At 46.4% G+C, this 71,250-nt stretch overlaps 3 protein-coding genes and 1 long non-coding RNA gene across 4 annotated transcripts; 1 reads left to right on the top strand and 3 right to left on the bottom strand.

Annotated features, from left to right (window-relative positions):
- Positions 1-10,073: 10,073 nt before the first annotated feature.
- Positions 10,074-16,563, top strand: LOC127313518 (beta-glucuronosyltransferase GlcAT14A). Its single transcript, XM_051344010.2, has 4 exons — positions 10,074-10,945; positions 11,786-11,861; positions 11,938-12,053; positions 15,565-16,563. Exons 1-4 carry the CDS (start codon positions 10,339-10,341, stop codon positions 16,077-16,079), a joined length of 1,314 nt encoding a protein of 437 aa, XP_051199970.1. The 5' UTR covers positions 10,074-10,338; the 3' UTR covers positions 16,080-16,563.
- Positions 16,564-16,936: 373 nt separating this feature from the next.
- Positions 16,937-18,492, bottom strand: LOC127313519 (NADP-dependent alkenal double bond reductase P2). Its single transcript, XM_051344011.2, has 4 exons — positions 18,144-18,492; positions 17,702-18,055; positions 17,499-17,581; positions 16,937-17,416 (listed from the first exon to the last, which is right to left on the bottom strand). Exons 1-4 carry the CDS (start codon positions 18,360-18,362, stop codon positions 17,044-17,046), a joined length of 1,029 nt encoding a protein of 342 aa, XP_051199971.1. The 5' UTR covers positions 18,363-18,492; the 3' UTR covers positions 16,937-17,043.
- Positions 18,493-21,659: 3,167 nt separating this feature from the next.
- On the bottom strand, positions 21,660-26,410 carry LOC127313520 (heme oxygenase 1, chloroplastic). Its single transcript, XM_051344012.1, has 4 exons — positions 25,948-26,410; positions 22,966-23,189; positions 22,010-22,117; positions 21,660-21,921 (listed from the first exon to the last, which is right to left on the bottom strand). Exons 1-4 carry the CDS (start codon positions 26,345-26,347, stop codon positions 21,829-21,831), a joined length of 825 nt encoding a protein of 274 aa, XP_051199972.1. The 5' UTR covers positions 26,348-26,410; the 3' UTR covers positions 21,660-21,828.
- A 25,416-nt stretch (positions 26,411-51,826) lies between these two features.
- On the bottom strand, positions 51,827-56,620 carry LOC127313521 (uncharacterized). The gene is made up of 3 exons (XR_007859050.2): positions 56,369-56,620; positions 55,753-55,869; positions 51,827-53,166 (listed from the first exon to the last, which is right to left on the bottom strand). It is a non-coding gene; the product is annotated as an uncharacterized lncRNA (long non-coding RNA).
- Between the last annotated feature and the right edge of the window lie 14,630 nt (positions 56,621-71,250).

Below are 71,250 nucleotides of genomic sequence, written 5' to 3' on the forward strand. Positions count from 1 at the left end.
AAGTGTAGGAGGCATAGTATAATCACAACAAAATTTACTCTCCATAGTAGGTGGCACCAAAAGACCACTATCATTATAATCATCATATATAGGAGGCAAAGTATCATCAAAGAAAATTTTCTCCTCAATTCTTGGGGGACTAAAAAGATCATGCTCATCAAAACCAGCTTCCCCAAGCTTAGAATTTTCCATATCATTAGCAACAATGGTGTTCAAAGTATTCATGCTAACATGTTCCATGGGTTTTTTAATTTTCGCATTAAACCATTCATGTCTTGACTCAGGAAATAGTACAAAGAGCTCACAGATGTTTTCCATTATGCCTAACTAGTGTAAACAAGAAACAAAAAGTTGCAATTGCAGGATCTAAAGGAAATAGCTTCGAGCACAAACACAATGGCGCCGTAAAAGTACTTTACCCGGAACCGAAGTATGAGTGCCTTTACCTTTCCTCCCCGGCAACGGCGCCGTTAAAAGTGCTTGATGTCTACTTTCCCTCCTTTCCTCGTAGAGATGTTGTTGGGCCTCCAAGAGCAGAGGTTTGTAGAACAGCAGCAAGTTTTCCCTTAAGTGGATCACCCAAGGTTTATCGAACTCAGGGAGGAAGAGGTCAAAGATATCCCTCTCATGCAACCCTGCAACCACAAAGCAAGAAGTCTCTTGTGTCCCCAACACACCTAATAGGTGCACTAGTTCGGCGAAGAGATAGTGAAATACAGTGGTATGAATATATATGAGCAGAGCAACGGTGCCGAGAAAATAGCTTGTGGCGTGTAGTTGATGGTGGTAGTATTGCAGCGAGTAACGCAGTAAAACAAGAAACAAGCAAAGTAGTAACTCAGCAGTATTTAGGAACAAGGCCTAGGGATTATACTTTCACTAGTGGACACTCTCAACATTGATCACATAACAGAATAAATAAATGCATACTCTACACTCTTGTTGGATGATGAACGCATTGCGTAGGATTACACGAACCCTCGATGCCGGAGTTAACAAGCTCCACAATTTGTTCATATTTAAGTAACCTTATAGTGTAAGATAGATCAACATAACCAGATAGATCACATCAATACCATCATAATGATAATTAACTCCACAATCTACAAGAGATCATGATCATAGCCTACGACAAGAACCACACGGTGCACACACTAGTCACCTTTACACACGTGCAGGAGGAATAGAACTACTTTAATAACATCACTAGAGTAGCACATAGATGAATTGTGATACAAAACTCATATGAATCTCAATCATGTAAAGCAGCTCATGAGATCATTGTATTGAAGTACATGGAGAGAGATTAACCACATAGCTACCGGTACAGCCCCGAGCCTCGATGGAGAACTACTCCCTCCTCATGGGAGTAGCAGCGGTGATGAAGATGGCGGTGGAGATGGCAGCGGTGTCGATGGAGAAGCCTTCCGGGGGCACTTCCCCGTCCCGGCAGGGTGCCGGAACAGAGTTCTGTCCCCCGAATTGGAGTTTCGCGACGGTGGCGGCGCCCCTGGAGTCTTTCTGGAGTTTCGTCAATTGGTACTGCGTTTTTAGGTCGAAAGAGGTTTTATAGGCGAAGAGGCGGCGCAGGGGGGCACCTGGGGGCGCCACACCCTAGGCCGGCGCGGCCTAGGCCTGGCCCGCGCCGCCATGTGGTGTGGTGGCCCCCTGGCCCCTCTCCGACTCTTCTTCGGTGTTCTGGAGCCTTCCGGAGAAAATAGGAGGTTTGGCGTTGATTTCGTCCAATTCCGAGAATATTGCCCGAACAGCCTTTCTGGAACCAAAAACAGGAAACAGAACCGGCCTCTCGGCATCTCGTCAATAGGTTAGTTCCGGAAAACGCATAAAAATGACATAAAGTATGAACAAAACATGTTGGTATTGTCATAAAACAAGCATGGAACATCGGAAATTATAGATACGTTGGAGACGTATCAGTAAGCTCGACCACAACAACTCGATGCGGCGGCCGGCCTTCCTGCGGTTCCTCCGGGCCGACCCTGACCTTCGGTTGCTCCTGCTGAGGTGGGGCTAGCGGTGGCGCGAGGGAGCAGGGCTGGAGGTGGCGCGAGGCGACGACCGGCGACGAGAACGGGGAAGGGCGGGGGCGCGAGGCGGGGGCGGAGCAGGCGGGGCGGGCGCGAGGCGGGGGTAGGGGCGGGGCTCGATGAAGACGAGCCGGAGGCGCAGCGTTGAGGCGGAAGCGGGCGGACGCGTCGTTGAGGAGGGCGAGGCCGAGGCAGCAGGACGGGGCGGGGCGGCGCGCGCGGAGCCGCCGGGCGCGGGAGAGGTACTCCCGTGCGCCGCCGCGCCGTGCTCCGGCCGCTCCTCCGCCCGCAGCGATCGCGCCTCCGCCACCGTCGCCGTCGCGGCCGCCATGGGGACGAGGGGGTCGGTTGGCTGGCGCGGCGTCACCGGTCACTCCCAGGCGCCGCCGCCGCCGTGCTCCGGCTGCTCCTCCAGGCGTGAGGTCGCCCGGCGGCGGGGATGGAGACGCGAGGGGAAGGGAGGAGAAGGCCAGAGGCGGCTGGGCTGGGAGAGACGCGATAGGGTTTGGCTGGTCGGTGCTACCTTTTTCCCCTGCTACTGATATTTCTTTCCTCTCCCTCTGCAGCCAATCACGCAACGCCACGTTGCCAACCGCTGGAGGAAAAATGAGGCCGATGCCCAGCCCTTGCGTGCCTGGTGGCATGTCGTGGATGTCCTGTGAGGCCCCCTATGGGGGCATGTTTATACCTTTAGATGCTGTTGCTGTCACCGTTTTCTACACCAGGATTACTGTTCGTCTGAGTTTACACTTTTCCATCGCAGCTGTACCGAACTTGTGATAGCAAAAGACGCTTCATGAATCGCCGTGCACGTGGAGCTGAGCGCGGCTGGGAGGTCCGTACTGAACAGTACGTACAGTACAGCAACGCCACGACGCACGCGAGCCCCTCCTCCTATCTCGTCAACCGTTGCCCGTTGGTTGGGTGATTCAGCTCGCGTCTTCGCTGTTCACCTCACATGTGTCATGTGTGATACGCTGCCTCGCCCAAGCCACAACGGTATCTCAAGTACACAAGAGGCCCATATGTCACGCCAAGTACGTATCACAAATGCGATGAATGGAAACGTGTACCACACGTCCACACGGAGCAGAGTTGGTGATATCTGAATTATGAAACATCGACAGCATACAAAAGACAATAGATAAAAAAATTCCTTTTTAAAAAACTTCAGCGTAAACCCTTTTCTTTATCACAAAATAGCCTATTTCTATGACTCCTGGGGCTAAGGCACCGTATTATTTAGCACGAGCCTTAGCCTTGGGCATCATGGTAGATACCACAACGTCCTTGCTAGAGCTAGTTGTCGCACCATACATCACGACAAGTTGGCAAAGAGGTTATTTTGTGAATATAATTTAATCTATTCTATGTTGTGCCGAAGCTTTAGTTTTTGCCCATTTCACTATGGTTTTTCTCGAAATAGGCTTTTGTCCCGCTTTATAAATAAAGCAACCACATCCATACAGAATTCAGAAACAACACAGCGAGCTCACACCACACACTAATAGTCTGCTAGGGCAACAACACAACATGTCCACAAAACGAGTAAAACGATACAACACCCCACAGAAGAGGGCAACTCAGAGCCTAGACGACGTAGAAATGCGACATGATGTCGCAGAAGATCCTCCAACATGCTATCCAGACGCTCCCTATCCTGCTGCCTACATAGTGGGTACCACTGCTGCAACTAATTTCTCCTTTCAAAAACAAGTTTACACTTTGGGGTAAATTTGGTCTAGGCACGACATACATGTGTACATGCTCGCTCATTTTCTAAAAAGAAACAATGACACTTTTAATTTGAAAAGAAGAGTGGTAGAGATGCCGACGTTTCAGCTCCTTCTATAATCGTTTTTTTGAGATGGTTGATATATCGCACTTGCCGCCCGATAGTGGAGGAGGATTTGTATCCTTTGTATCCTGTCATCTGTTCAAGTAGACACAGTGATATCATGCAGTGACATCTTTTAGGGATTTAATTCCTTTTTGTACGAAATGTGCTAGTAGTTGGCAAACGACCGGATAAAGATACGCTGCCGGCCCACCCTTCAATTCAGAGGACAGGTGTATCTCACTCGTATAGGCCATAGAGACTTTTTCAAGTGCAGCTCATGAGTGGAGTAAGCGGAATGATTGGTTCGCTACCTGATCAATACGGTGATGACGTGCGGGAATCGTCGGTATACGGTTCGGTGATCATGCCGGTGAACTGGCTGGACTCGTGCGTACGTCCGCCGCCACGTGGAACGGACAAGTGGAAATGGGGAGCTGGCCATGTTCCACTTCTTGTTGCTGGCTCGCATTGTCTATACACTGGGAGGGAATAATAGTTTGCATGGGTGTACTAATAACATGGAATTATAAAAAGAAAATTTGATGATGATTTACCAATCACCAGGGCGCACCTGCTGTGAAACCTATATTTTTGTAGGGGCCAAAATGCAACGACATTGCACTTCTTAAACTACCTCTAGCAAAATAGAGAGAAGATGTGTTGCCATGGCCACACATGAACGAATAAGGTCCGTCATCACCACAACTCAGAGATCACATGTCCTCCGCCATGTCAAGACCAACCGCCGCGGTGTCGTTGAAGCCATAGTGTCAGAGTCATCACTGAGAAGATCGGGAGCCGCTACCCGAACCACCCTCGTCAGTATCAATCCACCGAAGACCTACTCTCTAGGGATGCAAAGCGGCATTCGATCCACTCCGCTTCGCACTTAAAATCGGTCAAATTAATTATCACCTGTCAGCAAATTAATCTAATTTAAACTAGATAATATTTTTGTGGACTTACCCGGGATCCGCTTGCAACCTACTACCCTCTTACACTCCGGCGAGAGGCTGGGCATGAAGGGCATGTTTGAACACACATGGATAGAAAAATCGCATGATTCAAATATCATGTCTAGTTCAAGTAGCATTTGATTCACATGAAAATCAAAGGAATTGTATCATGAGGTTTGACTGGATGAAAATTTTCCTCTAGAAATAATACGGTCCAATTCTACAGAATTGTTTTTTCCATGCGTTACTAATGATTAAATCCTAAGAATAAAATGATGCTCAGAGAAAAAAATCGTAAGAATAAAAATCCTACAATAAAATTTCTTTGAACCAAGCGAAATGCACGAGAAAGAAAATCCGCCGAGATGCAATGGCGACAGGACGCGTGCTAGTGCCATATTTTATTACATCACTAGTTTTTCTATGTAAACTAAATTCAGTTACTTCACGAGCCCGCTAGGTCCACGATGATCGATCTCGGTGCGAGTTTGCCACAGATGGAAGATGCCATCTCCAGCACGATTTGTGCTTTGTTTTCGTGAGATGCTGGAAGCTTCACCACGTGGATGGCATCGGTTCTAGCCACGCCAATGAAGCAAGCGAAAGAGGACTTCTACTCGCATTTCAAGATTTTAAAAAGGCTGGCTCACTGTAGACAGACAAGTCCACGGATCGAACCCATGATCGCAACACGTGCACACCCGCGAGGTTTCTTCTTATCAGGTGAAAAAAAGTGCCAACTACTTGACGTCGGCGCTTCTGATCCGTGCGCTGGTTGCCTAGGCGGATTATCACGAGAAACTATCTCGAAAATGTGATTATGTGAAACTGTATCTTGTCTTCTACAACAAGTCAAAGTACCTCCGTTTCTATAAATAAGGCATGCGCTTTTATTTTAAGATAAATATTAATTAAATTAATTGAGCAATAAATATTAATTATATTGTACTAAGTAATTAGTATTGCTGATTTCCTATTGAAAAATAATTTCTAACTATGCTAATTTTATAGCAACAATCTTTATATATTTGAAGAAATTTTTGGACAAAGAAAAAACGTGAAAAATGAGTGCGCCTTATTTATTAGAATGGAATAGGAAACATATACTGCACCGGATTTTCCTACTATGTCCGTACCAGAATATGTTTTAGATTTATCTAAATTTAGATGCAACTGAGTATTTTTTATGTAACAACATAAATTAGTAATTATTTATTATTTCTTAGTCCATTGAAAACGCAACTATTTCTGGGTTGACTACATGGATATTTCAAATACAAAGTGACGTGGAATTCTACATCCAAATGCACTCGACGGAGTAATAAGTATCCTAAATAAATTGAGGAATAAGTCACTCCTTTCAAAAGACAAAAATTGAGAAGATATATGATTAAAAAATCATGACATCTTGAATCCTATAGTGATTGAAAACATGCCCCCTGTTCACAATGACAATTACCTCACGTTCTAGGTTTAATTGAAGTCAAATTTTGTAAAGTTTGATCAAATATGTAGGAGAAACAACAACATCTACAATATTAAATCTATCGTATTAGAATCATCATGAAGTATATTTTGAACTATATGCATTTGATATTATGAATGTTGATGTTTTCTCTTCTATTCTTGGTCAAACTTTACAAATTTTAACCTTGACTAAACCCAGAACGCAGGTAATTGTGAATGGATGGGGTAAGAGATAGTAACACAAGTTGATTCAACCAAGAAAAATGAACATCACACTTTTTTTATGAGATCAATAAACACCAATTTTCTATGCAGATTGGTTGCATGCCTAGTTGTCATGGAGAGGAAGCAAAAAAAATCTCCAAATGAGAATCTTATGAATTTGTCATTAAAATACATCACCTGTGTAGTAAATCTTTTGAATTCCGTAGGCTCCTTTGATTCATAAGGTAGTAAACACAAAATGAGCAGAAAATACAAAGGATTAGAATGCCCTGCCCAAGTCGACGAGAAATCGTCGTACAACAAGCAATCACCACCGCGAAAGATAAGAACCGTAGATCGAAATTGTCTAACCTTCAACAACATCGAAGACGAAAAACGATGATATCCCACAAGATCCTCTGGATACACAACTTCACGCATCCTCCATCGACGCAGGATGCACCACCGGAGCAGGATATGGCGGGAAGAAAGTTATTCTAACATGAGGAGCATAATTATTAAGGTAGAGGTAGATTTCAATTCGTCTTGTCATCATGCATATCCTTATCCTTGTGTTCTCGCTGGCATAAAATAAGGGAAAAGCTGTGGATCCCCCGGGGGAACGCCTCTTTCATCGTCCGCCTCCGCGCGATGACGCGTGGCCCTGGGACCACCTTATCTTCTCTCCTTCTCCTATCCTTTCTTCCATCCGAGTTCCTCTGTCTTCATTTTTCACCTCGCATTCTCTGCTCCGACTCGCCCAACTCCACCTCCGTCTCGCCCACCTCCACCTGCCGGAGATCCTCCGCCTCGTCCACCTCCCGGACCTCCTCCGCCTCGCCGCCGGAGAAATTTTGCCTCGCCGCAGGAGAAAGTCTGTGACGCCGCCCGCAGCTCGCCCCCGTTCGCCTGGGCCCTTTGCCGCCTATGAGGCGCGGCGCAGTCGGTTCGGGGCCGGCGATGGGTACTGTCGCCGCCGAGGTCGGCTGTCGGGGGAATCGACGCTGCTCTCCATCTCCGCGCCCGCGTGCTACATACTCCGGGACTCACCCGCGCATAGATCGCCGAGGCGGTCGCTTCCATGATTTATCTTTGCGAGAGGTGGGCGGTGGGATGTGGGTGTTGCTCCCAGCGGCGGGCGCGGTTGCTCCCAGGGGCTTCAAGCCTTGCTACAAAGGGCAGCCGGCTTTGCTACCATGGGGCGACGGCTTTGCTACAAGGGCGGCTTTGCTACAATGGTGGCGTTGCTACGAAAGGCGGCTGACCTTGCGACAAAGAGTAACTGGCCTTGCTACAATAAGCGACCAGTCTTGCTACCATGGCGCTTTGTTGCCCGGCGTTGCTACTTTGGCACAGCGGCATTGCTACATTGAGCTTGTGGCGTTGCTACCCATGGCGAGGCAGTGTTGCTGCAAGCGGGGGCGAGGGGATGCTACCGGAGGTGTGGTGGTGCTACAATGTTGCTGCAAAGGAGGACGGCGATGCTGCTGCACCGGCGGCGGCGCGGCGTTGTTCTCCGACGACCGCCGTGGCTGGCGGAGGACCGACGCCGGCGTGCACCGAGGTGATGCGCTCGACGCGGGGAAAAGGATGCTGCATCTGTTCTCTGGCGGCGGCAGCGACTAGTTCTCCGGTGGCGGCCGCGACGAGTTCTCCGACGACGCCTTTCGGTTTCTTCGGGGACACCTTTCGGTTTCTCCGGCGACGCCTGCAACCAGGAGGAGTGGGGTTGGGGCAAAAGATTACATACACGACAGCGACATGTGCGGGAAGCAGTTTCTCGTTTTTTCTGGGAATTATTTTTGGAAGGAAACTGACACGTGTCGCGCTCTCCACCCGGGGGATCGGGGGATTTGATCCCCCGGGGGACGCTCAAAAGCTGTGGATCCCCCGGGGGAACGCCTCTTTCATCGTCCGCCTCCGCGCGATGACGCGTGGCCCTGGGACCACCTTATCTTCTCTCCTTCTCCTATCCTTTCTTCCATCCGAGTTCCTCTGTCTTCATTTTTCACCTCGCATTCTCTGCTCCGACTCGCCCAACTCCACCTCCGTCTCGCCCACCTCCACCTGCCGGAGATCCTCCGCCTCGTCCACCTCCCGGACCTCCTCCGCCTCGCCGCCGGAGAAATTTTGCCTCGCCGCAGGAGAAAGTCTGTGACGCCGCCCGCAGCTCGCCCCCGTTCGCCTGGGCCCTTTGCCGCCTATGAGGCGCGGCGCAGTCGGTTCGGGGCCGGCGATGGGTACCAGGTCGCTGCTGCCGAGGTCGGCTGTCGGGGGAATCGACGCTGCTCTCCATCTCCGCGCCCGCGTGCTACATACCCGGGACTCACCCGCGCATAGATCGCCGAGGCAGTCGCTTCCATGATTTATCTTTGCCGAGAGGTGGGCGGTGGGATGTGGGTGTTGCTCCCAGCGGCGGGCGCGGTTGCTCCCAGGGGCTTCAAGCCTTGCTACAAAGGGCAGCCGGCTTTGCTACCATGGGGCGACGGCTTTGCTACAAGGGCGGCTTTGCTACAATGGTGGCGTTGCTACGAAAGGCGGCTGACCTTGCGACAAAGAGTAACTGGCCTTGCTACAATAAGCGACCAGTCTTGCTACCATGGCGCTTTGTTGCCCGGCGTTGCTACTTTGGCACAGCGGCATTGCTACATTGAGCTTGTGGCGTTGCTACCCATGGCGAGGCAGTGTTGCTGCAAGCGGGGGCGAGGGATGCTACGAGGTGTGGTGGTGCTACAATGTTGTCGCAAAGGAGGACGGCGATGTCTTTGCACCGGCGGCGCGCGGCGTTGTTCTCCGACGACCGCCGTGGTCGGGCGGAGGACCGACGCCGGCGTGCACCGAGGTGATGCGCTCGACGCGGGGAAAAGGATGCTGCATCTGTTCTCTGGCGGCGGCAGCGACTAGTTCTCCGGTGGCGGCCGCGACGAGTTCTCCGACGACGCCTTTCGGTTTCTTCGGGGACACCTTTCGGTTTCTCCGGCGACGCCTGCAACCAGGAGGAGTGGGGTTGGGGCAAAAGATTACATACACGACAGCGACATGTGCGGGAAGCAGTTTCTCGTTTTTTCTGGGAATTATTTTTGGAAGGAAACTGACACGTGTCGCGCTCTCCACCCGGGGGATCGGGGGATTTGATCCCCCGGGGGACGCTCAGCGCTTTCCATAAAATAAGCATCAATTGTCATCCAAACACGATATGGCCTTTTCCTGCTATATTTTTGTCAAAAGAAATTAATTGTCATCCAAGAGTAACATTAAACCTCATCTGGCATCATCTCAGTTATACATGTCCTCTTCTAAAACTAAGTCGTAACTGCCGGTCCCCATCCGACCAGTTCGTATTAATTCAACTCAACATCGCTCTACCGTACACATCGTTATCTCCATATTTGTCTTCTTTAGCGCAAATTAATTGCCCCCAGGAAAAAAAGAAGTAGTACTCCTGTATACTTAAGCTGGTCTACGGACCAGGTATAGTAGACCCAGCCAGCGATCCTGGAACTAGAAAAACAATACCCATCGACTTGACTTGTCCAGGATCGATTCCAGAAGAAAAGAAAGTTCGTGGCAGATCGGCATCGATCACCACCACCCAGACGGAATTCGAAACCCAACACCTCACTCCACACTGCGTCCGTCCGTCCCGCGGTGCGCATTGGCCAAACCCATCGGCTTGGGCAACCAACTGGTTGTTTTCTTGAAAGATTTGCGCTTTCTCACCACCACCACACCCCTCCACCACACGCCAACACCAACCGTCGTCGCCCACATTTAATCCCCACCGCCGGCGACCGATCGCGATCCCCGCCGCCCGGCAACGGCGATGATGGAGTCGAAGCCGCCGTCGCCGGGCCCGGCATCGGCGACCCACCACAGCCACCGTCGCTGGGCAGTGCCCCTCCTCGCCTCCGTCCTGCTCTCATCCCTCCTCATCTCGGCCTCCCTCTTCTTCTCCTCCTCGCGCGCGCTGCTCCTCTCCTTCTCGCCGCTCCCCTCCGCGGCCGCCGCGGAGCCGCTCTTCGTCGAGGCCAAGCTACGGCAGCACCACCAGGCCGCCGCCGCCGCCCGCCCGCCCCGCGCCGTGCCGCGGATCGCCTACCTCGTGTCGGGCTCCGCCGGCGACGGCGTCGCGCTGCGCCGGACGCTGCGCGCCCTCTACCACCCGGCCAACCGCTACGTCGTGCACCTCGACCTCGAGGCGCCGGCGCGCGAGCGCGCCGAGCTCGCCGCCGCGCTCCGCGCCGACCCCGTCTACGCCCGCTTCCGCAACGTCAGGGTCGTCACCCGCGCCAACCTCGTCACCTACCGCGGCCCCACCATGGTCGCCAACACCCTCCACGCCGCCGCCATCCTCCTCCGCGACGGCGCCGCCGACTGGGACTGGTTCATCAACCTCTCCGCCTCCGACTACCCGCTCGTCTCCCAGGACGGTAAGCGCTGCCGCAGATGCGATCTGCCCCTCCCGCCCGCCCCCCCAATTCCGCGCGCGATTCGATCGTGCCCCGATCCGAATTCCGCGGGCCGATCTCTGCCGCCGATTCGGGCGAAATCGAATCCAGGTCGCCCCTCGCTCGAGGCCACAAGCACCAACAGGGCTCCGATTTTCAAATTGGAAGCGGTGCTTCGGCGGCGAAAGATGCGATTTTTATACGTTTCCGATGCCTAGTTGCTTTAATTTACTCCTTGTTATTAATACGCAAGTTTCTTTCTTTCCCCAACTGGATTTGGGATTCGGTTGGATTCATTACTTGCTCCTTCTAGGTCGTATGTGGGGGAGCCACATCTTAGGGGCGTCTTCTTTCTCTTTATGTATGTATGGATGGATGCTTCTACTACTGCTCTGCTCCCCTGGCCCCAAATCTTGCTCTACCTTTCCTCTTTCCATCCACTCCCATATGTGATTCTTCTGAGAAATCTTGTTCATAGCCGTGTTCTTTCTCTTTATGGACGGATGCTTCTACTCCTACGGACTGCTCTGCTCCCCTGCCCCAAATCTTGCTCTACCTTTCCTCTTTCCGTCTACTCCCATATGTGATTGTTCTGGTACTTGTTCATGGCGATAAAGCGGGTCGTTCCAAATCCGGTATCTGCCGTGGGCTCATGTTTCTTTTCTTCTGCGATGCTGACCTATGCCTACTGTCTGACTGTGATTATTTATTATTAGGATTCGGATTTGGATTTGAGGAAGCAGACGCTTTAGGAAGTTACTCCTATATAGAATCAACATGGCTCTCTGTCTGTCTGACTGACTTCTTTTGCATTTGTTGCAGATCTGTTGTACACGCTCTCTTCCTTGCCAAGGGAGCTCAACTTCATCGAACACACCAGTGACATCGGATGGAAGGAGTAAGCGTGGAATATTGGCTCAAAGTGCTGTTTTTTGTTCATGCAAGTTGGGCACTGGCTAAATGTGTCTCTGCAGGTATCAGAGGGCAAAGCCCGTGATCGTCGACCCAGGGCTATACAGCCTGCAGAAGTCTGATGTTTTCTGGATTACGGAGAAAAGGAGTGTGCCAACTGCATTCAAGCTCTTCACTGGTAAATGCTCCGTCCTCCCTCCCTACTGCAATGCTATGATGAGCTATATAATGTTCACGTTCTTAGTTTTTCTTCCCTTGCCCCACTCATGTAAACCCCAATTTTGGTTGAATGCATGCATTCACATTCTTGTTTTATTTAGTTATCGTTACTAGTTCTTCTTGGATACATGTTCGACTATAATTCATTGCTTTCTCTGTTTGGTCTTTGTTGAATATGCTTGAAAGACATGCAAAAGGAACACCTTTATTTTATGTCTCTGTCTCAACGCTTACTCTTTTTGTTGAGTGTGAGACATGATACTAATATGATAGATGGTGTTCTCTGCTTGACTAGTTAAGCTGTCAAGTGCCAAGTTGAAAAATCAGTTCTACTAGTGTAATGTTCCATCAGTCTGTGCCGGACCTAGGATTCTACCAATGGGTATGCCACGTCAAAAAAAAATTGTCGGCCATTTTGGTAAAGTTCATTGACCAATTCAGTAAATAATGGTAAAACTATCATTGTAATATGATACTGAAGCAATTATATGTGGAACGTAATAGAAAGGTTAAGATGGAAAATTGCATAAATTACCATATAAATAGTTCAAACACCATACTAATAGTTGGAAATATGCATATAAGAAGCTTGCAATTTTGCTCTCTTGCTCTTGAGTGTGATCTTCCCCACAATTTCAACTGGAGAAGGATTTGAAGCAGCGTCAGCCTTCTTTGATGCATGTTTCTGAAAAAGGGATCATGCAATATCTCCATTTAATTTCATAACTGAATAACTAAAAAAAAGTTCAACTATTGGCGGTATATACACGTCGTGTGTAATGAATCTCACATGTGATGTTAGAATCTTAGTTCATAGTCATAGATGATACAATCTCTTCACAGAAATAAAGAATATGGTCAATCATAAAATATATGTTCACAATTGATTTGTATTTAACTATTTATCCCATGTGATATATTTGATCCTAGAATAAAAGTAGAAAACCGTCTATTTGGATAATTACCGTGCTGAGCAGATGCGGCACACCGGCATCAATTACCTTGGTCTCGTGGTCTTCGCCTGCCGGTGGCCGCTGTGGTCTTGTGGCGGTCGACAAGGGGCGAACTGGCCTTTAACCATGCGGCGTTCGGTGGCGTCCAGTTCTGCAGACTGTTGTCCCGATCGGGGGTGATGGCGTGGTAGCGGCATAGTCGCTGGGCACGCTAGCGTTTGGGTTTTGGATCAGTAGATATGACATAGAGGATCAAGCTGACCGGTTTGCACTATGCAATCCCCAATCGATCAGGTTTTGCCCATTTTTTTCTACTAGCCAAACACAGGTGCGCCCAGGCTGCAAATCGGATGAAGCCAAGCACTTTTGCTATCCATCAGGCCTCTTCTTTTTTCCTACTATGTGGTAGCATGGCTCGCCTGCAGGATATGCCGTGGCACATGTGGCATACCCTGTAGGTCCGCCACTGCCATTAGTTTATGCTACTAAACACTAGTACCTATCTTCTGGGGACGTGTCAACAAATGATTAGTAATTAGTACGGAAACAGATGCCACACCAGTATATTCACCAGAAAACTAAAATATACTTAGAATTTTAGAAAACTAGCAGTTGAGATGACCCTGAATAGCTTTGTTGTAGAGTGTAATTCTCCAAGCCTACCATCCAATGCTATTTTGTAGTTCTCTAGGCTTACATAACATAATCTGCGGTATGAAAACCAACAAACACATTTAGAGTATCAAAACAATGCTTTCCCTTATGGAGATAGACCAACTTGATTTAAAGAGGACAATAGTGATAGTTTATTTATTTCCTATTCAGTAAGCAGCATCATGAAGAGACTGATCATTTCAGATCATTTAGTTCTTTTAGTAATCAAATCCAATGAAAGTTGTCTACATTTAAACGTCCTTTCTCTGCGAATAAATCCCTTCCATTTAGTACCATTTAGACACATGCATCAAAACTGTGCACTGCACTTTGGCTTGCTTCCTCTTGCTGGAAGATGATAAATTCCATTGATTTCTTGGATTGCTGAAAAAAATTACCATTTTGCTCGTGGCTCGTAAAGAATGTGTGGAGAATGGATGATGAGAGATTCGGATAAAAAGAAGAGAGAGAAAGGAATCTTTCCATCTACCATGGTGGGCACAAATCTCAAGGAATAAATGGACGGTGACGGAAACACCCACACCCATGCGTGGGTGTACAAAAGTATTTCCGATGGATAATATGTACTTTTAGCTGCTTTTGAACCACTAGCGGAGGGTCTTTGTAAGAATAAGCATCAGTAATAACACACCTTTGGATTGGTTGATAGCACTCGAATCATCACTTGTGAACCTCGATTCACAACGGTATAGCCACTGTGCTGAAGAAAGCCAGGAAGCAACGATGATCTTCAACCAAACCGAGGAGGAGTAAAAAAGTGTGAAGCTAGAATTTGGTGAGAACAAAGGCAAGACACCCAAAACTGAAGGGAAGTGGGTCAAACTGATGTGTTTTTGTATAATCAACAAAATGATTATCTAAGTAATTATGTGGTGTATAAATCTCATGGAAAAAAATAGCGCGCTATTCTAACGCTAATAGCACGCTATAGCATATCTGCAGAGCCGACGCTACGCTATTTCGGCGCTATAGCGCGCTATTCGCGTTAATAGCACACTATAGCATGCTAATAGCGTATTTTTAGACCCACGCTATTTTGTTATAGCGCGCTATTTTTTTCCTTGATAAATCTACATACACTTACACATATATATGGTTATTCAAAGAAAAATCTTGGGGTGTAGTCGGGCTGATGAGGGGATTAGGTTCGTAAAAGATCAGAGAATAGTTTGGCTCTTTTTTTTTTATTAATTGTGAAATACGTGACATCCTTATAGAATGAATGTGTAGCTGTAGTTTAGCCATTAGGCCTTCGCCATCACAATGACTTCCAAATAGATTAGGTTCCTTTTATCCTAGACTTCCTAAATATTACTATTTCATAGAAGACTAATCTTCCTCTATTTAGATTTTATCCACTGTGTCTCCAGTTCACACCATCATCTTTGGCAGTTATCATCTTGGTTTGGTGAAATTGATGTTCTGGCTTTTCTTTATCTTGAATCTTTGTTGCTAGTGTGGCATGGTGATCTCCCATTTTGCAAGCTGTAGCTTATAGAAATACTTAAGATTGTGTTTGCCCATACCCTAGTATCTGCTACGCCGTAAGTCTATCTATTATTATTACGTTGTGTTGTACATGACAACTCAGGCAACTGGTATGGTGGTGCTCTTTATTCCTGAAATAGTGAAATTGTCTCGATAATTTTGCTTTGGTGTTGAAAAATCAAAATCTACTTCCTTATGACCCCCAGGCTAAGCTAGTTGTAACAATCCCAGCATCGCACAACTACTAATAATTTATTGTGCAATTTCATTTTCTTACGTTGGAATTCATCTTTATATGTACTTTCCAGCCTGTGTAATTTGAACACGTCTTTTTCTTCATGCATATTGTTTCAGGCTCAGCGTGGATGATGCTTACTCATCATTTTATTGAATACTGCATCTGGGGATGGGACAATCTACCAAGGACGGTCCTGATGTATTATGCCAATTTTCTCTCTTCGCCAGAGGGTTACTTCCACACAGTCATCTGCAATGTCCCAGAGTTCCGCAACACCACAGTCAACCATGATCTACATTTCATTTCTTGGGATAACCCACCAAAGCAACATCCTCATTACCTCACCCTCAATGACTTTGACGGTATGCTTAACAGCAATGCTCCCTTCGCAAGGAAATTTGGAAGAGAAGATCCTGTCCTAGACAAGATTGATCAGGAAATATTGGGCCGTCAACCTGATGGATTTGTGCCTGGCGGATGGTTGGATCTGTTGAATACAACAGTGAAAGGGAAACACTTTGCTGTCGAGCGTGTAGAAGATCTCCGCCCAGGGCCTGGTGCGCAGAGGCTAAAGAAACTCGTCACAGGCTTGCTCACTCAGGAAGGCTTTGATGACAAGCATTGCGTATGAAGCTTGATGATTCTGGGGTAGGTTACTTGTTCAAAATTTGGCGCTGGAGCCATTAGCTAGTCATTCTACTAGCTGAGGAAGCAGAACATAGCGTCAAATTCGCATCGATGGAATGGTCTGATAGAAGATGTTCTTATAGACAACCGCTTGAGTTGAGTTACCGTACAGCAGGAGACCCACGGCCGTAGCAGTCAGAGATTATACATCACTAATAGCTCATTAGGTTATGTTAGAAGATTATATCAGCCCAACCATTAATAATATTGGAATCTTCGGTTTCTCAGTGCTGCAGGTAGTCCCAAGGTTGGTCCATTCTTTGATTAGAAACCACAGGACCCGATCTGTTTAGGAGCTATCTGCACATGAGATTTCGTTGTATTAATTGTGGATTCCTCCGGGCAAACTGGTACATTTTGGCTGCGTATATGTATTCTTTGATTTGTTTTTCTTCTCCCACTGCTGATTATACCAAATCATTTGCAAAGCTTTCCTTCCTTTGGTAAATATGCATACAAATGTTGGTGTATTTGTCAAAACTTACATTAGTACGTAGTTGGGACTCGTGATATCTGAGTTTGCATTGCTGTATGGATTTGTGTTAAAAGTGCGTGTCAAGTGTCAGACATGCTTGTTAAACTGGATGTCAGATATCAGAAACTTGCCTGGTATCAAACAGGTGCAGTGCTAATATAGGTTTGCTGAATTTGTATTTGTGTATCTGTCTGGTTTGTTATGGTGTATTTCTAAACCTGGAAGTTGAACTATATCCTGTACGTGAGTGGGCATATAGCAGCAACGTCATTTCAAGTAGGACTGCCACTTCAGGTAGGACTTTCAGCTCAACGAAACACAAATAGTTTCAGCAACGTCCTTTATGCATACTTTCAGCTCAACGAAACAACTTACATCTCACTCCCCAGAGTGCAGAATTGCCATAGACAACTGGAAGTACCCTAACTTGTTTCTATGCCAGCTTAACGAGCGTCTTGCCAACATTTTGGCCGCGGTACAGCGCGACGAACGCCGAGGGGACGCTCTCCAGCCCCTCAGATATGTCCTCGACGGCCTGGACCTTGTCCTCGCGGATCCAGTCGCCGATGATCCCCATGAACTCGTGGAACTTGGCCATGAAATCGTAGGCGAAGAAGCCTCTCAGGGTGATGCGCTTGTAGATGATCTCCAGGAAGTCAGGTGACGCGCGCTTCCCTGGGTCGGTGTACTCGGCGATGACCCCGCAGACGGCCACCCGGCCGTACGTGTTCATGTTGGCCAGTGCGGCGTTCAGCATCTCGCCGCCGACGTTCTCGAAGTAGATGTCGATCCCGTCGGGGAAGTACCTGTCGGATTTCAAAGGCACATTTTAGTTAGCAGGAACGACACCGTGTGGTTTTTTGTCAAGTTATGGGGGACAGGGCTCACTTCTTCAGTGCGGATTTGAGGTCAGGCTCGTCTTTGTAGTTGAAGGCGTCGTCGAACCCCAGCTTGTCTTTCAGCATGTCCACCTAAAATCGAATTCTTTCGTCAGAAATCTAGAACGTTGCAGGTTTCAGAGTTTTTCAGCTAGACGGCCTGAGTTGTCTCGAGCGGAGGCAATTGTGTGTGAGAAGCTCATGTGGGCACACCTTGGCTTGGGTGCCGGCGCAGCCGACGACGTAGCATCCGGCGAGCTTGGCGAACTGGCCGACGAGGCTGCCGACGGAGCCCGACGCCGCCGACACGAACACCTTCTCGCCCTTCTGCGGCTTGCCCACCTCGAAGAGCCCGCCGTAGGCCGTCATCCCGCTCGTCCCCAGCACGCCGACCTGGTAGGACAATGGGAAGCCCGAGGAGGCGTCGACCTTGACCATGAGCACCGCGGGGGACGGCCGGAAGAGCGTGTACTCCTCCCACGCGAGCACGCCGGCGACCACGTCGCCCACCTCGTACTCCGGGCACGCCGACGCCACCACCTCGCCCACCCCGGTGGACCCGATCCTCTGCGCGGACACAGCCACGTACGAGGAGAAAACGTGAGCGAGAGACCACTGCGCGCTTGTCTACCGGAGGATAAGAGTGGTTACTTACCTCGCCGGGCAGGATGACGTCGACGGAGTGGTGGGACGCGCTCTGGCGCTTCATGCGGTTGAGCTGGTAGGGGTCGATGGACAGGTACATGTTCTTCACCAGGACCTCGCCGGACTCCGGCGTCCACCGCACCGCCGCCGTCTTCACCTCGAAGTCGTCCACCGACGGGGAGCCCTCGACGTGGTGCCTGATGGCGATGTACCGGTTCTCCACCTCCATTCTTCGATCGGTCGACGGCAACGCACAATTGGGAAGAAGAAAACAGGAGCTTATGTGTGGACCGAACCGGATGAATTGCCCAGTCAAGAAGAAGTGGCCGATATATATTTGGAATGTTCGTTGGCGGGGTCTTGTCTTGGGGATCATACGTCTGGATGCCGCTTGTTAAACCCAAGGAAGAGGACAAGAAATCAAATGGAAGGGAGCTCGTCGGTTAGATGCTGTGGCGATGGTTCAGCTGGAGATGCCTTTTTCAGCAATTTGTACGCATTCCCCAAGTATGAAACGAATTAAACGGCACGGAAACACCCATGAATATGTTTGTGTTTGGAGCTTTATTAGGCGGCGTGTAGGGGACTAGGTCTCGTGGATGGATGGTTCCTCTTGTTCCTGGTCAGCCTTCTCTCATCCCGTAGTCACCCCGGTCGACGGAAACATCACCACCCACTGAAAAATATTTCGTCCTCATTAGACTCTAAATTGTCAAACCTAGGGTTTGAATTCTGACGAGTTGAGGGTTAATCATGCAACCACAAATTGGTTCTCAACTTCTCGTATGAAACATTTTTTAAAAGGCATGACAAAAAAAGTTTTGGAGAACGACACAAGAGCGTGAGGCGTCGTCGCCCCCGCCTCGATTTGGCCAAAGCCGGTGCTGATCCAGCCCTCTCTGCCTCGATTCGGCCGCCCTAGTGCCGATACGACCGGTGACGCCTTGAATCGGTCGCCGCCGATGTCGATCCAGCCACTGACCGCTCGTGGGAGCTTGTGTCAGGAGTTCGGGCCGGAGCGTCAGCGCTCGCCCAGCTCTGTTCACTCATTGATAGAAGGAGATATAGAGAAATTGGAACTCCCTTTCTTCTCTTCGATCTATTGATTTTTGTATTAATGTTCCAGATTCGGGAGCTTCCTTCCATATGTCTTATGATTCTTCTGCACCCTCCTCTCTTCAATCTATTGATATTCCTATTAATATTCTCGGTGCTAATATGATTGTACTTCTCCCCCTTTCGCTAGTCGCGACACCCTTTCTACTCCTTCATTTTTTTGTTCCCGGTGTTTTTCATGGACATCGTCTTATCATGAATATGTTTTTCGATGCTCAACTCACTTATTCTGGTTGCTGATTTTCCTTGATGTTAACTTTCTAGGATCATTGCACCAGGCTGTGGTCGGGGTTGGCCCTCTGCATCGTGACTCTAGGGTCTTTGGGAGCTCAACGGGATTCATGTTCCTTCCGCTGCCACCACAATCATAGATTCCCCTGCTCTTGTTGCTTCTGTTTCCGCCTCATTTCAACGGTGGCATCATCGACTTTGTCATCTTTTTGGTTCTTGCTTATCATCTTTAGTCTGTCGAGGTCTTCTCAGACCCGTCTCAAGAGATGTCTCGTTATAGTGTCAGAGTTGCGGACAAATAGAATCTGTTACCTTATCGTACTACTTAGTTGTCAAAATCGTGATTCTATGACTTGACAATCCAAATTGAGTGGAAGGATTATACAATTATACTAAGTAGAATCTCACATTTTACGATTCTAATGTGAAGATTCTACGGTTTGCGATCCTAGCATAGAGGTTCTGGCCCAATTCAGAATCACGATTCTGAGAGTGTTTCGGCATCCTTTAGACTTGGTTCATTCTGATGCATGGGCCCTAGCTTCCTTCGTTTCGAAGGAGGGACATCCCTACGATGTTTGATTTATCGATGACTTCTCCCGCTACACTTGACTTTATTTTTGACTTCTCGCAATGAGGTTTCCCCCATCTATAAGCGTTTTCTGCCATGGTTCACACTCATTTTCCACGTTTACTCGTGTTTTTCTAACTTACTCTGTTGGCGAGAATGTCTCCCAGATGTTATGTGGTTTTCATGGTGAGAAGGCACTCTTGTCAAATTCTCTTGTCCTAGCGCTCATGCTCGGCTGGAGACAACTCGTGCAATGATGATCGTCACCTCTCTTCCTCCCCACTTTTGGGCTGAGGCTGCATCGATTTCCACCCGTCTAATCAACATTCAATCCTCCACTGTACTGCAGGGCGGCATTCCTCTCACATGTCTTTCTAGTTGTTCTCCTGATTACTCTACACTTTGTTTGTTGGTTGGTTGTGCTTGCTATGACTTTCAGTGTTGGGATCCTGTTGGTTGTCGGGTGCACATTTCGCGTGATGTGAATTTTGGAGTCCCATCATTCTACCCGCGCCCTTCCTCCTCGAATTCTTCTATGGAGGACATCTCTTTTCTGATGTTCCATGATACTTCTCCCTCTATGCCTCGGGTTCCCACTCCTCTGAGTCCCCCATTGCCAATCCCACACCATCTTCACCTACACGTTTCTCTTCTCCTTTGCCGCTCGACTATCCACCTTCTTTCGTGATGTCTCCCTCCTATCCCTCGCCTCTAGTGATTCATATTTATGACCCCTTTTCATTTCACTATTCACTTTATCCACATGAGGTGGATGCTCCTCTTGGCATGACTTCTACGTCCGGTGTGTCATCTTCTATGCTCCAACCGACTCATAATATTCATGTTTGGCCTTGTTCCCGCACCTAAATGCTATTCATCTATCCGCTACTTTCTATCGTCAATGAACCGACTTCTTATCGGGATGTTGTTGCCCATCCCGAATGGCAACTAGCAATGCAGAGATTGGTTTCCCCTCCTCTTGTTGTTTGTCCCAGCACATGTAACTGTGTCTATAAGATCAAGACTTGCTCTGTTGGCTCTTTTGAGCGCTACAAAGCTCGTCTTGTGGCTCGTGGTTTTCAGCTAGAGTACAACCACAATTATGTTGGGATATTTTTACCGTGGTCTCCACCGTTCGCACTCTCCTCGTTCTCGTGTCTATTCGTCATTGGTCCTTCTCTCAACTTAATGCTGAGAATGCATTGTTACGTGAGAAGGTTTATATCTAGCCATCACCGGGTACTCTGTTTTTGATGGCATGGTCTACCAAATTTAGTGCTTCCTCTATGGCCCTAACCAAGCCCCTCGCACCTAGTTTGAGCATTCGGCCAATGTTGCTGAGAGACATCTACAAATTCGAATTGTGTGTCTACCTTTGAAGTATAGTTGCGAGGCTACGATGGCTCGCTTCTTCGTAGAAGAAGATAAGAAGCCACTAGTACACCCAGACCTCTAAGCTTATGCAGGAAGTTTAAGGCCACATCAAGTAGCCCTAGATAAATCTCCTTTGGATTAGCTTATATAGACACGGAACGAACGACTCTGAAGAAAAGCTGGCAGAGATGAGATCCCCATATCCAGATATCCCACAGTCCCTTAGACAGGGAGGAAAGCAAAGTAATGCATCTTTTATGAAGGATTATTATTATTGTATAAAAATTTGATTGTAAAACAGTTCAGGCCCGGTGTAGCTCCCCAGTGCACATACATACATGGCTTAATACTCCTATTTAAAATGTTTATCGTAAAGTGGAATGGAGATCGCTATTGGCCCCGCTTAGGTGAATATGTGGCGGAGGCGATCCATTGAATAGGTGAACGCCATCTCGACCTCCTCCAGGCAGTGTTTTTTCTCTTCCTGGGACCAGGTCTGAGCAAAAATGTGATCGCGTTAAGACACTGAGACACACGGGAAGAAAGAAAAAATAAGAGCACGAAAACAAAGCTATTAAACTTACAGAAGCAACTTGGTTAAGTTTGGCGCGGACGTCCTGCAGCAGCTGGGACAGGGAACCTTCCCACTTGTAGAATTCGAGCTCTTTCTTGTTCAGAATCTTCTCATCAATCTGAAATGTATAGAAGGAACCATTACTAGGATAAACGACATCCATCAATGTTCAATGGAGGAACAGGTAACTCTCGCACACTCCACACTGACAGATTAAAGGCTGCCATGATACCCTGAGCTGCATTGGATAAGTAAAATACAAGGATTCATATTCCACAACGAAATGGCCAGCTACAGAATGAATGTAAAAAAAGTATTTACATACGGAAACTGCATATGTAGCTCGAGTCACATGTAGCTCGGTTTTTTGAAGATTTTCAAATAGACATTTTAAGGTTTCGAAACATTTGGAAAAAATCCAAGATGTTGACAATGATGGATTCTACAAACACATAAAATCTCAATTCATCCGGGCCACAAAAAATGATAAAATCTGACGAATTTGGAGGTTTGAAAATTTTGAACTTTTCACAACTTCAGATCCTCACTCTTGTAATTTTTGCACAGCCTAGATACAATGCATTTCGAGTTGAAATTTGCACGATGATAGAATATAACATTTCCTACATCTAGAATTTGCTTTAATTTTTCTGAAACTTTACAACGCTGTTTTTGAAAATTTCAAAAAAAAGAGAGCTACATGTAGATTGGTCTAAAAAATGCCGGCACTCCATTTACATAGCCGAAGATGTGTATATAAGGTGACCCTCAAGGCCTCAACAGAGTGCATACAGTAACATACTACTATCTTCAGTTAGAATTTCAATCAGTAATACCAGAAGATTGAGATTTAAGAACCAGTGCCAACAACACATGGTTAATAACAATATGGGAATCCATTCAAACTCACACTATTTGACATCACATGAACGTTTTGGTATAAGGTTCTGTGCTGAAAAGTGGTACCTTTGCGCCGATCATTCGACCTCCAGCAGACTGAGCAAAGTACACACTATAGAAGTGACAGAGAAATGCTTGCGAGTCCTTCTCAGACAACTCTTTCAGATAGGCAGCATGTTTAGTGCCAGGAGCAGATGGTTCTGGAATTGTGTGACCCTGTTCCCTGAACCATTTCAGATCGTTCTTCAGTGCCTCTGATCTCTCTAATCCAGTATTCTGAAACTCCGCATCTAAAAGGTATAGATAACTAAAATGTCAATCAGCAGCATCTAGCCAACAATAATAAAAGAAATGTTCCAGGTCCTTCCTAAGTTCCTAGGTAACTGTAATTTACGGGAGAAACAGGTTAGATAACCTGTCACAGAACCACTATGAGATTTCAGTAATTATGATGATTATTAAATTTTTTTTTGTGAAAACGAAGTTTCTTGTTCTAAGCCGAATAAATAAAGTAAAGTCTCCATTAAGCTAAAAAATTCCAGTGTTCCAAGTAAGTGACCACACAGTGTTACTGTTATTGGAACTATGCAGCTAAAGGTCCCTATTTGTTTATTTACAAATAACTTGTTGCGTAATTGAAGGTGGTCAAAGTAGACAAGTAGGAATGTCACAAGTTCAAATAAAACAGGTAAGTAAAACACCATTCATCAAACCAGATTCATATAGACAATCTAGATATGGTCTATTTTAATTTTTAATAGATATCTGTAATAGGTATAGTTACAAATCTAACAACCCTTCGTTTATTTGCTAGTTTTGAGCAAAGCTATTATTTTCGTACCAAAAAATAAAATTATTTTTCAAGAACAAATTTAATCACACCACAACCGACCAAACCAGTCCATAACCAACAGCAGGTCGAACATTATAGCAAGATAACAACATCAATGTAAAACTGAATTTCTATGAGGGAAAGGTCCAACAGATACAGCTGAAATTATTATCACAATCACATGATTAGCCCTCCAAGATTTTCAACATATTTATTTAATATTTTATAACATCTAAAAAATAACGCAATGGTGCATTACATGATAACTGTTGTGAAGTGTATATGTGGATTGTCTAGCCCTTTCCATCAGTTCGGACTTTTGGTTCAAGTGGCTAGTGCATGAAGCTTAACATGGTATCAGAGCCCCAGGTCTCAAGTTCAAATCCTGGCTTTCACATGGTTTTCGCAATTAAGTCTAAAAATTGCTGTTGCCCCCCTCTTTAGCCACCGCTGTTTCGGTGTGCTCTTCTTCTTTCACGTGTTGACTTTCTCTTCTCCCGTCACACGCGAGTGGGGGTGTTGTGAAGTGTATATGTGGATTGCCTAGCCCTTTCCATCAGTTCGGACTTTTGGTTCAAGTGGCTAGTGCATGAAGCTTAACAACAACATATAGCTCCAGCAGAAATAGCATGAAAAAACTATTTTATAGTGTCCGGAGTAAAATCCATTGAGCTATAAATTTCCAGTTCCAACATATAGCTTCCAACATGTTTGCCAAGTAGAGGAAAAAGCGCTATACCACTACGGTATATACTTATATGTGAAGCAAACAAATACACCATCGATATCACAAGCAAATGCGGATAAAAAATGCACGAGTTCCAAATATGTTTTAGTTGATAACTTGATATATGAGTACTATCTGTCAGTAAAAATTGTTGACGAAATCATTCAAATGGGAAGTGTGAAAAATTCAAGCAAAGTGTTTCCCATGGAGCACTTTAGACACAAAATGTTGCAGAATCACCTAAAGAATAAAACATGATATCCTGCAGGGCATATCCACAACTGGTTTGTGCCAACATCCAGCATGTCTCTTTTCAACAGTTAAACACTAACGTTTGAATGTGATTTAAAAATTGTGATTCGGATCTTGACTTCAACTAGATTCGCTTCTACTGGGAACTCTCGATCTGCCGCTAGTCTTAGTATTGAAGTACATCTCATCACAGTTTATAATACTAGAAAAGAACATGCATCATCCTATTGAAAATTCAGTGCAACATCTGATTTTACAAAAGTATATATTGTCTCAAAAGCATATAATTATGGGCTTACAATCTTTGTATATCTTTATTTGGATTAGTAAGCCATGATTAGAATTAGGGTAACATATTAAGGGCTCCTTTGATTTAAAGGATAGGAAAAGCATAGGAATAGGAAAGGTATAGGATTGGAATGGCATGTCTACTAGAAACCTATAGGAAGATGAAGTTTGTTTGATTGTAGCAAAGGAATTTTTCCATGAGGTATGAGCTAATGCTTTTTTCCTATAGGAATTACACTACAAGATTCCTATAGGAATTTTTCCTATAGGATAGGTTCCTATGAATCAAACAACATGTATAGGGATTTTTCCCATAGGAACCAAATCCTACACAATTCCTATGCAAATCCTTTGAATCAAAGGAGCCCGAAGTTTGTTTGATTGTAGCAAAGGAATTTTTCCATGAGGTATGAGCTAATGCTTTTTTCCTATAGGAATTACACTACAAGATTCATATAGGAATTTTTCCTATAGGATAGGTTCCTATGAATCAAACAACATGTATAGGGATTTTTCCCATAGGAACCAAATCCTACACAATTCCTATGCAAATTCTTTGAATCAAAGGAGCCCTAAAATATCTTGTGCAAACAACAGAAGAACCAGGAATGGCAACAAAAGAATTGCTTGTCTTGCCCTTCGCCAGTACATTCGATTTTAATTTAGCAATATACTCCAAATAAACTGTAGCATAAAATTACTACCCACCAGAAGCTAGCAATTGCACAAGGGGCCGCAAGAAAATCCAAAATTTATGTTAGGTTATTAGTCTCCCCTAGAGAACACAGCCACAGCCGTTGGATTTTGCAGTGTAGGATGGCAAGTTGCCATGGGCCCAATGCCAAAATTTGAGTGCTCGTGCAATCGCGCGGGGTTTAGAGTCCAAGAACTTAACATGTCAAAAAAGCAAGACATGGAATACCAATGGCGAGGGTTTGTAGTCACTCACACCAGGGGAAGGGGACGACGGCGCGGTTGACGATGTTCTCGAGCGTCTCGAAGACGAGCTTGCTGTCGACGAGGAAGCGCAGGTAGCCCTCAACGGTAGCGTTCCGCAGGTTGACTGTCCTGGCCTGGTCCTCGGTGTGCAGGCTCATAGCGATATCCTTCATCTCCTCCACGAAGGTCTTCTCCCCGTCCTCCCCCCTCGCCGAGGGAGGCATCTTGGTCGCCGCCGCCGCCGCCGCGACCATCCTACCCCGCTGCGAATGAATCACAGAAATCCCCGGCACACGGCGCGCGCCGGCTGACATGGGCAGGCCGTTGCTGTTCTTCCCAGCGGCGGAAACCGAGAAAGATACGCGCGGAGAGGCGAGGGTGGGCAGGCTGGTTGCTGCTGCGGACGCCATGGGTGTGGACTGGCGAGCAGTCGACAATGCCGAAAGGGAAGTGCGTGGGGTGGTGGCGAGATACTGCCGTGGGTGCCATGGGACCGGATCGGAGAGGCTTCTCTTATAGCGCTAGGGTGAGGGCGACGCATGCGACGTGGTGGGATGAGCGGAGCGGAGGAGGGGCGTGCGGTGTTGACGGGAGCGAGGAGATTGGAACGTGAGCGTTGCAACGGCGGCGGGATGGCCGGGTCTAGAGCAGAAAGCGAGCTGGGAATAATATACTGGGAGGGAGTGCTACATTGGATCGGGGAGGGAAGGATTGGATTGGCCGGCAATGGCGTGAGGGCGAGGCTCTCTTCGCCACGGCGAAGGCTCGACGATGTCACCATGGGTTTTCTTTTCCTTCGTCTTGACAATGTCAGGATGGTCTCTCTTTTTTTCTTCACAATGTCAGGATGGGCTCTCTTTTTCTTCGGCTCACGATGTCACGATGGGCTGTCTTTTCCTTCGGCTTGACGGTGTCACGATGGGCTCTGTTTTTAATTGCCTTGGCGATGTCACGTCCATGACATTTCTTGTCGATCCGATAATTATTTTTTCTTCAAAAATCTAGGGGACCAAGTTTTGGGAGAACAGTCTAGCTAGAGCGCGACGCGCCAATCGCACCCTAGCTAGTTGATCGAGCGTTGCAGACTTGCAGTGCAACCCAGTGATGTTTAGATGTTTGTATTTGACAGGTTATTTGATGATGTCTCTTGTTTTTCCATATATTTGCTTTGTTTTCCCCCAAATCAGAAGGTATTACAACGAGCTTGAGGTTCAGACCTGGAATATGATGCCCACCATGCATTCTGGAAGGCATACAAGCAAGAAGCTGTGGGTTTAAAACGGGATTAACACTACCGGAAGTCACATCGTTGCTGAGTATTTTCGTCTTTGCCTAGTGCCAAATCTCGGGTACGCGACAAATAGCTTTTTTGCCGAGTGCCAAATGAATACATATGGCAAAATTTAACCTCTGTTGTGTACAACACTCTGCAAAAAAAAAAAAAACCGCACGATGAAATCACGAAAATACACTCGGGAAACAAAAACATACGACAAAGGGTCTCTTTTCTGAGTGCCAACATTTGACACTCGGCAATGGAAGCTGCCACATGGCTCTCTCCTCACACGCCTGACGGGTGGACTGATGCCATCAACCTTTGCCAAGTGCCAAGCAAAGACAATCAGCAAAGAAAATCTTTGCTTAGTGTGTTTTAGATGGCACTCGTCACATATCCTCTTTGCTAGTGATTTTCAGATGTCACATGGGAAAGACCCACTTCGCCCGGTTTGGAAACGTGCGAAACCAACGTCATACTTCAGATAAAAAAACACACGTTGTGGATCTAAAAATATTTTTTGAAAAAGTTGGAACAAGTGAAAGTTGACGCTTAGTTTAAATTTGGCCCACTTCCACCAAAATCGAAAGCATACGGTAGAAAATATCATGAATTACCAGAAAGCAAACACACATAATAGGTATGTGTACAGTAGTGCGGAAGTGGTCTTCTATTTTTGTGCGTAGGTTTCTTACCATTGTAGATTGCGCTTCTTGTAGCCGCTTCACAAAAATAAAATATTTTATCCGTTGGCAAAATGAAAATTGAGTTTTTTGTGGCTAAGAAATGAAAACTCATAAAGGAAACACTGCTTTCCATCCAAGCCACACGCATGTGCGCAGTATGGGTTCGTTCTGGCAAACGATCACTGGTGGAAAAAGGGCCTTCCATCCAGCCCCATTAGTCCCCAAATATTTGGAACCGTGACTAATGGGACCTTTAGTCGCGGTTCGGGAGGCGAATCGCGACCAAAGGCCTGGGCCTAGGGCGCTCGCTGGCCAGCTGGTGCAGGTGAGGGGCCAACCGCGACTAAAGGCCTTCGGGCACCATTAGTCGCGGTTTGCCAGGCCAACCGCGACTAAAGCCCCTCCCCTATATATACCCATCCAGCAGCCAGCACTTAGCCATTTGGAGCCATTCTCTTCACAAATTTCACAAGTGGGGGTTAGGTTTGCTTTTGGTTCATCTTATGCACACAAGGTGTTTGATGAAATGCCCCAAGAGCATGAAACAAACATGATATGAAGTGTCGGAGCCACACTTGAGCTTCCTCATTTATTTTTTCCTCCTCGATCGCGGTTAGCAACTTGAACCTTTCATGTGTCATTGATAAAATATGCATATGTGTGTAGTTCATTGTTTGATTTCTATTGTTTGTAGTTAGTTAATTAGTTTAACAAATGCATGATGGTTAATTATATATTTTATATTATAATAATGTAGATGAATCGGCAATGGATGTACGGTAACCGACTCTCCGGCGAGTTCACTACGGGTTTGAAAGATTTCCTCGTAGTGGCTAATGCGAACAAGCAGGGGGTTTTTGTTATCTGTCCATGTGTTGCCTGTAAGAATCAGAAGGGTTACTCTTCCTCAAGAGATGTTCACATGCACCTGCTTCGGCAGGGTTTCATGCCAAGCTATAATTGTTGGACCAAGCATGGAGAAAGAGGGGTTATAATGGAAGAAGATGAAGAAGGGGATGATTTCATCGATGACAACTATCTTGATCATTTTGGTGATACTTTCATGGAGGATGCTGAAGGTGGGGAAGGTGAAGGGGAAGGTCAAGGGGAAGGTGAAGAAGAGGCACGTGATGAGCCCGTTGATGATCTTGGTCGGACCATTGCTGATGCACGGAGAAGCTGCGAAACTGAAAAGGAGAGGGAGAATTTGGATCGCATGTTAGAGGATCACAAAAAGTCGCTGTACCCCGGATGCGATAATGGTCTGAAAAAGCTGGGATGCACACTGGATTTGCTGAAATGGAAGGCACAGGAAGGTCTATCTGACTCGGGATTTGAAAACTTGCTGAAAATGTTGAAGAATATGTTTCCAAAGAATAACGAGTTGCCCGCCAGTACGTACGAAGCAAAGAAGGTTGTCTGCCCTCTAGGTTTAGAGGTTCTGAAGATACATGCATGCATCAACAACTACATCCTCTACCGCGGTGAATATGAGAATTTGAATGAATGTCCGGTATGCACTGCATTGCGTTATAAGATCAGAGGCGATGACCCTGGTGACGATGTTGAGGGCCAGAAACACAAGAAGAGGGTTCCCGCCAAGGTGATGTGGTATGCTCCTATAATACCACGGTTGAAACGTCTGTTCAGGAACAAAGAGCATGCCAAGTTGTTGCGATGGCACAAAGAGGACCGTAAGTCGGACGGGCAGTTGAGACACCCCGCAGATGTAACACAATGGAGAAAGATCGACAGAGAGTTCAAAGATTTTGCAGCTGACGCAAGGAACATAAGATTTGGTCTAAGTACAGATGGCATGAATCCTTTTGGCGAGCAGAGCTCCAGCCATAGCACCTGGCCCGTGACTCTATGCATCTACAACCTTCCTCCTTGGTTGTGCATGAAGCGGAAGTTCATTATGATGTCAGTGCTCATCCAAGGTCCGAAGCGACCCGGCAACGACATCGATGTGTACCTAAGGCCATTAGTTGATGACCTTTTACAGTTGTGGGGCAGACCTGGTGTACGTGTGTGGGATGAGCACAAAGAAGAGGAATTTGACCTACGAGCGTTGCTTTTCGTAACCATCAATGATTGGCTTGCTCTTAGTAACCTTTCCGGACTGTCAAATAAGGGATACAATGCATGCACGCACTGCTTACATGAGACTGAAAGTGAATATTTGGGTAATTGTAAGAAGAACGCGTACCTTGGGCATCGTCGATTTCTTCCGAAAATTCATCCAGTAAGAAAGAAAGGCAAGCATTACAACGGCAAGGCAGATCACCGGCCGAAGCCTGCGGAACGTACTGGTGCTGAGGTATTTGATATGGTCAAGGATTTGAAAGTCATCTTTGGAAAGGGTCCTGGCGGACAATCAGTTCCGCAGGGAGCTGACGGGCGCGCACCCATGTGGAAGAAGAAATCTATATTCTGGGAGCTAGAATATTGGGAAGTCCTAGATGTCCGCTCTGCAATCGACGTGATGCATGTTACGAAGAATATTTGCGTGAACCTCCTAAGCTTCTTGGGCGTGTATGGGAAGACAAATGATACAAAGGAAGCACGGCAGGACCAGCAACGTTTGAAAGACCCTAATGACCGGCATCCGGAATGGTTTCAAGGTCGTGCCAGCTACGCTCTGACCAAAGAAGAGAAGGTCATCTTTTTTGAATGCCTGAGCAGTACGAAGGTCCCGGCTGGATTCTCGTCGAATATAAAGGGAATAATAAACATGGCGGACAAAAAGTTCCAAAACCTGAAGTCTCACGATTGCCACGTGATTATGACGCAATTGCTTCCGATTACTTTGAGGGGGCTCCTACCGGAAAATGTTCGAGTAGCCATTGTGAAGCTATGTGCATTCCTCAATGCAATCTCTCAGAAGGTAATCAATCCAGAAGATCTACCACGGCTACAGAACGATGTGGTCCAATGTCTTGTCAGTTTCGAGTTGGTGTTCCCGCCATCCTTCTTCAATATTATGACGCACCTCCTGGTTCACCTAGTCGAAGAGATTTCCATCCTCGGTCCGGTATTTCTACACAATATGTTCCCCTTTGAGAGGTTCATGGGAGTATTAAAGAAATATGTTTGTAACCGTGCTAGGCCAGAAGGAAGCATTGCCAAGGGCTATGGAAATGAGGAGGTAATTGAGTTCTGTGTTGACTTTGTTCCTGACCTTAAGCCGATTGGTCTTCCTCGATCGCGGCACGAGGGGAGACTAAGTGGAAAAGGCACGATCGGCAGGAAATCAACGATATGTATGGACGGCCATTCTATGACTGAAGCACACCACACAGTTTTGACCAATTCCAGCTTGGTGGCTCCGTACTTTGAGAAACACAAGAATATTTTACGCGAGGACAACCCGGGGAAGCCTGAATCCTGGATTACGAAGGCCCACATGGAGACTTTCGGCAGTTGGTTGAGAAAACATTTAATGAATGATGATCATGTTGTAGATCAGCTGTACATGTTGGCCAAGACACCATCTTCGACTATAACGACTTTCCAAGGGTACGAGATAAATGGGAATACATTTTACACGATCGCCCAAGATAAAAAGAGCACCAACCAAAACAGTGGTGTACGCTTTGATGCAGCAACCGAGAATGGGCAAAAGGTCACATATTATGGTTACATAGAGGAGATATGGGAACTTGACTATGGACGCTCCTTTAAGGTCCCTTTGTTCCGGTGCAAATGGTTCAAGCTAACAGGAGGTGGGGTAAAGGTGGACCAGCAATACGGAATGACAATGGTGGATTTCAACAATCTTGGTTACCTTGACGAACCATTCGTCCTAGCGAAAGATGTCGCTCAGGTTTTCTATGTGAAGGACATGAGTAGCAAACCGAGGAAACGGAAAGATAAGAAAACGATCAGTACATCATGCGATGATCCAAAGCGCCACATTGTTCTTTCAGGGAAAAGAAACATCGTGGGAGTGGAGGGCAAGACAGACATGTCAGAAGATTATAATATGTTTGGTGAAATTCCGCCCTTCAAAGTGAACACCGACCCAAGCATTAAGTTAAATGATGAGGATGCTCCATGGATACGGCTCAATCGTAAGCAAGCATGGACACAAGGGAAGAAATGATGTGTAATAATTTATTGTACCAAACTTTGTTGATTGGATCATGTGAATTATATTATCTGTGATGTGTTTGGTGTCCATTTTCGAATGATTCGATTGATTCGAGATACCACTGATGATACATGAAATTTGGAGTGACTAAGTCATACTCCTGCCTAGGCGTATAATGGGAAAAGGACTAGAGGAGCTGTAAAACTGATGATACATGAAATTTGGAGTGACGACTTAGTCATACTCCTGCCTAGGCGTATAATATGCATACTCGTAGTCTTCATAGTCACCGCCGTTGTACTGGTAGTCGTCGCCTTCTAAGTTGCCGCCGTTGTCGTCGCTGCTGTCGTCGTCGCTGTCGTCAGGCGGCGCTCGTGGCTCGAACTGAGGGTAGCGTAGGCGGGGGATATCGCCGGCCGTGATGTAGTCCATGACGCTCTGTAGAGTCCGGCCGTACCACCATAGCCGACGGCCGGCCTCGTGGAAGTTCCCAGGAGGCAGACCGTCCTCCTCATACCTGGCGAGCGCCCTGTCACCCGATTGATGAAGAAGGCGTCCCAAGTATGCTGGTTATCGGGATGCCAGCGGGGATTCATCCGCTGCTCCGGCGTGAGATCGAGGTAGTAGTGGTTCGTGATGGCCGCCCGGCGCGCAGTACCCTGAGGGACGGGAGGGACCGGCACGCCTCCAGCGCTTAGGCTCCAGCCGGCGGGGATGCGGTAGCCCGGTGGGCAAGGGTAGTTCGAGGCGCAAAGCTCCTCCACCTGCTGGTAGGTTAGAGTGGGTGCGGTGGAAGCCATGAGAGAGTGATGAGAGATTGTAGAGATGTGATAATCCTAGCCAAGCTGGGCTACATATATGTAGTGAGAAATGGCGGAAAAATGGGAGCGGGAAGACAGGAGGCGGGAAGAAAGTGGCGGGAAGAAAGAGGCGGGAAGACAGGGAAGAAATGGCGGGAAGAAAGTGGCGGGAAGACAGAGGCGTGAAGAAATGTCGGGAAGACATAGGCGGGAAAGAACTGGTGGGAAGACGGGCCGGGGAGAACTTGTGGGAAGACAGAGGTGACCGGGAAGAACTGGTGGGAAGCGGGGGGCAGGAAGACATTTTGAAATGAATTAGTTCTATTTTTCTAATTTTTTTGATATATTATTTGTATTTTTAAGAATTTGAATTGAATTAGTTTTATTTTTATGAATTTTTTGATATATTATTTGTATTTTTAAGAATTTAAATTGAATTAGTTTTATTTTTCTTAATTTTTTGATATATTATTTGTATTTTTAAGATTTTGAATTGAATTAGTTTTATTTTTCTGAACTTTTTCATATATTATTTGTATTTATAAGAATTTGAGTTGAATTAGTTTTATTTTTCTGAATTTTTTCATATATTATTTGTATTTATAAGAATTTGAATTGAATTAGTTTTATTTTTCTGAATTTTTTCATATATTATTTGTATTTATAAGAATTTGAATTGAATTAGTTTTATTTTTCTGAATTTTTTGATATATTATTTGTATTTTTAAGATTTTGAATTGAATTAGTTTTATTTTTCTGAATTTTTTGATATATTATTTGTATTTTTAAGATTTTGAAAAATAAAAGTATTTTGAAAAATACCTTTAGTCGCGGTTGGCCTGGCCAACCGCGACTAAAGGTCGTTGCGCGCGGGAACGCCAAAACCCGCCGAAAAACCGCGACTAAAGGGTACCCTTTAGTCGCGGGTCGCCTCCCCAACCGCGACTAAAGGGGGGGTATAAATACTTAGCCCGAACCGTCGCGCCTCCCCAACCTCGTCTTCTCCGATTCTCAATCTCTGCAAGGTGTGCCGCGCGCCGATCGACGCCGCCGCCCCGCCCCGCCGCCAACGACGCCACCAACGTCGACGCCGCCGCCGCCGCGCGCCTCCTCCTCCCGTAAGAACCGCGCCGTCGCGCCGCCTCCTCCCGTAACCGTACCGCGCGCCGCCGTCGCCGCTCGCGCCACACGCGCGCCGCACCGTTGCCGCGCTGCGCCACACGCGCGCTGCGTCGCCGCCTCCTCCCGTAATCGCTGCCGCCGCCGCCGCCACACGCGCGCCGCTGCTGCGCCGCCGCCGCCCCTTGCAACCGCCGCCGCTGCGCGCATGTGCATCGGCCGCCGCGCGCCTGGCCAGGGAGAGAGAGAGAAGCAGAGGGAGAGGAGAGAGAGGCCAGGGCGCGCGCGCCTGGCCGATTTTTTTTTGTTTTTGTTTTTTTTTTTTAAATTTGTAACTAACTTTTGTTAATTAAAAATGTAACTAACTTATTATGTGAAGAACTAAATAATTTTGTAACTAACTAATTATGTGAAGAACTAATTTTGTAACTAACTAATTATGTGAAGAACTAACTGTTGTTAATTAAAAATGTAATTAACTTGTTAATTAAAAATGTAACTAACTTTTTTTTAATTTGTAACTAACTAATTTTGTAACTAATTTGTAACTATGTGAAGAACTAATTTGTAACTAACTTATTATGTGAAGAACTAAATTATTATGTGAAGAATTAATTTCGCCACCGACCCCGCGTGTATACGGAGGGGGCGGCGAGGCCCTCGCCGCCCCCTCCGTATACGCGCGGGTTTTTTTTTGTTTTTTTTACGAGAGAGAGGATCGGCACCGCCACCGCCCTTTCGCCACCGCCCTTTCGCCACCGCCACCGGTCTAATGATCGTCCGCATATACACATCTAATACGCGTCCCCCCTCTCGCCTCCCTCGTCGCCCTCTCTCTTTTATATGTAGAAGAGATGTGATAATGCTGGCATATACACAATTAATTAGTTTTTACTACATGTTTTCAGGAGTGACATATATGGCGGACGATAGAGCCGACCCGATTAGGGATAACTATAATCTGGAAGCCGAGGCACATCTTTTCGGCATGATAAACGGCGACATTATTTATGTGCCGCCGCCCCAAGAAGATGAAGAAGAGGCCGATATCTCTTCTTATCTGAACCTTGGCGGTGATGATGAAGGTCGTCAGCGAGGTGATGATGAAGGAACGGGCACTGTTGATGGAGGTCAACCATCGACAAACACCTCCGGCGATGTTGATAAGCAATTAGCAATCACCACCTCCGGCGAGGTATATATATACATTGAGCCTCAGCTGGTGATACAAATTTACCGATTTCAATAAATATGTGTATTAAGTCGACTCTCTTTCTTATTTTAGCCCTCGGCCAGCGGATCGTCGAAAAAATCGGTGAAGACAAAGCGTGGCAAAACCAAGACGCTGAAACAAGGAGTAATATATACCATTGATGTTATCAGTCCAAAAGGCAAGCCGATGGAGCCCGAAGAGGCGTACACCAAGTTCATCAACCAGTGCGGAGTCGTTGTTAGAGACAGCGTCCCGATCACCGTCCAGGAATGGCATGAGCCAGTGAAGGCACGTGTTGGTTCCAGTTTCTTCAGCAAGAGAAAGAAAAAGGAATGCTGGAGAACGCTTATGGAGCATTTCGTTCTACCTTCGGAATACCGCAAAATAGATGAATTCGGTAACGACGATCCGGAGGGACGTAAGAGGAGGAGGCTGGTCAAAGAGTTCGCTCTTCAGAAGATGGCCACAGCATTCCAGACATACAAGAAAAATTTAGCGGCTCAATATGTCGAGAAGGGGAAGACTCCGGATTTCACCGGACAGTATGAGAAGCTGAAAGATGATTGGCCCGAATTTGTGAGGCAAAAGAAATCAGAGGATTTCAAGGCCATATCGGATAAAAATAAGGCAAATGCGGCTAAGAAGCAGTACAATCCTATTATGGGGCCAGGAGGATACCGCCTTTCGGAGCCTAAGTGGCAGAAGATGGAGGATGACCTGAGGGAGCGAGGAATCCCTCTAGGTACTGAGGGATGGGACCCTAGGGCCAAAAGCTGGTGGTACGGGCATGGGGGAACGCTAGACCCGGTGACAGGGGAGTGTGTTCACCGAGACACAAAGTTTAAACCCACCCAAGCCCTTATTGACGCAATGAGGGATGCTCAAGAGGGGAAGATCAAGTTCAACAGAGAGAATGACCAGCTAACAAAAGCCCTCGGGAATCCTGAACACGGAGGACGTGTACGAGGCAAAGGCGCCGGCGTTTCGTGGGAAGAAGGGTTTTCCCAGGAAAATGACCCCTACAGTTACAGAAGCCGTAAGAGAAAGGCGGATCGGGAAAAAGATGTTGTGGTGCTGTTGGCATCGGACTTCAATGAGATGAAGAAAACCCTGGATGGTCTAGTACAAGAAAGAGAGGCAGCTCGGACGCATGAAGATCATCCACCGGATGTCGGAAGCCATCAGCGGAGAAGCAGCGTGGCTTCCACGGAGCCCCCACCGGCTGGTGCACATGCACCGACGATCGAAATTACTGCACTGGAGCCTCTGGAGATCGAAATTACTGCACCGGAGCCTCCTCGCTACCCCGTGGACGATGTAAAGGAAATGAAAGAATGTCGTCTGTATTATCCAATGGGGAACATGTCCATGAAGGTAGCCATCGGCAGTGCTTTACCATGTGAACCTGGAGCACTCCACCACAACAAGCCCATTCAAGATGGCTATGCTCGTGTCACGGTGGAGGACATAGTACAAGGGTTTGAGGACCTGGAGATTGACATTGCTACACCTGAAGGGGAGAGAAGACTTGGAGATGTCAAGCGCCAGTTCATTCTATGGCAAAAGAAGTTTATCAAGTTTCCAGGCGAGGCGCCAAGGCCAACAAGTCCACCCCCCTACGGTGGTGGTGGCGGTGGCGGCGGCGGTGGTGGTGGTGGTGCTTCACCTACACCTCCTTCACGTGAGCCGACGCCGCCTCCCAATTCACCTCCGGCGGGTAAGCAGTCGCCGCCCCCCAGTCCGCCCCGGGCGGGTAAGCAGACGCCGCCCCCCAATCCACCTCCGGCGATGAAGCAGAAGCAGTCCTGGACTATTAACCCGGACCCTTATGTACCTAAGACCACAAAGGTACCGGAGCCATCACTGAAGCCTCTCCCCACAAGGCCTTGGGAACGTAGTGCCGAGGAAGTCGACGCGGCCGTGACTGCTGATTATGAGAAATGGAAGGCGGACTGCAAGAAGAAAAGAGAGCCCGAGCCCAAGCCAGTATTTTCTGATGAGCAAAAGAAGTGGGCTAAGTCATTTTTGAGCACACCGTCCCAAGCCGCGAAGAATCTGCCTGACGACTATGCACGTGAACTTCGTAGGCAGGCACTCATGTTGAAGGAGAAGAAAGAGCGGGCGGAGAAGCAAGAGAATAAAGCCTTGGAGGAGGCCGAGAAAGAATTAGCAAGTAAAAAAAGCGGGAAACGAGTTGCCCAGCTCGGGGAACAAAGTAAACAATCGATTGCCCCGCTCATAGTGAAAGCCGCCGGTCCGGATGCCCCCGATATCATAGCAGCTGCGGCAGCACATGGATTGACTGTAACGAGTGCCAGAGAACAAGCGGCCAACTTAGGTATGACTCTTCATGCAGTGTTAGGCCTTGAGGAGGCGCCAATGAGTAAACCAGTAATTACATATGTGAGGAATGGGCCCCTCGTCGAGCCTGCGCAGTAAGAGGATCTACCTCAACAAATGAAAAATCTGCTAAATTGGTACAAGGGTTACATAAAAAATAAAAACGCCAAAGAATATATTTATGCGGAAGTTAGACATGAGCATCACTTCAAACATTACTATGTAACAATTCATCTGAGTGAATTGTTCCAGCTTTTCAATCTGCGCGAGCTCGACAAATCTATCATCAGTTGCTACGTTCTGTAAGTGATTTATTTCTACCCCATCTCGTTCATTGCCTACACTATATATATGTCCTAACTATATTGTTCTGTACGCTATTATGCAGAATGAAGATTAAGGAATGCGGAGTAAAGAACATCCATGATGTTGGGTTCATTGACCCACACATCGTTAATGGATATGTGTTAAAACATCACCCCGCCGACGTGGAGGAAGACCTGAGGCGGTTTCTTTCAAAGCAGGAACTCAAAAGTGATATTCTATTTCCTTACCATTTTGGGTGAGTGTTTCTGTCTTGAGCACATTCTCTTTTGTTTACTCCATGCATGGTATGTGGCTAATCGATGAGTTATACATGACTGTGCATGTATCGTGTCCGCAGGTTCCACTGGATTCTGCTAGTAATTAAATTTCACGACTCCACAGTTCTCGTCCACGACTCTCTGAATATGGATTCAAAGCTTTGGGCCTACATGAGAAAAATGATGCAGAAGTAATTATTTTCATTCATTTGCGCTCTATATCGATCGGCCTATTTCGTTCATTTCCTAATATCAAGTAACTAATAACTCTCTTGTTCATTTAATTTTCTTTGCCTCGTAGGGTTTGGAGACGGTTCGTAGATGCCAAGGTCGGTGAGTTCAAAAAAGAGCTACATTTTATGCGGTCAGTGAGTGGGACTGGGGATATTCAGCCACCGGGGACCAATCTATGTGGATACTATGTTTGTGAGATGATCCGGAGATACACCTCTGAGCGGGTTTCGTGTGAGAACAATATCAAGAGGAATAACCTCCGGAAGATGCTTAGTCCAGAAACTCGCTTCCGACCACTTCAAGAGGAACTAGCTGGATGGATCGCGAGGGAAGTCGTCGATCCTAAAGGAGAACACTATGTAGAGGACGTAGAACTTCATATGCACTAAATTATGTATGGAAACTTGTTCAAAATTGTATATGCTGGTCATCCGATATTGAATATATATTGTATATTCCTCTTGAATTCTCTTTGGTTCTAATTTCAAATTTGTTTGAAATTATACATTCATATACATGTATGTAGTACCGTAGAATATGTGAAACTCCTTCAAAATTAAAATAAAGCACAAAAGAAATAAAACAATACAAATTAAAAAGAAACCAGGTTTAGGGGGGGAGGGCTAAAACCCTAAACCTGCGGCGGCCTTTAGTCGCGGTTGGCCAGAAGAACCGCGACTAAAGGTCCTCCGCCCCGATGGTCGCCTGGCGCCCACGTGGACGGTCCTTTAGTCGCGGTTCGTAAGCAACCGCGACTAAGGGGGGGGCTTTAGTCCCGCATATTTAATCCCGGTTGCGCAACCGGTATTAATGGAGGTTGCGAACCGCGACTAATGGACCTTTTTCCACCAGTGGATGCCATGCCGAAGGTACTTAGCTCATTTTTGCCCTAAATGACGTAGCACCTCGTAGGATGTAGCTCATTTTGTGAAGAGATTTACAAAATAACTGTTGTATTCTAAGTTCGTGTTTTTTCCTTGCAAGTAGGTCACCTAAAATGACGCCTCGCGAAGGCTCTCCATTTTTCAGATTTGTTTTGAGTGAATTGTGATCAAATTGGAACCCACCGGAATGACTTTACACAAGAACTAGCGGTTGGAGGCACACTTCCAACACACCAGAGGGAATCGCAAGAAACTGACATCCTATCTCTGATAAAACAACAAGTCATCTACCTAGCTCATTTTGCCTAAAAGTCTTAGAACCTCGTTGGAGGTAGCTCATTTTGGTGAAGTGTTTTTTAAATAATTGTTGTATTCTAAGTTCGTGACTTTTCCTTGCAAGTAGGTCACTTAAAACGACGACTTGGAAGACTCTCCATATTCTGATTTTTTAGGGAATTGTGCTCAAATTGGGACCCATCGAATTAACTTTTCGCAAGAACAAGCGGTGTGAGGCACACTAGAGGGAACCACACGAAACCAACATCGTATCTCTCATAAAATAACACATCGAGGACTTGAAAATGATTTTTGCAAAAAATCTAGAATAAGCAAAAGTTAACGTGTAGTACCAATTTGGCCCGCTTCCAGCAAAATCGAGCAGGATGCCCTAGAAAATACTATGAATTTATAGAGAGCGAACGCGAGTAGGTGTGTGAACCTTAGTGCAGAAGTGATCTTCTATTTTTGTGCGTAGGTTTCATGCCATTACAGATTGCGCTTATTGTAGCCACTTCATAGAAAAAACCCGTTTCAGCGGTGGAAAAATGAAAAATGAGTTTTTCGTGGCTATAAATTGAAAACCCATAATGCAACATTGCTTCCAGTCCCAGGCCTCGCGCCTGTGTGCAATATGAGCTTGTTCCGGCAAACTATGTCATATCGAAGGTCATGACCAAGCTTATTTTTCCTAAAATACATAGGACCACGTAGGAAGTGTTGAATGTAGATGGGCTACAGCCCAATAAGGCAGCCCATGTGGTCTACAATTCCTGAAATCTCAAGGCCCATCACGTTGGCAGCTTGGGACAGCCTTCGAGACACACTCAAAGAAGCCTAAATTTTTGCTTGGTGCACCAACTGTGTTGGGGTACGTGTCGGCCTGCATGTGCATGCTCGCCGCGTGTCCCTGGCTTCCTACGCGTGTCAACGCGGGCGGGTCGGCCTCCTCCCAGGCTATACAAGGAGACCGATCAGATCTGAAAACAGGACTCTTAGATCTCTCTCGTGAAGTTTCTTTTGCTGTGCTACTCTCTAGTCTTCCCCATCCCGGCGACTGCGTGCACAGCCGTCCGGGAGAGCAGGCCTCCGAAACTCCGCCCGTTGAGATCCTGCACCGGGAGACGGGCGATAAGGTTTTTGGGGAGCGTCTCGGCGCGACTGCTCGCTGCTGTTCGTCTTCTTCATCGACGGTTCGGCTGCTTCATCGACAGATCCGATTACACCATGGGCGACATCAACAACTCCCATGGTGGTGGTGCTGCTGCTGCTGGTGCGACCTTCCCGGTCGCGATGTACGTGATTTCCCTCTCCTACCTTGCACTGCTACTTGTTCCATGTTCAGATCTGATGCATGTGCTTAGTCTAATGTGTATGGTTAAGTATGCTTGTGCATCTGTAATATTGCTTTCGGTAATTAAACTCACACGGAAATTGCCTAATAATCTAACAATCCAAAAACCTTATGTGCTTAGGCAATTTTCACTGTCTGGTTTTGCTGCTGCGCTCAAACCGAGCCCGTTTACGGGTTCTCATTTCAAGAGATGGCAGAGTAAGACCCTCTTGTGGCTCACTTCTATGGGCGTGCACCGGGTTGCGGAAGGTACTCCCAGAGGTCCGCTTACTCCTGACGAGGATAAAACTTTCGGGGATGCCACCGTAATCTTTGTGGGTGCCGTCCGAAGTGTGCTTGGAGACAAGTTGGTTGATGCTTATCTACACATTCGAAATGGGAAGGAACTGTGGGATGCACTGGACGCTAAGTTTGGTGCTACCGATGCTGGAGGTGAACTGTATGCTATGGAGCAGTTCAATGACTACAAAATGGTTGAGCACCGATCTGTAGTAGAACAGGCTCATGAGATACAGATCATGGCAAAGGAACTTGAGCTCCTCAAGTGTGTGCAACCGGACAAGTTTGTCGCGGGATGCATTGTCGCTAAGCTTCCCCCTTCATGGAGGAACTTTTCCACTTCTCTGAAACATCAGAGGCATGAGTTCTCTGTTGAGAATATCATGGGCTCTCTGGATGTTGAGGAGAAGGCGAGGGCAAAAGACAAACACACTGGAGGAACTGATGGACGTTCTGCTGCCAATATGGTACAGAAAATTGCCCACAAGTCCAAGGGAAAGAACAAGGGAGTCTCCCAGACTACCAACTTCAAGAAGAAAGGGAAAACGGAGAAGAAAGATCCTTGCTGGGTGTGTGGCGAGACAGGCCATTGGGCTAATCGTTGTCCACAACGCAAAGGAAAGAAATATCAGGCTGGACAGAACTCAAATTCTGTCAGCATGGTCATTGGCAACACAGAGGAAGGAACTACAGGGTATGGTAATATGTTACCTACTGTTCTTTCGGTGTTTCAGCCCACGGAATGGTGGGTTGATACAGGGGCTAATGTTCATGTGTGTGCTGACATCTCCATGTTTACCTCTTATCAGGCCCGAGGTTCCTCAGTAATGATGGGGAATGGGTTACATGCTACTGTTCGTGGTGTTGGCACGGTAGATCTGAAGTTTACTTCGGGAAAGATCGTGCAACTGAGGAACGTGCTGCATGTCCCTTCTATCAAGAAGAATCTCGTTAGTGGCTCCCGTCTTATGAAAGATGGGTTTAAGTTGGTGTTTGAGTCCAATAAAGTTATACTGTCTAAGTATGGAACTTTTGTTGGAAAGGGATATGAATGTGAGGGAATGTTTCGCTTCTCTCTAGAAGACTTCTGTGATAATGTTGTGAACCATGTAAGCACTAGTGTTAATGAAACTAATGTTTGGCATTCATGACTTTGTCATGTTAATTTCGGTTGTATGACGCGGCTTGCTGAGATGAGTTTAATTCCGAAATTCACCTTTGTCAAAGGCTCTAAGTGTCATGCTTGTGTGCAAGCAAAGCAGCCTCGCAAGCCTCACAAGCCTGCGAAGGAAAGGTACCTGGCACCACTAGAGCTCATACATTCAGATCTATGTGAGATGAATGGTGAGTTGACAAGAGGTGGAAAGAAATATTTCATGACTTTGATTGATGATTCCACTAGGTACTGTTATGTGTATCTACTGAAATCTAAAGATGAAGCTCTTGATTTCTTTAAAATCTATAAGGCTGAAGTTGAGAATCAACTTGAAAGAAAGATAAAAAGGGTTCGGTCCGATCGTGGTGGAGAGTACTTTTCTAATGAGTTCAATTTATTCTGTGCGGAACATGGTATAATCCTTGAGAGGACGCCTCCCAATTCCCCACAATCCAATGGAATTGCGGAAAGGAAAAACCGTACTCTAACAGATTTGGTTAACGCCATGTTAGATGTTTTGGGTTTATCCAATGAATGGTGGGGGGGAGGCTATATTGACTTCGTGTCATGTCCTAAACCGTGTTCCAACCAAGAATAAAGAGATTACCCCATATGAGGAATGGGAAAAGAAAAGACCAACACTCTCCTACCTACGAACTTGGGGTTGTTTGGCTAAAGTGAATTTGCCAATCACCAAAAAGCGAAAGCTTGGACCAAAAACCGTGGATTGTGTCTTTCTTGGCTATGCTGCCCATAGCATTGCTTATAGATTTCTTGTGGTGAAATCTGGAGTGGATGACATGAATGTTGGTACCATCTTTGAATCAAGAGATGCTACATTCTTTGAGGATATATTCCCTATGAGAGATATGCATGGCATGTCTAGTTGGGAATCTGATCCAATACATGAAACTCCTATGGAGTCTGATGATGAGAGTTCAGATTCTGATGAAGATGACAATGAAGCTCCCACAAGGAGTAAGAGACAAAGGACTGCAAAGTCTTTTGGTAATGATTTCATTGTGTATCTTGTGGATGATACTCCCACTACCGTTTCAGAAGCTCTCGCATCTCCTGATGCAGACTACTGGAAGGAAGCGGTTCAAAGCGAGATGGACTCCATCTTGGCTAATGGAGCGTGGGAGTTAACTGAGCGTCCTTATGGGTGCAAACCTGTAGGATGTAAATGGGTATTTAAGAAGAAGCTTCGAGCTGATGGTACTATTGAGAAGTACAAAGCTCGGCTTGTAGCCAAAGGCTATACCCAAAAGGAAGGCGAAGATTTCTTCGATACTTACTCACCTGTGGCGAGATTGACCACCATTCGAGTACTACTGTCATTGGCTGCCTCACACGGTCTTCTCGTTCATCAAATGGACGTTAAGACGGCTTTCCTAAATGGAGAGTTGGACGAGGAAATTTACATGGAACAGCCTGATGGTTTCGTACTACAAGGTCAAGAAAGAAAGGTGTGTAAATTAAAGAAATCTTTGTATGGTCTAAAACAAGCACCCAAACAATGGCATGAGAAGTTTGAAAGAACTTTGACATCTGTGGACTTTGTTGTCAATGAAGCTGACAAATGTGTGTACTACCGCCATGGTGGGGGTGAGGGCGTTGTCCTATGCTTGTATGTGGATGACATACTGATTCTTGGGACAAGTCTCAAAGTGATTGAGGAGGTAAAAACCTTCTTATCTCAGTGTTTCGAGATGAAAGATCTTGGAGAAGCTGATGTTATATTAAACATCAAGCTACTGAGAGATGAGAATAATGGGATTACACTTGTGCAATCTCATTATGTTGAGAAGGTGTTGAACAGATTTGGCTATGCTGATTGCAAATCTTGTCTCACACCTTATGATCCCAGTGTCTTGCTTCGAAAGAATGAAAAGGCAACTAGAGATCAATTGAGATACTCTCAAATCATTGGTTCACTCATGTATTTAGCTTGCGCTACGAGGCCTGATATCTCGTTTGCTGTGTGCAAACTTAGCCGGTTTGTGGCCAACCCGGGAGATGATCATTGGCATGCTCTTGAGAGAGTGATGCGCTATCTAAAGGGAACCATGAGTTATGGAATTCATTATACCGGGTATCCAAGAGGACTTGAAGGGTATAGTGATTCCAATTGGATTTCTGATGCTAAAATGAAAGCCACAAGTGGATATGTATTCACTCTTGGTGGTGGCGCTGTTTCCTGGAAGTCTTGCAAGCAGACCATCTTAACGAGGTCAACAATGGAAGCAGAACTCACATCATTAGATACAGCTACTGTCGAAGCGGAATGGCTTCGTGAGCTCTTGATGGACTTGCCTATGGTTGAAAAACCAATACCGGCCATCCTCATGAACTACGATAATCAAACTGTGATTGTCAAAGTGAAAAGTTCTAAGGATAATATGAAAAGTTCCAAACATATCAAGAGGAGACTGAAGTCTGTCAGAAAACTGAAGAACTCCGGAGTGATAGCATTGGATTATGTCCAAAGTGCTAAAAATCTGGCAGATCCTTTCACAAAAGGACTATCAAGAAACATGATAGACCTTGCATCGATGGAGATGGGTTTGAGACCCACTTGAGTTGCCGAGGGGGTAACCCAACCTACATGATCGGAAATTCCGTGAACTAGGACCTGGGAAAACAAACCGGAGTAACCGAGTTGAGAGAAAATAAATACTCCCACTCCGCTGCAGATGCAATTCTCTCATAGCTACTGTAAGGTAGGTTGACAATGTCTTAATGTGTTCTGAGCGGCTCTTGATGAGCGAAGACGCCGTCCTACAGGGCGATCTTTTGAAGAACACACCTATATGAGTGACACTACTGGTCATAGTGTGGGAGATTTGGGTGAATCTCTAGTAAGCTCATGAAAGGCCGAGGAGTATGACTTATAAGCTCCACCCGAGGGAAAGGCTAAGGTAGCCTAGTACCGTGCCGGCATTGAGCGAAACTTGCTGCACAAAGACTGACAATTCAAGGCATAGTCCATTGCTCAGTTGTAGTCAAGCGTGGCACCTTGCCTAAGTGGAAGTTCAACTTAACAGTCTCCACCGAAGTGCAGGTATATTAAACAGCGAATGGAACTAATGTGTCATCTGATGTGCATATGAGATCTGGTGGGGGATTGTTGAATGTAGATGGGCTGCATCCCAATAAGGCAGCCCATGTGGTCTACAATTCCTGAAATCTCAAGGCCCATCACGTTGGCAGCTTGGGACAGCCTTCGAGACACACTCAAGGAAGCCTAAATTTTTGCTTGGTGCACCAACTGTGTTGGGGTACGTGTCGGCCTGCATGTGCATGCTCACCGCGTGTCCCTGGCTTCCTACGCGTGTCAACGCGGGCGGGTCGGCCTCCTCCCAGGCTATACAAGGAGACCGATCAGATCTGAAAACAGGACTCTTAGATCTCTCTCGTGAAGTTTCTTTTGCTGTGCTACTCTCTAGTCTTCCCCATCCCGGCGACTGCGTGCACAGCCGTCCGGGAGAGCAGGCCTCCGAAACTCCGTTCGTTGAGATCCTGCACCGGGAGACGGGCGATAAGGTTTTTGGGGAGCGTCTCGGCGCGACTGCTCGTTGCTGTTCGTCTTCTTCATCGACGGTTCGGCTGCTTCATCGATAGATCCGACTACACCATGGGCGACATCAACAACTCCCATGGTGGTGGTGCTGCTGCTGCTGGTGCGACCTTCCCGGTCGCGATGTACGTGATTTCCCTCTCCTACCTTGCACTGCTACTTGTTCCATGTTCAGATCTGATGCATGTGCTTAATCTGATGTGTATGGTTAAGTATGCTTGTGCATCTGTAATATTGCTTTCGGTAATTAAACTCACACGGAAATTGCCTAATAATCTAACAGGAAGTAGCTCATTCTATGAAGGTTTTTTTGAGTAACTATCGTATTCGAAGTTCATGACGTTTCCTTGCAACTAGGTAACCTAAAATAACGCCTCGCTAACTATTGTGTCATATTTCAAGTTGGTTGGATGGTTAAGATCGAGGCCAGTGAAACCCCAGCTGCCCAACACACTAGAGATCAAGTCTCAGTTTTAACATTGGTGTTTCACAAAGGTGAACTATTATTTTAGTGGGAGGCAACATTCCGTTGATTGCGAGGCACATGTGATAACTTCACCAAACTTAAGACCTGCCAGATTAGTCTCTTGGACTCATTGTCTCAAAGGTGCTTGTAGAAGTGAGTTTCTGTTCGTATCTATGAGTGTTTGCATAAGTTGGAACATGCAAGTCACATATGATACGAGTTCTAATCGCATTCCGAGTTCTTAATTGGCCTGTAGTGCACATATCAAAATAGAACGTCTACGGAAAAAAAAACAAGGAGTTACCTATAAAAAACGAAGAAACATGTTACAACCTTCTTCCTAGAAGAACAGCATAGCAGAGTTCTTGCGAATTTGGAATTGTGTGGATATCTTGAAAGTATTATTGCATGGCTACGCTGACCCGCTCCTTCCTATAAAAAACAGCTCAGAAAGCAGCCAGCTGCCTGGCATATCTAGCTTAACGAAGAAGTTCCAGCCCACGACAAATATGCCGTAACCAACCTGCTTTCGTCTTAGTTTATGGACAAAACGAGCAACTCTGTCAAAGAAAAGTAGGCAGAGATGTCCATGGAGAAAGTTAGGGAAAACAGTGATTTTACCGGTAACGGTATTTACCGGTGTCACATCTACCATCTAGTCTTTGATTTGAGATTGGTGAGCCTTTTGATATTTGCCTAATATAAAACTAATAATTAAAACACTAGTGAAAAAGAGCGCTGTTAGGGTGGTTGGCGAGTACTTTCCAGTAGTACCCAGTACTACCTGTCTAAATTATTTCAGCCATTGATCTGGCGCTGAAATCATCATTTTTCAACTAATGTACTTAGGGGTATTTTAGTAAATTACTTGGCAACCAGAGTTGACCCACTGGGCCACCCCGCACGACACGATCTGCCATAGCAACTCGCTCACCCGACCCGCTCCTTTTGGGCCGTCATCAACCTCCGTCGCCACCTCGCCGTCGGCGGCGCCACCACCAACCGACGCAGAGGGTTGCCCCAATTAAGATTGGAATCACCTCCACACGATCTGCCACCAGCAACTCCGGCCGGCACTCCACCTCCTCCACAACAACAAGCCAGCGCTGAAAGGGAAACGAAGCTGTCATCGCGTGGCTTACTGTAGTCGCCGTGCCGTTTGTCGACTCCATCGCTCCCACGTCACTGCCGGGTCCCCTACAATCGAGGACGTTCCCGACGCCCTGTCCTACCTCCCCTGCTTGGCCGGCCCCCTCCTCGCCTCTGCCTCTAGCCTCGCCGACGCCCGCCTGCCCTAGCCGCTCGCGAGCACGATCCGCTCCCCCGCGCCTCAATAGTTCATCGCCGCCCACTCTCACGACCCCTCCGACCAATTTCCCGGGTAGGTCGCAGCTGCAGCCGCCGAGGATGGAGACAGGACATCGTCCCCTTGTACCAGCAAGACCACCTCTTCTTCCTCTGTTGTACACTTATTTTCTGTCATACAGATGTATTAATTCACTTTCTATTCTAGAATTCATGCCTTATTTTACTCTACTAGCAGGAGATGGCGCGGCGGCACGCCGCGTCCGTACTATGATACTGTGGTAACAACCTTTTTTCTCACATCGTGGTAACAATGTTAAGGGCATAAGAGTTCATGAACTGTGTTGATCGGTCAATTATTCTCATTCTTTTACAATGCCGGTAGGATATTAAAAGGGTAGACAAAGAGTAAGCAATACCTTTTGTTCATGAGCCATTTAAGATTGGCTGCTTGGGCTTGTTCAAAGTAGAAGTAGCTAGGTGTATTGGCTGCATGTAGGGGCTTCAAATCTCGGCTAGATAGAATATTGTTGCTTCTTGCTTCTATGGTCGGAGTTGGAGGCAGCGGAAAAGAATATTGTTCCCTTGAATAAGGCCGTGGCTCATGGCCACCGCTCGTTCTGGAGTCAAGGTGTTGAGGGTTTCTTCTGGCCGGCCACGGTGGCGAAGGAAAGAAGCAAATTGGTGCGTCGATTTGTGCATGTAGGAGATATAATAATGCAGTGGCCATGACTGCCAGTGTCTTCTGTGACCTCCCAAAGCTTCTGGCGGGAATACAACTGTTTCTTGTCATCCCCGGCAGTGTCAAGACAGCCCGCGATGGAGGCTAGCATCAGGTGGAGAGGACCTAGGGCTTAATCGCGTTTCTTTTCTATGTTTCAAGGTCCTTAGTGAAAGTTTGTAGCACTGCGATGTAATTTCTCTTTTATTCGAGGTCCTGCTTGTAAAATATACCCACCTCAAAGAATACAACTATCCAGGTCCTTCGAGACCCCTGCCCCTGTTAAAAAAATGAATCTGCTAATAATACATGATTCTGCCAGAGAAGATAAACAAGGGGGCAGCTGGGACATACATAGATAAGGCTTGTGCCTGGGAATATAAGTGCGCACTGATCAGAAATATAACATGGTTCAGAAGGTAGTTGGACACAGAAATATAAGTGCATACTGACCATAGATACAATATGGTTGCAAGGTAGTTCGACACAGCAGTATAGAGTCTTCTGCAACTCAGAAGTTTCACATATAAATAGAATGCATGTTATAACATAGATCACCGTGGTAGCAAGAAAAGGTCGGCCCTGGTCTAATGCCAAGAGGCAACTGCACTCAATGCGGCCCCGGATCACAGCCAGTACTTCCGAAGATGGCCACCTCCATTGAAGAATCCACGGTATAGGCGAAGAACAGGGAATCACCGTTTGCAATGTCGTTGTCCTCGCCGAGCTCATCCTATCTACCCTTCCTCCACACCACCAACCTAACACACCATGTGTTCCCAAACGTGATGATTTTCAACAGGAAATTGCCGATCATGTGCTGACAGAACACCTTCAGAATTTTGAGCGAGCCACAAGGGTTGCCGCTTGAAGCGAGGACAGAACTTGGCCTCTGGCAGGAACCCAACCAGCGGGTTCTGGCCTCGCTTCGCTGTACCTGGCCTACTTCCTTGAGATTCCTGCACGGGCCTGCTCTTCTTGCCTCTTGCGCTCAACTCAGCAGCCAGTCGTTTCCCAATGGAGCTATTCAATGGTGGAAAACCAGGAGGGACTCCGATTGCGCTCTGCCTTCCCGCCTTTTTTGGTGGAGGCTGTTAGCAATAATCTTTCCTAGTATTAGACTTGTGAGTCAAATTAGTAAGAGTCCATGTTAGGTTTGGTTTCCATGCCAAACCGTGTTGTGTTCGTGAGTTGTAATCTCTAGTTGGTTTTGGTCCTTGTTAGAGTCCTAGTCAGGTTAGTTTCCAAGTTGGATTAGGAGTACTAGTACGTGTCGATTTACACGTTCGGGTACGAGTAGGTTTAGCAGAACGTTTTAGCTAGGTCCAGGTTCTTTATATACGTAGCAAAGGTGTAGAAGTTTGTATCGTGAGTTGAGACAGAGAAAACAGAAAATCAATAAAGAGAAGTTTAGAGGGTGCGACACGCACCCTTGGCGATAAATTTTGTGTCGCGTGTGTTCATCTAGTTTGATGTGATTGATCTGTGGGCAAATCCCAACAATTGGTATCAGAGCGAGGTCGAAGATTTGAAGCTACGCTTGCCCCGGGGAGGCGACCCTACTAGCGCCTCGGGGCGGGCGACGGTCTCTCAGCGGAGCGACCGGGTGGAGCAGGCGCCGCGCTGTTGTTAGCGAGGCGGCGGTCGATCGTTGCTCGGTGGAGCAACACGGAAAGGTTGACAGTGTGTCGTCGTTGGCGAGGCGAGGTGGTGGATGATCGTTGATGGGAGAGGTGGTGCCGAGGTGTGGTACCGGGAGTCTCGTCAAGATCGTCGTCCGCGGGTTTTTCGTCAAAGTCGTCTTCGGAGGAGTCTGATGAGTCAAGGAGTCGTGGTCGTGCAAGTTGGCACGTCGGGTCGTCGTCGAGTCTGTGAGTCGTCGTTGTGTCCAAGTGCTTGTCTCTGTGAGGATCTGTTGCAGTTGAAGCGTGTGGAGGTTGAGGGACTGTCCGGTGAGGGATATCACCATGGGCGAAGACGCAACAAGAGGATAGCGGGTAGCTGTCAGCATGCCTCAACCAAGTCGTCTACGTGTCTCGACGAGAGGATCAATGTCAAGTGTGAAGGGGGCGGTAAACCAGTGAAGGGGAGTCTCTTTAATGAGAACCTGTCTCTACATGAGGCTGGAGTGGATGGTGTAGTCCACGAGGTAGTCGGCATGTATTGCGCTAGGGTGGACGTGTGTTCCACGGTTGCTAGCGTGGCTGGGTAGTCCGGATCAAGCTTGAGTTGTTCCGTAAATTCGCCAAGTTCAAATTGGGGAGAGCCAATTAAACTTGTCGTGGAGCGAGGCCTAGACAAGACGCAGATATGCAAAGGAGTCAAGATCGGAGAAGCACGAAAGACCAAGAGTCAAGATTAGGGAGAGATTGTTAGCAATAATCTTTCCTAGTATTAGACTTGTGAGTCAAATTAGTAAGAGTCCATGTTAGGTTTGGTTTCCATGCCAAACCGTGTTGTGTTCGTGAGTTGTAATCTCTAGTTGGTTTTGGTCCTTGTTAGAGTCCTAGTCAGGTTAGTTTCCAAGTTGGATTAGGAGTACTAGTACGTGTCGATTTACACGTTCGGGTACGAGTAGGTTTAGCAGAACGTTTTAGCTAGGTCCAGGTTCTTTATATACGTAGCAAAGGTGTAGAAGTTTGTATCGTGAGTTGAGACAGAGAAAACAGAAAATCAATAAAGAGAAGTTTAGAGGGTGCGACACGCACCCTTGGCGATAAATTTTGTGTCGCGTGTGTTCATCTAGTTTGATGTGATTGATCTGTGGGCAAATCCCAACAGAGGCGGCATCACTGGAGATCTTTTCTCCACCCTGATCTCCTTCTGGTGTGCCTGCAGGAGTACAATTAGGTTATAGAGATCAGTAGAACAGGTGTTGTATCATAGGAAGAGGAGAATAAGGGGAGTGACAGCAGGTACATACAGGGTGCAGTCAACCTCGAGTTACATCTGTCGTTTTCGTCGCCATGATAGAAGCGTTGAGAGTTTAGTATGCATGATTCTATTAAACTATATTGAACATACAACTTCTATAAACGTCTGCTAATTTCATAGATTTTTCTATTAAACTTTTGCTTATGCACCACTACTTGGACTTTGTACACTGCTCTGAAACTTAAACATAATTTATCATGAGTTTTTACCATTTCGTTGGAACTGATGAAGTGTTTATGCCGGATACAGATGACACAACACATGCATAACAACTATGGATGAAAAAAAAATACCAAAAGGTTCATTGGCAAAGGGTAAACATGTATGTAATACTATTAGAAGTTTACTGGGTTAGTAAAAAGGTATCTTACATTACATGATCTATTCATGGTCAGATCAGTTTTTTTCTTGATCGGCTCAGAATTGCATCTCCAAAGGATGGTGCGGCAGATATAGGACAACGTTTTATCTTCTCTGATAATTATGGAGAGGACCTGCAATGCACAATAACTTATCAAGTTTATATCAAGACTGCTATTATTCCTGGAGAACCATTCAACAAGAGACAGGGATTTAGGCTGGGATCAATTTTGACATTTCAATGGAACATTATTGCATAAAAGATTTTACCGGAGAAATTAAAACCATAGTGAACGTCAGAGCATCTCCACTCGTCTCCCCGAGAAGCCCCCCAGTTTTTTACATCCGGACGGCGAAAAACGACTCAGTCGCGCCCCCAGGTTCTCATTTTCGTCCGGAAAACGGCCTAATTTCGTCCGGACTCCCCGGACCATCCTCGATTTCCCGGGTATCTCTCGGGGACTCCGGATGGAGCAAAACCAACCGCCCACGCCCACGTGTCTCCTCTTTCGTCCGGACTCCCCGGGCCATCCTCTTTTTCCCCGAGAAACGCCGCTTGGAGAGCACACGACTGGAAATATACTGCCTCCCATGCCAAAAATTGATCCAATCCGGACGAAAATTTCGCCGGATTTGGGCGTGGGGAGCGCCAACGAGTGGGGATGCTCTCATGCATATATTCCTGGTAGCGAGATTTATAGCCTTGTAATGTGCCATGACAATACAATTGAGAAGTTTGGTAGGTTCATGGCAAATAAGGTCAAGCAATATAAAAATAAGTGACTTTCGAGCCCTACTCGTGGGAGTTGCTTTATCCATCATTGCTATTGGCATCTTGGCGTTAAACAATTCGTTTATATAAACATGTTTTTTCCGCTACGCTATTCGTAGATTAAGAAAATAATAACTACGCCTCTTCTTTCACCCATCAAGTCTTATTATGGTCTGGAAGTGGTGCACTCTGTGATGCCTGGGACACAACAATCAGACGAACCAAAGCGAACAGAGAGGTAGCACAGGAGCGCCCTTATTTAGTCATGAGCTGAAGAACAATACAAATATTCTACTGCAAGCTAATATAGTGAGGTGGAGCTGTGCTGCAAACCAGAGGATGGGCATCTACAGTTCTTACATCGGATGAATGGAGATCTGTGTATGATTAGCAAAAAAGTTAAAACACTCAGTGATTAAGTTCTACTGAACCTGAGTAAGTGTGTGAGCCATAATATTCTGATACAACCATGATTCAAGAAAGAGAGATGAAGTAGGAAGGAGCGGATTGCATTTTGATATCCCTCCTTGGAACTTGTCATTCCTCAGCAGGCTCAGCTTGAATATGATCGTGCATGCATGCACCGGGCTGCGCATCTCTCGATCCAACCTCGCTTAGTAGCTGAACCAAAGAGACAAATGAGTAGTATGTGTTGGGCTCTGAAAAACACCAAAACCATACTATTCAAACTAAGAAATGGGGCAATAGTTGGCTCACTTTGATAACAGTACATTACCATATAGGGCCTGTCCTCTCTATTGCTTCATTTCCGTCCAATATCCATGGACTCTCTGCAACTGATAAAAGAAAGATAACCAGTGTACGTCAACAACTATAGATGGCAATGAGTATAGAAGGCAGTGAGACTTTCTGTACGTAAAAGCTAAGATTTTTTACACCCTAGGAGCACACAAACTCATGGTCTGAAATAACAGCAAGCACTACCCTCTGGTTCAACACTCTCATTATCCATGGTTCTGCTCTCTCTCATCTCCTTTTGAGATTTTCTAACACCTACCTTCTTCAAAAACAACCATCGTATTTGTTGTAGACTTTTCATAAGCTTACCTTTTTTTGTGTGTGCATATCCCACCTTGTTTGTGTTTTGTCTCCAGTACTTTGGTTAAATCTTTGCTCCCACAACCGGCAGCCTAGAATTCCCAAGCTATGACTAACTAAAATACCAAGACACTGATGGAACAGAGGAAAATCGGCCAATCTTAAGGTCTAGTTAATCTCAAATTACTTCATGTGGAGCTCATCCATATCCCTTATGTATATCATCACTTATTAAGATGTAAAATTTTCAAGTACTGTCAATTGAAATGTAGATATGATTTTAAATGTCCAGAATGTACTGAGTATTTAAATGCTGACAACACATGGTGATAACAGCAGTGCCTAAATTTTTTGTCAACTGGTTGCAACATCCTAGAAAGCTAACTTATTGCAAAAGATATGTAGGCATCATCGACTCAGCCCAATTAATCTACTTTCTGTGAGTGCATATATCTCAACTTGTATATGTTCTCTAAATGCGAAGGAAAAGAGGGAACTACAATAGGATTTAGAATGTTCTCATGTTTAAGTAACTGTGAAAACCATTTGAACATATATAGCTTATTTGTAGAGGCAATTCAAGGAAATGTGATGGAATGAACATTGTATGCCTAATAATTAATAATTGGTCAATCCATTTATCAAAGATTCACCACAACGCTTGTAGACTTTATATAGAAAAATCTTGCAATCTATATAAAAAGAACTTGTACACCTAATAAGTAATAATTTCCCAATCTATTTATCAAAGATTCACCATAAAGCCTCTAGACTTCATATCAAAAAATCTTGCAGTACATAAAAAGTCAACAATAGATATTCACGTGTCTTATTGATATAATTGGCATGTAATATTAACCAATGTCTTATCCGATTTGCAATCTGAACTCTGAAGCAAGGATACAATATGCTGTAGATCATGTAGACACTTTGGAAAAGCATCTAACTCTAGTTTTCTATTGTAAGGAAACAAAAAAAGAAAATAAAGATTCTGAATAAAACAATCTCCGTCCCATTCCCTACATCATGTGATATACGTAGCTCAGTAGGTATAAATACACATACGAAAGATGATGCTTATGTACTGTTAAGTTCTAACCCGTCAATTACGTTGCAGATAGAAGAAAATATTTACTTCTTATCACCGTGCATACTCGCAGCTATGCCCAACCAATCTGAATGAAACCAGCCAATGAATTCAAACCTAAAGCCAATCAACATCATCCTTACATGTCTGATTAATGGGAAAAAGCAGTGCGGATCGGTTGCAATTACAGAAACTAAGAACAATGTATGGTCAGAAATTTTAAACACAAAAATGGTTGCTAAGTTAATCAATTTTTCATTTGCCCACCAAAAAACCTTGCCACTCACTTCGATTTTTCTATTAAGCTGCTGGCCAAAGATGAGCTGATGGAGGGGAGAATGTTTGGTTTTCTCAGGTGTTCTCTTCTCCTTTGTCATCCACTATCGTAAATAGACTCAAATAACATTATGTGCAGCTACATCAATATGGGATTGTCACCTCTGTAATCTCCATCCAAAGCCGAAGACCATAATATGCGCAGTATTGATAAGTGAATATACATTTATATGGATGGAAAGCCTAAGAGAGCATCTAACTTGTTAACAGATATTGATGCATCGACAAAAAATGTCTCAAAGGAAAAAGTAGCATATAAAAAACTCATGGTAATATATCCATGAGAGTATCCATGGAAGTAAGTAGCAATCAATGTTAGATTCCACAGTTAAGACTAAGGTGCGGATCGGTTGCAATTACAGAAACTAAGAACAATGTATGGTCAGAAATTTTAAACACAAAAATGGTTGCTAAGTTAATCAATTTTTCATTTGCCCACCAAAAAACCTTGCCACTCACTTCGATTTTTTCTATTAAGCTGCTGGCCAAAGATGAGCTGATGGAGGGGAGAATGTTTGGTTTTCTCAGGTGTTCTCTTCTCCTTTCTCATCCACTATCGTAAATAGACTCAAATAACATTATGTGCAGCTACATCAATATGGGATTGTCACCTCTCTAATCTCCATCCAAAGCCGAAGACCATAATATGCGCAGTATTGATAAGTGAATATACATTTATATGGATGGAAAGCCTAAGAGAGCATCTAACTTGTTAACAGATATTGATGCATCGACAAAAAATGTCTCAAAGGAAAAAGTAGCATATAAAAAACTCATGGTAATATATCCATGAGAGTATCCATGGAAGTAAGTAGCAATCAATGTTAGATTCCACAGTTAAGACTAAGTGACACAGTATTTTCAGAAACACAAAAGGAACTATGCATTATGAGGTTCACACCTTTTTATTTGTGTGTGCTCCTTGTCCACCTGCGAGCGTACACCGCAAGAAGAGTGCTTCAGTACACCGTCAAGGAGGTACGCCTGGCATTGCGACCCTCTATCCCCCCTCGTCGCTCTTGACACCAACAGTTCACCAAAAGCTCATATCAGCCTAGCTTGGTGATAATAAGGCTCTCATGCAAATGATTTTGTGGTAACACAAATGACGCATAAATTATCTACAATACTCTGCCCCAGAAATGCTAAGTCAAAGAAGACGCAAGAATCGACTCATACACCTTAAATCATAAATTTAGACAGGCCAAAGAACATATGACCCAGAAAGAGAAACACACTATGTGATCATTTTAGGCATGTTTTCAAAGATATCAGTATTAACAACCGGCTTTTAATAATCTTGAAATTTGCACTGACTTATTAACAACATAATTTTAATCTTCAACTTTCACTAACTACTCATATCAGGAGAAGTATGTATGGAGAATTAGCAAACTCGTGTGGTAGGAAGAATCAACACAAAGCAAGGAAACTAATACATGTAACAAAATTACTGAATGCATATGTTGTATAAGAGAACATAAGCAGGAGAAGGCAGAGACACATGAGAATGGTACCTTTTTGATCGGCTAGCGGAGCCGTGGATGGATGACAGCGAGGGTGCTCTCCTCATCAAAGGACATGAAGTACGTGTGCCTTTTGATGGCAGCGGCTCAGAAAGAGTGCACAAGAGAGAGGTGTGGTCGAGAAAATACTTGTGCTCCTCTGACGGCTGCTATGTTCCCTCATCTCCCTCGGTCAAAGCGTCGAAGCGCCGCCGCCACTATGGCTCTTCCTGCTGCCTGCATCACCGGTGAGCACATGGTCATGTCGACCACCCGTCACGGCCGTCAACCCCACGCCACTCCTCTTCGCCGACCTGACTCCATCTTCCGCTACCGCTTGCTGCGGAAGCCACTGCTAGCCACTGCAGCTGCCGCTCCCCATGAAGAAGTAACTGGCCGCCGGAAAGCCAAGGAGACATCGGCCCCCGGGCATCAGAGGAAGCTCTGGCCGTCGGGGAGCCAAGGACGCGCCAGACGCCGCGCATCAGAGGAGACGCCGGGTGTCGCGGACGCGCTGGCCGCCGCACGGACGCCCATCGGCCGGGGAGCCGAGAAGGCGCCAACCGCCGCGGACGCGCCGGCCTGCAGGGAGCCGAGGGGCGCATGCCGCTGGAGGGCCGAGGACGCGCCGGCCACAGCGGGTCCGAGGAGTCACCGGCCGTCGCAGAGCCGAGGAGGCGCCGGCCGCCGCACATCGGAGGACGCGCCGGCGGCGGGGGAGCCGAGGAGGCGCCGGCCGCCGCGGACGCGCTGGCCGCCGCACATCGGAGGACGCGCCGGCGGCGCGGGAGCCGAGGAGGCACCGGCCGTCGGGGGGCGGAGAGGGCGCATGCCACCGTGGAGCCGAGGATGCACCGGCCGCGGCTGCTGCTCCGTGTGTGTGCCTCTGTATCCTCGCCGTCGGACACTAATGGAATGTGAGAGAGAGATTAGGTGGAGAATAGCAGTTGGGGAAAGAAAAGACCGAAGGAGACTCTTCCAGGAATACACGACGCTGGCGAACCGACTAAATTTGGTCAAAGCGGTGCACAGTTTCAGCTAAAGTCACCCAGCTAACAAACAAATACATCCCGGGAGCAAGAAGATAGAAATCGTAGGGGGCACCGAAATCACACACCAGAACAAATCAGCGAAAAGCAGACTATCAAATGAAGTACGTGTCACCATGAGGTTAATTCAGAAAGAAGCCCAAAATTATGGGAAAAAAGATGTTGGTTGCCCTATAATATAGTAGTTATATGCTAGAGTTCAGCCCTAGATTATGAGATTTGAAATGGTTATTCGTATGTGCTCTTCATAGAACAAAACTTTGGATATATAACCCCACTTGTTGTCATACTATCAGAAGTACCAATCACATATATTGACAATTTTAAGAACTTTGATGGCTTGCTTGATGACCATCACTGATAATTTGACATTGATGTTGTAGGCTGTCCAAACTATCTTTTGCTCTCTACTATGTAGGCATGATGAGAAGTATTGTTGCAGTAAGTACCTTGATCTTCCGTTCTCTCAAAAGTATGTATCCCAGTGTACATATCCCTGCTCTTCCTTTTTTCATGCACACCTATTGTTCAGACCTATCTGTGAAAACAATGTAATGACAGCTGAGGAAGATAAGAAGGTTTTTTAGGAGATACTTGGGAATAACTCCAAAATAGTAGATGAATTCAACTGCTTGCTGAAGGATACCTTTGTAAAACTGAATGTGCAGAACAGAATTTAGTAATTTAATAAATCACCATCAATTAATATGGAACGGAGTGAGTACTAATCTTCTAGAATGCTGACAACTAGTAATTCGCCGCCACACTCTGCATATCTGCTAGGGTACCCCCATCTGCCAAAGTCATTTGCATCTCCATGCATATTTATATTTATATTATTTGATTGTAGATATAATAATTAAAGTATGCTACTTCATCGAACGATTTCTATCTAGTACGGTCAAGATGCCCTTAGTCCAATATTAGTAATAACAAGCAATAAGCCATGTTTGTTTTTCAAATGCAGATTCTCCCATCAAACAGTTGGAGGTTTCATTGAAGAATATAAAGCCCACTTTGGTGTGTGCTGATCCACCTTTAATGAAGCAAGAGTTGAAGCTAAAGCAAGACAGCTTGCACTTTCCTGAAAGAAAACCTTGGAAGTGCTAAAAAATAAAAATACATTACTTGGAGCTGAGGAACCAGGGATGTTGTGTGGAAGTTAAAAGGCTGCAAGTCAAGTTCATTTGCCACATAGGCCCCAAAATTGAAACCTTTTTCTTTTGCAGGTCCATATGATCAGAAATGACTGCTATATTTGGATTTTCTACACTAGAAGATAGAACATTACAAGTAATATAAGTAGGATTAGCTAGAATATTATATTTGGTACCAATATATTGTAAGTTGTGTACTTGTTAGATAATTTCATGTATGGTATCGTGATTTCAACAATCAATTGTGTGTTCATGCAATGCCTTCATATTTTCCTATTGAGTATATATTTTCTCGCTGATGAAAAAAATACTACTACCTCTGCCCATAAATAGATGTCTTAGATTTGTCAAAGTTTGGATGAATGTAGACGCTATTTGTCAAAGTTAGCCCACCAGCAGAGGATGTCTCTCAGTCTTGGTGCGGCCAACCAAGCTTCGTCCCTCCCAAGTGGTTCCTGTCACTGTTAGAGTACGAGTGGTGGCACCTAGAGGTTGTTCGTTGCGGGCGAGTTGGAAGGATTCAATTGCGTTCTCGCGAACATTTTAGGGAGTTCTGTGTAAAAATACATGACCTCAATTTCTTTATTTTATTAGGTTCTTTATGTAAGCATACACGCCGAAGTAATGCAGACGCACATGACATGCTTTTTGTAGGGAATATGCACATGTATATGCTGGTGAATAACTCAAACGCAAATCGATCAAACCATGAGCACAAAGTATTTCAGTTCGAGAAATAATATAAATTGATCCGACGATATGAAAGATAGATTAAATGTTGATAGGGTTACATCCTTTGGAAGAACAAAAGTTGAAGCCATCAAGGCGTCAGGGTTCGGACAAAAATTCAAAGAGTATGAGAAAAAACATTCAACATCATCCCAGATATCATGTTCTCTAAATGCAGAATGATTATGTGCTCACGCCAACACTCTAATCGGCTCTGGCGTGTTCCTGTCACCGCACGTCTCGCCGCCTTCCACCATAGTGTGGCGTCTTATCCACCTTCTGCCGAGAGCAAGTTTGGCGACAAGCTGGAGGATCTGGTGGGTTGCAGACATACCCTTGGTAAGATAGCATTGACAGCAGGCATCATGGATCAGTTAAAAATGTTTTAATCTTTGAGTAAAACATGATAAATATGGGTACCAAAATTGCAAGAAGTACAAGATCATTCTGCAGAACACAAATAACAGCCTGTAGGAAACTAGGAATCAGAAATCTTGTTTTCCAATAATTGAAATCCTATTATCACATTTTGTACACAAGTATGCAAAAACCACACAGCTCTAGAACATTTATGTACTCCGTACCAAAATTTAATAAGCAGCTTCAGTAAACATCAATTATAAAAGAAGTATCAAGTTTAATAAGAAGCTTCAGAAAACATTCATGTACCTGAAAATATAGAAAAAAAATATTTTAACAAAGTACAGACCTGGGAGTGCATACGATGGTTACTTCAAAGTTCTCAACCTATCAAAACAAACGACAGATCAACCAGATCATGCTTAGCAGTCTGTCCCATGTATCTTTTAGAGACACGAGCTACTACATTCCTAATTATATTTGTAAGATGTGTAATTTACTGCTGGCTTTATTTACCTTTTCCACATTAGGAAAATTGTTAACATCAGAAGCGCTGAAGCAGTATTGCGATCCTTTTTAACTGAAGGATGTGGATATACAATTACTCAATTACATTAGAATTGCCTGATACTGCCTTGGAGTTAGATTCCATACTTCTTTTTCCAGAGGATTGAGGAACATTAAGAAATTTGAAATAAATAAACATCTGACGTTGTAAAGATGGGATGAGTGTGACCAAGTTAATACCATACTTGATGTAAGCAGTACACAACTACATTCATACCATTGTGAAATAAAGTTCATACCATTGATTGGAGGATGTGAGTGGCTACTAGTAGTGGTTATGATCATGTTTATCTGCAGTGATCGATGCACGCGCTCCCCTGTCAGAAGAGACATCAGGGACATGTACATGAGGTCGGGTCACGGAGCCCACCGACGAAGAACTCGCCGGAGAAGTTCTATGGGCATGGCCGGTTCCGGTTATCGAGCGCCGGAGGAGGGGAAGCCGTGGCTCAGACCATGGAGGCGGCGTCCTCGGGGCGGCAAGGGACGCAGCGGCGGCGCGGCTGAGCGCCATGGCGGTGGAGGGATGTGGGGGACGAGCGTCTTCCCACGGGGATTCCCTGGCGGCGGGGCAGCGAGGGACGCGGCAGCGGGGCGGCTGAGCGCCATGGCGGTGGAGATGGGGGAGGACGATGGCGAGGGCAGCGGTAGTGGAGAGATGGTGGGGCCACTATGCTTAAAATGACATATCTAGCCTTTTCACAATTAAAATGTATCAGTACTTTTCAATACTTTCCAGTACTTTCCTTTTAGTACTACCTAGTACTACATATTTTCCCACCGTTAGATCAACTTGGCTGGACGGTTCTTAAATTAGCCAACCATAGTAAAACTTGTAAGTGAAAAATTTATGAAACAAAAGTGATACATGAAAAATATTGTGAAACATTGGGACAAAAAATGAAACCGGTAACCTCACTGCTGACGTCACTCTAGTTTATTTCACAAAAACATTCGTGTTTCAGTTATGTTTCAATTTGTTTCAAATTTATTTTATAATTTTGTGAAAAAAATTGTTCACCACATAAATGATATCACTGCTGACATCGCTCCTGTAGATGCAGTTGCATTTAAAAGTAGGTTCTGGAAAAGTAAGGCCCATGGAGCTTGTGCACAAGCTATAACACTTCCGCGGATACCACTAAAAAATGACCGACCTTCACAAAAATTTAGTTCGTGTTATTTGTATGACGCGTGGCGCGCTAGGAGCCGCTCCGCAAGCACGGCGGGAGCAGGCGCATACACGGGTACTTCCGTACCTTCACAAAAATAAGCACGCGAGTAGCACATCCATGCATCAATTAGCTAGCTTTTCTTTTTAGCACCCATCACCTCACTACTAGAAAAAAGCCTTCGACCCGGTTGACAAGGGCTTTAATCCGGTTTTGCAACCGGAACTAGTCATTCGAGATTAAAGGCCCTCCCCTTTAATCTCGATTGTAATACAAATCGGGACTAAAGGCCCGCCACGTGGGCAACTGGCGCACGCCGGGGCGAACGACCTTTAGTCGCGACTATTTCGTTAACTTTTTTTATCCATTTATTTTTCTAATTATTTTTCACTCTCTCTTTTTTTCTTTTTTTTTACAGAATTTTTAGTATTTCAGTTATTTGACAAGTTTAGTCTCTAACTACACTTAATTTCTATTCAAATTACTTACTTCCCGCTCGGTCACCCATCCTCCCACTGCTCCAACACTAGTACGCATAATTTTCAAGTTCCTTCTCGTCCTGCTTCCAAGTGCTTCGCGCATGTTATTGATACTAGTATCGTATCAATCTTTACTATTAAATGGGAGTTGGTCGTTTGACACTTAACGCACTTTGGTGATCGTCATTAAAAGCATCCGGACCGTCCAATATAATCTTGTTGTCTCCGCTTCGTACGATCTACTTTTGTGACTTGTGCGTCTAATTGGGGCATGCAAGAAATCTCTCACCACAGCGCACAATTTCCCACGATCAGGGGAGACAAAAAGGTAGCAATTGAAGAGACAAATCAGGCCAATACAAGCTTAGTTAATGAAGAATCGGCCATTTGCCAGGTTAGTTAGGAAAGATATATTTCCTTGGGCCCTCACGCTGGTTCTCCTCTCCCACCGTCGCACCCGAGCAGGAACGCAGCAGCCATCACCGAACAGGTTGCCCGAGCAGAAAATCAACTCAGTCGTTGGCGTCTAGGTACATAGTGGCCATTGTTTCTCTCTGGTATGCAGTTGCCCGCGCCCAGGTCTGGATGGCCAATCCACTTTAGCCAGGACCTTGCAGCAATCAAATTTGAGTGGAAAACATTTTTTGTCGGTGAAAACTCATCACCTTCAAAAATTCCATGCTGATTCATATGCATCAAGTGCCTAGAAAAGTTAGAAAGGATCACATAAGAAAAGGAAACAGCCTAAATCGAACATACAGAAAAATAGAAATATGACACCGCCAAATCTCAAAAGGAAACAACGAGCTTTGAGAGGTTGTTCCCCTCACGTCGTCCCCTCCAAGCTCCCGAGGGGGCGAAACCCTAGCCCCTCCGCCGCCAGCCCATCTCCGTCCTGCCCCCCCCCCTCGTCGCCCATGCCCGCCGGCGCCGGTGAAGGGGGCGGCGGGGATCTGAGCCCTTGGCTCCTCGCGCGGTGAATAGGTGGAGGACCTCCATGCCAGGCTCGACGTTGTTGATGCGGCTGCTCCGTGGTCTCCTCCCGCGCCGGTGCCGGTTACTCTGATATGGCTCGGGTAAGGGAGGGTTATGTTGGTGTCTTCCTCGGCGGGGGCTCTGGTATGCCAGGCCGGCAGCCCTGGGCTGGTGGGCGGCGTCGACTCTCCAGCGGGGTGCCGCTCGCGTGGATGCTGGTTGCTAACCTCGGCTGCATGGGCAGCGGTTCGGTAGCAGGTGCTGGTCCGGCGTGTTGGCCTCTCCGGCGTCACACGCGTCGAATCGGAAGGCTGCACTTCGTCTGTCTGATCTGTGGCCTAGCCTGGCTGCCGGAGCTTGTCTAGGAGGGTCACGGTGGGCTGGGGGGACTGTTGTCTCTAGGAGAAATCCCTAGCCGGTTGGCCACGACGGTGGCGAAGCCTGCGGGTATCTTTCCCTTGTTGGAGGCACCGTCGAGGTTCTCCTCCCTCCCACCATCCCCTGGTTGCCCGGGTGAAAACCCAATTCTTCTCGGAATGGGCGGCGGCTACGCCTCCGGCGTGGTGTCCTTCTTAAAGGTGTCGCCTTGGGTAAAGTTTTGTTGGTCCACGTTCGTTTGGTGGCAGTGGATGGATCCTTCCGCGGCGCCTCTCTTCGGTTCTCCGGCGAGGGTGCTACATCTTGTTGGAGCTGTTGTTCCTTCGTGGGACCAGATGCTTGCGTTAGACCGGGTGAGCTCTCAGGCCTGGTGGTGGAGTTGTTTTAGTGGTGATCTTGGTTGTTCTTGGTGGTCGTGCTTGGCCTCTACTCTCCGGTTTCAATGGCCCTGATCTTCGTTTGAGCTCTAGGGTGAGCAACTCCGGCCGATGGTGCAACGTCCTTCGATCCAGGGCGAGGGAGCATGGGCTATATTCGGCTTCGGAGATGGAGCAGGGAAGTTGGCCCTTAGGAGTATGCTCAAGCTGGTATCTCTTCGATGGTGGGCTCCCTCCAGGCTTCAGCTTTCGCCGCTTCGCATGTGTGGATTCGCCTTGGTGGATGAGGACTTCGACGATCAAGTTGTGTGTCTTGTTTTTCCTGTTTGCTTGTGTGTGTCGTTGTCTTGTAAGCTGATCTGCCGTTTCGGGCGTTATTAATTTAACACAGGGCTTAGGTCTACTGTTTAAAAAATCTCAATTTTGGTGGAGTCATCTGTAGAAGCAACCCAATCAACAACAAGCTTACTGCGGCAATCAACTGAAGCCTGCAAGAGGGGCCTGCATTGTCTTGTTTTTTTCATCAAGCTCCACTATTAGACACCAGCAATAATTCAAAAGGTAAAAAAAAGTATAAATGTGCTAATCAAACTTACCTTCACCATAGAGAGGTAAGAATCAGATAGACCAATGTACTTTCCAACCATAGCAATCCTCACCTGAAATAAGATCATTAGTCACTTGGACGCTCTCCAACCAAGGCCAAGAATCAAAGTGGAAAAAAAGGCTAGCAGTATCCTGCAGCCCACTCATCCAATTTTGGCTCACCGGGAGAGCTGAAAATGTGTACACATAAATATATAGTACATCTTGTACCGACAGAAAATACATCGAAGCATCTTAAAATTGTACTTACTGTATGTTCTAGAAAAATCAGAAAGTGTGACTTATTTGAAACAAACAGTAAGTGCCAATATTCAGATTTAAAGTTTATTAATTTTCTATAGTTGTGTTATTCTGAAACGTTAAATCATGTGGTCCTGATTTAAAGAACTAACAAACAAAGATCTAGGTGAAATAAGTGAGTACGAGCTGGTATTCTTAATCATCTACTGAGAAGAAAGGCTGCAACTCTACGGAAAACCAAAACTGGTGCATATGCACCCGATATGTATAAAACATATTTCAAAAATTAAAAAAAATTAGAAAAAAAAATTAGCATGTAGAGGGATATGTTCTATGTGTACACGTAAAGTTTCACGTAAAGCCGGCAATTTTTGTATCCTGTGTAAAATAGACAAATAATGCCACCGGTTCCGCATTGTCCTACACGACACCCCTCTTGCTCGTATCTTCTTGAGATTCCTCTCGCCCCGCATGCCCAACACAAGCAACGTTGCCCCGAAAATATACTTTGTCCATACCAAAATATGATGTGCACTTAATTTTTGTGTGAAAATTTAACTTTAATTTTGTTTTATAATATGTCCATCAAAATTAGTATAAAGATATATAAATTCTAAAAATTAACAAGACACATGCTGCCATTTATGCGTTCTCAATACATATGTCAGGTATATATTAGTGGTAAAAAAATTATACATCAAAGACTATGTAAAATAAAGTGGGTCTTACATTTTGAGATAAAAAGTATACACTGTTTTTTTTTACATGGCAGCCTGGACATATTTTCCGTGCTACAAATTGTGCAGCTCTCCACTTACTCTGTTTACACATAAATTTCCACAGTCTGTGCCCATTAATAAGATTTAGAATTCAAATCTTCATTTTATAATATTTTACTTCTCATCTCATATTCTTTGCGATCGTAAAAAATAAGACATGTTTTGTTGTGTTCAAACAATTCTTTGATCTAAGATTGCTCAATAAATATAAGGTTATATCACATTATATTTTTGACACTCAATCATAGGAACGGAAGGAGTATACGATTATGATTCCTACACGATGGGCGTTGGAAGGGAAAAAAATTACACAATCGAAATATGTGCAATGGGAGAATTGTCCATTTTATGCATGTTATATATAAACCATATTTAAATTTTCTATCGATATATGTTGCGATTTGCTTTCTGCAGACATGACATTAAATTATGGAAAATAAAATTTAATATTTAGCTTTTTACATCTACACGTTCAACATTATGTAACATCATAAAATAGGCCGTGGCAACGCACGGGCATTCAACTAGTGCTATTAACATGTTGGTCGATGTCGCACTTCTTTATTATTTGAATTCCAGATAATTATTTTAATACACAAAAGCAATGATCTAATAATAATCTTGAATAAACAAAACATTAAATTTTTTAATTCTTATTATTTTTAATTTTTTAAATTTTTTTTGCCAAACTAAAAACCAGAAAATTTGAAAATCTAAAAATTGGGTAACCTCCTTATGGTTAAGTAATAGTAATCTTTATGATGAAATGCATTTATTTATTTAAAATTTAAAAAATAAAATAATCCTGAATTTCTCGCAAAAATGAAAATCTTCCTCGTATCATATTTCCCTTTGGAATTTTGAGGTTCTAAAAATTGGGGGTGGAGGTGCGGGGGAAGCCAAACAAACCTAGAAATCCTTTAGTCCGGGTTGATAATGCCAACCAAGACTAAAGGGTAGAACTTTAATCCCGATTGGTAATACCAACCGGGACTAAATACTTTTGCCCTGGAGGTAGCCCGTCGACACCCCTTTAATCTCGGTTGGTATTATCAACCAGGATTAAAGGGTGGAAACAAACCGGGACTAAAGCCTACGCTGTTTGAACCGGGACTAATGCCCCCCATTGGTCCCGGTTCATTTTTAAACCGAGACTAAAGCTCCGAGGAGCGTTGGACCAAAGGCCTGTTTTCTACTAGTGGCTAGTTCATAAGTAGCAGTGCATGTATAGTTATGAACTACATCAAATACAGGTAAGGGCTCAGCCCCCCTCGTTTTCTCTCTCTCCTCTCTACAGAGAGCTCCCCCCACCGGACTGGGCTGCTCCAATGTCCTCTCCACCGGAATAGCCGGCCGGAGTTGGGCAAGGAGCAGCGCCGGAGTAGATAGGTCCTCTAGTAGGTCTAGGTTTAGGTGTCTAGGTCGTGTTAGCTAGCCTTGTGCCGCAGTTTGGCGTCATGCCGGGAGCTATGCGCTGGATCTCTTTGGCCAAATTCAGGGCTTGCTGATGCTGCTCATCCCCGTCACGGCGCTCCGATGAGCGGATCCAGGTGCGGCGTCGACGACCTCCATCAACGACTTCACAAAAAAGGCTTGTGGTCTCCGGGAGCAGCGACTCCTGGACTTGTTGTTGTCTTCTTCTTTGGCTAGCCGTGGCGGCGGGGGGAGAAGAACCGTTGTCGGCGATCTCTAGGCGTTCAAGCTTGGCAGCTGATAACCCACAAGTATAGGGGATCGTAGCAGTCTTCACGGGTAGTAAAACCCAATTTATTGATTCGACACAAGGGGAGACAAAGAATACTTGGAAGCCTTAACAGCGGAGTTGTCAATTCAGCTGCACCTGGAAACAGACTTGCTCGCAAGAGTTTATCAGTAGTAACAGTTTTATAACAGTAGCAGTAGTAGAACAGCAGCAGAGTAACAAAGACAGCAGTAGTAATTATAGTAAACAGCAGGATTAAAATACTGTAGGCACGGGGACGGATAACGGGCGTTGCATGGATGAGAGAAACTCATGTAACAATCATAGCAGGGCATTTGCAGATAATAATAAAACGGTGCCGAAGTACAAAGCAATCAATAGGCATGTGTTCCAATTATAGTCGTACGTGCTCGCAATGAGAAACTTGCACAACATCTTTTGTCCTACCAGCCGGTGGCAGCCGGGCCTCAAGGGAATCTACTGGATATTAAGGTACTCCTTTTAATAGAGTATCGGAGCAAAGCATTAACACTCCGTGAACACATGTGATCCTCACGTCACTACCATCCCCTCCGGTTGTCCCGATTTCTGTCACTTCGGGGCCATTGGTTCCGGACAGCGACATGTGTATACAACTTGCAGGTAAGATCATAAACAATGAATATCATGATGAAACAATAATATGCTCAGATCTGAGATCATGGCACTCGGGCCCTAGTGACAAGCATTAAGCATAACAAGTTGCAACAATATCATCAAAGTACCAATTACGGACACTAGGCACTATGCCCTAACAATCTAATGCTATTACATGACCAATCTCATCCAATCCCTACCATCCCCTTCAGCCTACAGCGGGGTAATTACTCACACATGGATGGGGGAAACATTGCTGGTTGATGGAGAGGCGTCGGTGGTGATGGCGGCGATGATCTCCTCCAATTCCCCGTCCCGGCGGAGTGCCAGAACGGAGACTTCTGGCTCCCGAGACGGAGTTTCGCGATGTGGCGGCGTTCTGGAGGCTTTCTGGCGACTTCGACTTCTCCCCGTGCGTATTTAGGTCGAAGGCAATAAGTAGTCCGAAGGGGGGCGTCGGAGGCCGACCGAGGGGGCCACACCATAGGGCCGCGCGGGCCCCCCCCCCTAGGCCGCGCCGCCTTATGGTGTGGGGCCCTCGGGCCTCCACCTTACTTGTTGTTGTGGGTATACTTCATGGGTGTACCATCGACAGTGCCTAGATCCGGCAAGCCCGGGTGGCCCACAGATGGTGATGAGGCATGTGGCCCATCGGGCGGCCCAGTTGCTGTTGATCATGAAGGAAGAAGTCCGGCCCAGGATCAGTAAGCCGGATCCGTACCGACATTAGGAGGAACCCGGATCCGCGGAGGCCCGTGAGGAACCCGGATCCAGTACGACGTATATGGAAGGTGGATCCGTGACGTGCACGGCAAGATATTGTACCGTGGTTAGGATATCTGTAATCCGGCTAGGACTCTCCATGTAAACCCTAGATCCGTGCGCCTTTATAAGCCGGATCCTGGGAGCCCTAGAGGCAGAACAACAACTCATTGTAACATCGCGAAAGCGCCCAGATAATTCCAGACAAGCAGCAGTAGGCCCTGTCATCGTGCAGGTGTTCCGAAGCTGGGTAAATCGCGTACCACCGTCCCGTGTGCACTCCGCCCTATGGCCCCTACTTCTCCCCCTCGTGAGGATCCCTCCTCCGAGGTACCGTCGATTAGGCAACGACAGTTGGCGCCCACCGTGGGGCCTGTGGCGTCTGGAGGCCGGAACCGGGAGGGTTTCGCCGTGGGAAGCTACGACGACACCATCGCTGTGGGGCGCGTCCTCTACGCCGGAAATCTACCGATCGTCCCTCCGGATGAGTGTTGGATTCCGGCTAGGACAAACCCCGTCAAGCTCTCCATCGTCCCAATTGGCGGCATACACATCTTCATCGGGGAAACCGTCGATTCCGACAGAAACCCACTGGTAAGTAGCGCAGACGCGACCGCCGCAGAGCTGGACGCTGTCGCGAAGATCCGATCTGAGATGCAGGAGCTTCCCAAGGAAGATTCCGCCTTGGATCTGGAATTTTCAAAGCCCACCCAATCCGCCCCTGTGCAGGAAACAACGGTGGAAGACCAATGCAGATCCGCCTGGGTCTCCCAGGTGTTAGAAAAGCAGAGGTGCCACTTCGTACACTTCTTGGCCCATACCGCCGGAACCGCCCCTCAAGAAGACGGAGCTGGCCCTGAGCAGGTAGAGGCACCGGAAAACGGCGCGGATCCGGATCAGGCTGAGCCTGTCGGAGAAAGCGGAACTCCGGTTGAAGAGTCGATTTTGGGCAATCTGAGCCCAATTTCCGGAGATACCCCCTCCATGGATACTGACGAGTTTAACCGCAAGCTAGGAGAGTACGGTTTCGGTGATCAGCCTGAAGTCGACTCCGCCCAGCCTAAGCAGGTTCTCGCAACTGTAGCAGCGCTGGGACAAACTGGATCTGAAGAGCCAACCAGCCAATCCGACCCTCAGCCATCCCGCCAAGGATCTCCAATGTCACGGGAGCGACCCCGCAGGGATTCTTCCTCGGAGGAACTCCTGTCAGCTGAAGAGATGGTTGCGCGAGCAGTTCTTAACAAACCTATAACCCCGGGCGACGCCGCAGATCTGGAGGCTCTAGAGGCCACTAGACAGGAAATGCTGGCCACAGCCAAGAAGCTCGCCGATACCGAAGCCGCTTTAAGGGAAGAGAGGGCAGAAGCTGCAGGTTTGGCGGACCACTTCGACAGACAGGATCGCGAAATTACTGCCACACTCGAGCAGGTCAAGAGCATGGCAAAAGAGTGGGAAGTAAAGATGACCTATGCGCAGGCGGAGGCTGATCGAATTGTTAGAGAAGCAATTCCGCCTCGCAGAATCAACTTCGCCACGCCCGCAGAGCAGCGGCCGCTGGAAACCCCAAAGGACAACATGCTAAAAGCTGCGGAACTGTTGAAGAAGAAGGACGAAGAGGTTCATATCAACTACCTCCGCACACTTGTCGCTTCAGCAATGCAGCAGCAAAGCAAGGCGGATACTTCGCGCAGGTTGGAATCCAATCCGGATAACTGTGTATCTACCGCGCAGAAGGACGCCCGCACTGATCGGCATCCCGATGATGAATCACACACCGGATCCTCGGAGCGCAGAAGAACCAGGGAACACCCAAATCCGATCCCCGTTCCGTCAAAGACGCCTTCGTCAGATCCAAGAAAGGGAAAGGATGCAATGTACTCTGGACGAGACAAATATCGCAACCCCTCTCCTCCGCCTAATGGTTACCCGCGACCCCCTCGCCGTCGTAGTCCAGCCGGAAACACCAGGCCCCCAGGGCATGGTGGGATTGTTATCCGCGACAACGTGCTGCCAAGAAACAGAAACAGGGAGCGCTCGCCGGAACCACGCCGGAACCAGAACAATGTTCGTGAGCCCGAGCCCAGAAGGGGTCGGAATGAGGAGCGCGGCCCAGAGCCTCGCCGGAGCCGCGACCCAGAGCCTCGCCGGAACGACCAGGGCAGCCAGCGCCATGGCGAAGGCAGCCACAGGAGCCGGAGCCAGCACCGGGAAGGCCGAGGAGAATCAGATGGCGGAAGCAAGAAATCGGACCGCCCACCTCGCAGGTCTCCCTCACCACCACCTAGCGGTGGCGGCGGAGGTGGAGGCGGAGGCGACGGCCGGAGATCTCGCTCTCGCTCACAATCTCCTCGCCACGGCCCGCGCGACGCGCGGGATCGCCTTAACGAATACATAACCGACTACATTGGTCCGAAGTGCTTTGGCAGGATGATTCGAGAGGAACCAAAGCCAAGGATGAACCTCAAGCTACCCGGAAATCTGAAGCATTATGATGGCACCGAAAGGCCGGATACCTGGATTGAGGACTACTATAATGCAGTAACCTTTGCCGGAGGAACCCCTAACATCGCCTGCCGCATGCTCCAGCTGTACCTTGTAGGTCCAGCCCGGATCTGGCTCAGTGACCTCGAAAAGAACTCCATCTTTTGCTGGTTCGACCTGAAGACCGCTTTCGAGAAACACTTCAGAGGCACCTACAAAAGACCTGCCACGGCAAGCGACCTGCAAGCCTGCATCCAGAAGAAGGGAGAAACTTCAAGAAACTACCTCACACGATGGTTGGCATGCAGGAACGAGTGCGAAAACGTCGACCACACCACCGCCATGTACGCTTTCATTGGTGGACTGCAGAGGGGAGGATTGCTGAGGCATACGCTCACTCGTTTGGCTAACTCAACCAAGCTGACTTTGGATGAAATGATCTCCA

Source organism: Lolium perenne, chromosome 7 (assembly GCF_019359855.2).
Source record: "Lolium perenne isolate Kyuss_39 chromosome 7, Kyuss_2.0, whole genome shotgun sequence".
NCBI lineage: Eukaryota > Viridiplantae > Streptophyta > Magnoliopsida > Poales > Poaceae > Lolium > Lolium perenne.

What these genes read in the sequence shown, in the direction of transcription:
- LOC127313518 (XM_051344010.2), top strand. Translation starts at nt 10,339, where the DNA reads ATGATGGAGTCGAAGCCGCCGTCGCCGGGCCCGGCATCGGCGACCCAC. An exon ending in AGTGACATCGGATGGAAGGA is followed by an intron (nt 11,862 to 11,937) that starts GTAAGCGTGGAA and finishes GTGTCTCTGCAG; the next exon opens with GTATCAGAGGGCAAAGCCCG. An exon ending in TGCATTCAAGCTCTTCACTG is followed by an intron (nt 12,054 to 15,564) that starts GTAAATGCTCCG and finishes ATATTGTTTCAG; the next exon opens with GCTCAGCGTGGATGATGCTT.
- LOC127313519 (XM_051344011.2), bottom strand. Translation starts at nt 18,362, where the DNA reads ATGGAGGTGGAGAACCGGTACATCGCCATCAGGCACCACGTCGAGGGC. An exon ending in ACGTCATCCTGCCCGGCGAG is followed by an intron (nt 18,056 to 18,143) that starts GTAAGTAACCAC and finishes GTGTCCGCGCAG; the next exon opens with AGGATCGGGTCCACCGGGGT. An exon ending in CTCAAATCCGCACTGAAGAA is followed by an intron (nt 17,417 to 17,498) that starts GTGAGCCCTGTC and finishes GAAATCCGACAG; the next exon opens with GTACTTCCCCGACGGGATCG.
- LOC127313520 (XM_051344012.1), bottom strand. Translation starts at nt 26,347, where the DNA reads ATGGCGTCCGCAGCAGCAACCAGCCTGCCCACCCTCGCCTCTCCGCGC. An exon ending in GTCGAATGATCGGCGCAAAG is followed by an intron (nt 22,118 to 22,965) that starts GTACCACTTTTC and finishes TATACATTTCAG; the next exon opens with ATTGATGAGAAGATTCTGAA. An exon ending in AACTTAACCAAGTTGCTTCT is followed by an intron (nt 21,922 to 22,009) that starts GTAAGTTTAATA and finishes ATTTTTGCTCAG; the next exon opens with ACCTGGTCCCAGGAAGAGAA.